The 71,481-nt window shown below is 45.5% G+C and overlaps 3 protein-coding genes and 4 long non-coding RNA genes across 14 annotated transcripts in view; 2 read left to right on the top strand and 5 right to left on the bottom strand.

Moving 5' to 3' along the window:
- Window positions 1-15,714: 15,714 nt before the first annotated feature.
- On the bottom strand, window positions 15,715-16,848 carry LOC105914655. Its single transcript, XR_002678207.1, has 2 exons — window positions 16,541-16,848; window positions 15,715-16,428 (listed from the first exon to the last, which is right to left on the bottom strand). It is a non-coding gene; the product is annotated as an uncharacterized LOC105914655 (long non-coding RNA).
- Window positions 16,849-16,985: 137 nt separating this feature from the next.
- LOC111257651 lies at window positions 16,986-25,600 on the bottom strand. Of its 3 annotated transcripts, XR_002678205.1 has the most exons (6): window positions 22,421-22,551; window positions 22,241-22,343; window positions 21,435-21,585; window positions 20,586-20,734; window positions 17,807-17,906; window positions 16,986-17,309 (listed from the first exon to the last, which is right to left on the bottom strand). It is a non-coding gene; the product is annotated as an uncharacterized LOC111257651 (long non-coding RNA). The 3 variants fall into 3 exon arrangements; XR_002678204.1 differs by lacking the exons at window positions 22,241-22,343; window positions 22,421-22,551 and adding an exon at window positions 25,068-25,600; XR_002678206.1 differs by lacking the exons at window positions 22,241-22,343; window positions 22,421-22,551 and adding an exon at window positions 25,267-25,600.
- On the bottom strand, window positions 18,939-19,207 carry LOC111257652. Its single transcript, XR_002678208.1, has 2 exons — window positions 19,154-19,207; window positions 18,939-19,077 (listed from the first exon to the last, which is right to left on the bottom strand). It is a non-coding gene; the product is annotated as an uncharacterized LOC111257652 (long non-coding RNA).
- On the top strand, window positions 19,330-24,834 carry LOC101755603 (ABC transporter G family member 17-like). The gene is given in 7 exon segments (XM_022827652.1): window positions 19,330-19,907; window positions 20,011-20,219; window positions 20,333-21,587; window positions 21,702-21,881; window positions 22,403-22,593; window positions 22,595-22,669; window positions 22,790-24,834. Coding segments are annotated over 5 exon segments (2,721 nt in total). The 5' UTR covers window positions 19,330-19,907; window positions 20,011-20,219; window positions 20,333-20,903; the 3' UTR covers window positions 24,381-24,834.
- A 1,981-nt stretch (window positions 25,601-27,581) lies between the features above and the next one.
- Window positions 27,582-30,654, bottom strand: LOC105914518. 6 transcript variants are annotated; one of them, XR_002678315.1, is made up of 3 exons: window positions 30,402-30,654; window positions 30,187-30,301; window positions 27,582-30,044 (listed from the first exon to the last, which is right to left on the bottom strand). It is a non-coding gene; the product is annotated as an uncharacterized LOC105914518 (long non-coding RNA). The 6 variants fall into 6 exon arrangements; XR_001164229.2 differs by having other exon boundaries at window positions 27,582-29,124; window positions 29,636-30,044; window positions 30,187-30,647; XR_002678312.1 differs by having other exon boundaries at window positions 30,127-30,654.
- Window positions 30,655-65,288: 34,634 nt separating this feature from the next.
- On the top strand, window positions 65,289-66,695 carry LOC101759512 (xyloglucan endotransglycosylase/hydrolase protein 8). Its single transcript, XM_004973058.2, has 2 exons — window positions 65,289-65,827; window positions 65,934-66,695. Exons 1-2 carry the CDS (start codon window positions 65,546-65,548, stop codon window positions 66,516-66,518), a joined length of 867 nt encoding a protein of 288 aa, XP_004973115.1. The 5' UTR covers window positions 65,289-65,545; the 3' UTR covers window positions 66,519-66,695.
- Window positions 66,696-67,966: 1,271 nt separating this feature from the next.
- The window catches only part of LOC101759104 (fatty acyl-CoA reductase 1), a 5,294-nt gene continuing 1,779 nt past the window's right edge, over window positions 67,967-71,481 (bottom strand). Inside the window, exons 3-10 of the mRNA XM_004973057.2 lie at window positions 69,903-70,102; window positions 69,720-69,820; window positions 69,440-69,632; window positions 69,190-69,351; window positions 69,003-69,084; window positions 68,646-68,915; window positions 68,393-68,520; window positions 67,967-68,299 (exon numbers count right to left, since the gene is read on the bottom strand). Of these exons, the coding sequence (XP_004973114.1) occupies window positions 68,137-68,299; window positions 68,393-68,520; window positions 68,646-68,915; window positions 69,003-69,084; window positions 69,190-69,351; window positions 69,440-69,632; window positions 69,720-69,820; window positions 69,903-70,102 (1,299 nt within the window). The 3' untranslated portion in view covers window positions 67,967-68,136. The remainder of the gene's footprint in view (window positions 68,300-68,392; window positions 68,521-68,645; window positions 68,916-69,002; window positions 69,085-69,189; window positions 69,352-69,439; window positions 69,633-69,719; window positions 69,821-69,902; window positions 70,103-71,481) is intronic.

The following is a 71,481-nucleotide window of genomic DNA, read 5'->3' as shown; positions in this document are numbered from 1 at the left end:
GAGCTTTGGTTGCTGTTTGGTTTCATGTCGACGTCGATGAAGTTTGATCTACCGCTGCTGAACTACGACACGCGGTTCTCGCTATGGCAAGTCAAGATGAGGGGAATTCTGGCGCAAACTCATGATTATGATGAGGCGCTGGATAGCTTCGGGAAGAAGACAAAGGCCGAGTGGACTCCAGAAGAGATCCGCAAGGATCAGAAGGCTCTCGCCTTAATACAGTTGCATCTTCATAATGATATTTTGCAGGAGTGTCTGAAAGAAAAAACTGCTGCAGAACTATGGCTGAAACTGGAATCGATCTGTATGTCCAAGGATCTAACCAGTAAGATGCAGATGAAGATGAAGCTGTTCACCTTGAAGATGAAGGAGGAAGATTCAGTGATGAGCCACATCGCTGAGTTCAAGAAGATCGTCGCCGATCTAGTATCAATGGAGGTGAAGTATGATGATGAGAACTTAGGTCTTTTACTGTTATGTTCTTTGCCAACTTCGTATGCAAATTTTCGTGACACCATACTCTTGAGCCGTGATGAACTAACCTTAAAGGAAGTTTATGAGGCTCTCCAGTCAAGGGAGAAGATGAGAGGTATGGTGCAGAATGACAGGACGTCGTCCTCCAGGGGCGATGCCTTGCTTGTGAGAGGCAGAACTGATAACAGATCCTCCAATGATGATGGAAGAAAAAACTATGAAAGGAGAGGCCGTTCAAAGTCCAAGCCGCATGGTAACAAAAAATTCTGTGTTTATTGCAAGCTAACAAATCACAATGTTGAGGATTGCAGAAAAGTACAGAATAAGGAGAAGAAGACAAACAAGTCGGCTGGTAAGGTCTCTGTTGCTGCTGCCGTGTCTGATGAAGATTCTGGAGATAGTTTGGTAGTATTTGCCGGTTGTGTTGCTGGTCATGATGAGTGGATCCTTGATTCCGCATGTTCATTCCATATTTGCTTTAACAGAAATTGGTTTAGCTCTTACAAGGCTATGCCGAAAGGGGATGTTGTGCGGATGGGAGATAATAGCCCGTGTGATATTGTGGGGATTGGATCGGTTCAGATCAAGACTCATGATGGCATGACACGCACTCTGAAAAACGTCAGGTACATACTAGGGATGTCCAGAAATCTTATTTCATTGAGCACGCTTGATGCAAAAGGTTACAAATATTCTGGTTCGGATGGTGTTCTGAAGGTATCAAGAGGTAATCTTGTCTGCTTAAAGGGTGATCTCAATTCTGCAAAGTTATATGTCCTTAGAGGGTGTACTTTAACTGGTTCTGATTCCGCTGTTGCTGCTGTTACTAATGAGGAACCTAGTAAAACTAACCTTTGGCATATGCGTCTGGGACATATGAGTCACCATGGTATGGCAGAATTGATGAGGAGAAACCTACTGGATGGCTGCACTTCGAGTAAAATGAAGTTTTGTGAGCACTGTATTTTCGGGAAGCATAAAAGGGTACGTTTCAACACTTCTGTTCACACCACTAAAGGTACTCTTGATTATATTCATGCTGATTTATGGGGTCCTTCCCGTAAGTCCTCGCTTGGTGGTGCTCGTTACATGCTCACAATTATTGACGATTACTCTAGAAGAGTGTGGCCTTATTTTCTGAAACAGAAAGATGATACCTTTGCTGCGTTTAAGGACTGGAAAGTCATGATTGAAAGACAAACTGAAAGGAAGGTGAAATTGCTTCGTACTGATAATGGTGGAGAATTTTGTTCGCGTGAATTTAATGATTATTGCAGATCAGAAGGCATTGTAAGGCATCACACCATACCCCATACTCCACAACAGAATGGTGTAGCCGAACGCATGAACAGATCCATCATATCCAAGGCCCGTTGCATGCTGTCTAATGCCAGGATGAGCAAGCGTTTTTGGGCTGAAGCTGCTAATACTGCCTGTTACTTGATCAACAGGTCGCCTTCTATTCCACTGAATAAAAGAACTCCCATTGAGGTATGGTCTGGTACGCCTGCTGATTACTCACAGTTGAAAGTTTTTGGATGCACTGCATATGCTCATGTTGATAATGGAAAATTAGAGCCTAGAGCTGTTAAATGTCTTTTCCTTGGTTATGGTTCGGGTGTCAAAGGCTATAAATTGTGGAACCCGGAAACAGGAAAGACCTTCATGAGCAGAAGTGTTATTTTCAATGAATCTGTGATGTTCACTGACAGCTTGCCCTCAGATCAAGTTCCAGACAAAGAACTGCAGCGGATGCGCATGCAGGTGGAGAACGCTCGTGATGAAGCTGATAACCCCGACCCCTTGGTTTCGGGGTCGGATGCGCCAGACCCCTTGGCTCCGGGGTCGGCTGTCTCTGATACGCCAGATCCCTTGGCTCCGGGGTCGGCTGATGCTCAGGCACCAGACCCCTTGGCTCCGGGGTCGGATGTTGCTGATGCGCCAGACCCCTCAGGCTTGGGGTCGGCTGATGCTCATGATGATGTCCAGCAAACTCCAGAGGAGGATCTACCCATTGCTCAACGCAAGTCCAAAAGGACAGTTGCCCCTCCTAATCGTCTCATTGAAGAGTGTAATTTGTCTTACCATGCTTTGAGTTGTGCTGAACAGGTGGAGAATGTTCATGAGCCAGCAACCTATAAAGAAGCCATTCATTGTGGCGATACTAAAAATTGGATTTCGGCTATGCATGAGGAGATGCAATCTCTTGAGAAGAACAGTACATGGAAACTTGTACCTTTGCCTAAGAATAAGAAGGCCATCCGCTGCAAATGGATCTTCAAAAGAAAGGAGGGTTTATCTCCAAGCGAGCCTCCAAAGTATAAGGCAAGGTTAGTTGCTAAAGGCTACAGCCAAATTCCGGGTGTTGACTACAATGATGTTTTCTCTCCAGTGGTAAAACACAGTTCAATTCGCACTTTCCTTAGTGTTGTTGCTTCACATGATCTTGAGCTTGAGCAGTTAGACGTGAAAACTGCGTTTTTGCATGGAGAACTCGAGGAGGACATATACATGGACCAACCAGAAGGTTTCATAGTGCCTGGCAAGGAGAAATATGTGTGCAAGTTGAAGCGATCCTTGTATGGTTTGAAACAGTCCCCTCGACAGTGGAACAAGAGGTTTGATTCATTTATGTTATCACACAGTTTTAAAAGATCTAAGTATGATAGCTGTGTTTATATCAAGCATGTTAATGGATCACCTATATACTTGCTGATATACGTTGATGATATGCTGATTGCTGCCAAGAGTAAGACTGAAATAGATAAGTTAAAGAAGCTATTGAGTAGCGGTTTTGATATGAAAGATCTTGGTAGTGCTAAGAAAATTCTTGGTATGGAAATTAGTAGAGACCGAAAATCTGGTTTGCTATTTCTTAGTCAACAGAATTATATCAAGAAAGTTCTTCAACGTTTCAACATGCAAGATGCTAAGGCTGTGAGTACTCCTATTGCACCTCACTTCAAGTTGTCAGCTGCTCAGTGTCCTAGTACAGATGCAGAGGTCAAAGACATGTCAAAGGTTCCTTATTCTAGTGCTGTTGGGTCTTTGATGTATGCCATGGTTTGCTCTCGCCCAGATTTGTCATATGCTATGAGTCTTGTTAGTAGATATATGTCTAATCCCGGCAAAGAACATTGGAGGGCAGTTCAGTGGATTTTCAGATACCTCAAAGGCACAGCAAATTCCTGTTTAAAATTTGGAAGAACTGATGAGGGTCTTGTTGGCTATGTGGACTCAGATTATGCTGCTGATCTGGACAGGCGCAGATCACTCACAGGCTATGTGTTTACTGTTGGCAGTTGTGCTGTGAGTTGGAAGGCTACTTTACAGTCGGTTGTTGCTTTGTCTACTACTGAAGCAGAATATATGGCGATTTGTGAAGCGTGCAAAGAACTGATTTGGCTGAAAGGTTTGTACGCCGAGCTTTGTGGAGTTGAATCTTGCATAAGTCTGCACTGTGACAGTCAAAGTGCAATTTACCTTACTAAAGATCAAATGTTCCATGAAAGAACTAAGCACATTGATATCAAGTATCATTTTGTGCGTGATGTGATCGAAGAAGGTAAGCTAAAGGTATGCAAAATTAGTACTCATGATAATCCTGCTGATATGATGACAAAGCCTGTTCCTGTTACTATGTTTGAGCTGTGCTCAGGCTTAGTTGGTTTAATTGGATAGTCCAAGAGACTATTGTTGGCACCAGTGGTTTTCCCTGTCTTTGTTCTGTTCAGGATGAAGGGTTGATGATACAAGATGAATTTGTCTCAAGGTGGAGTTTGTTGGAGTTGTTCCAAATTCACTCCAGGATAATAGCCGACCTTCCTGACCCTTATCATTCAGGGTCGGGCGAGGCGGTGAATATCCCGACCCCAACACTCGGGGTCGGGCGAGGCGGAGCGTTCCCCGACCCCTGGACTTTGGGGTCGGGCGAGTCGGGCGAGTCGGAGATCGACCCTCAAGGGGTCAGGCGCATCCGACCCCAGGCTTGAGGTCGGGCGAGGCGAAGTCCCAGGCGCACCTGACTCCAAGACGAAGGACTCAAGGTCGGACGAGGAGGAGTTCTATCCTCGCACGGGACCAAGAGTCCGTACCGCTCAATACCCCCTGTCTGGGGTTTCGGTACTATATATATACCGACACCCTTGCTAGGGTTTCATACGACAGACAGAAGAAATAAAAGAGAGAGAGATCATCAGATTCTCTTGTAAGCCGCCGTAGGCGTGTAACCCCAAACTCTTGATATAGTGAGATTGTTGCCGGCTGGTGCCCGTGGTTTTTCCCTTTCACATTGAAGGGGTTTTCCACGTAAATCGTGTGTCTCTTATTGTGGTTTGATTCTTTACTTCATATTCCATACGTCGTTCCTAACACCAACAAAGATAATGTTGTTTCTGTGACACCAGAGTGCCCAACTTGCTATGATAACAATTTCTCCGAAAAACACCTTTCCAAACTCCTGCCTGGCTTTAAGAATCATCTGACCATAATCTAGTGAGGTATCCCAAATAACTCCCAAGAAGATCCAACACGCCTGATTGAATGGGCAGTCAAAGAACAAGTGAAATATATCCTCGTCCTGAAGTTCAACATAAAGCACACAGTTGTATGATTGCAGGAACATAGTTTTTCTCCTCAGTAGGTTTCTAGTGTTAAGCCTGTCCCTGAGGAGAAGCCAGAAGAAAAACTTGTGCTTATTTTGTGCTCTTGATTTCCAAAGCCACTTGAAAAGAGGTGACGCAGGCATTGATCCACACAGACTTGTGTAAGCTCGTTTGGATGTGAAAACAACAGAACCCCATATGTATGTCCATTGGTCATTCTGATGATATGGTAAGCTCGACATGTGCAAGAGCTGAGTCAGGCTGTTGAGCTGGTTTGCTGCTACTGCCGAGAGAGGTAGCCAGAAATTGCTATCTGTAGGATTGGCAAGGTAGTTCTTAACTGAGACAGCAAAAGCAAAGAGCTAAGGGAACTACCATTGGAGAATATCAAAACTCCAGAGATCTTTCCAAAGAACCACTGTGTCCCCTTGCTAAGCATTGCACTTGGCAATCATATATGAAGAAGTTGTCTGATAGACCCATGATATCCCTCCCCCAGAGCCAACCTTGCTCCTTGCATGTGGAGTTCCATTTTTATAGAGGCACTTCCAGGTGAGGTGTACCCATGGCAGATCCTTCTTGTTGTAGAATTTGTGAAGGAATTTCAGTAGCAAAGCAGTATTGTGGATTTTCAAGTTAAGAATACCCAATCCTCCCTCCTTTTTTGATCTGCAAGCAGTTTTCCAGGCTATCAAACAACCTCTTTTTATTGTGAGATCACCACCATTCCAAGATAGTGTTTTCTATATTTGTCAATCTGAGAGAGGATTTCCCCAGGTAACTTCGTAGCACACATGTAGAATGTAGGCATAGTTGAATAGATGGAATTGATAAGGATTAAATGCTCAGAATAAGACAGGAATTTTGAGATGCCCATTAGGTGATTTTCCATCCTGTTAAGTATGGGCATAAATTCTGAGACCGGAGGCTAGTAGTGCCCAGTGGCAACCCCTAAGTAAGTAAATGGCATAGAACCAATCTGACAACCCAGGTATTCAGAAAGATCATCCATTTTTGCATCCTCTACATTGATTGGAACTAAAAAGGACTGGTCAAAATTTACCTTCAGACCAGTGGCAGCAGCAAAGGTAATCAGGATGTCCTTCAGACTCAGCAATTGAATACTGTCTGCTGGCAAAATTAGCAAGGTGTCATCTGCATACTGCACAATGGGGAAGTCACCCCCAAAGGAAGGTCCCAAAGGGTGGCTGATTATGTTATTGGCTGCAGCTTCATTAATCACTGATTGTAAAAGATCAGCTGCCAAAACAAACAAAAGAGGTGACAAAGGGTCCCCTTGTCTGACACCCCTTTTACACTGGAAGGGCCTGCCAGGAACCCCATTCAGGAGGACAGATGAGGTGCCAGAGCTAAGAATACTCTTAATCCAGTGCACCCACTTATCAGAGAATCCCTTATGCTTCATGATCTGGAGGATGACTTCATGTTCTATTTTGTCAAATGCCTTCTCAAAGTCAAGCTTGAGAATGACAATTTCCCTTTTGGATTTGTGACAAATGTGGAGAAACTGAAAAGCCCAGGCTAGGGAGTCCTGGATGGTTCTCCCTTTAATAAAGCCATATTGGTTTGTGTGTACAACCTGAAGAATAACCTGCTGCAGCTTGTTAGCAAGCAGTTTAGTAAGAAATTTCAGGGAGTAATTGAGCAGAGATATAGGCCTATAATCATTAATTGACAAGGGATTGTGATGAGAGAACCATTGATGCTAGTAATATCCAAGTCTCCATTAGCAAAGTCATTGCATAGCCTAATGAAGTCATCTCTAATGATTGGCCAGCATTTCTTTATGAACACCCCATTAAAGCCATCTGGACCTAGGGCATGGTTAGCTAGGAGATCTTTCAAGACATCAGCTATTTCCACAGGTGTAACAGGAGCATCCAAGTATAGAAGCAGGACTTGCTGGAGAAGGCTGGCAAGATCATAGTGAATATCAGTGAATTCAGTTATTCCAAGTCTTTCTTTGTATGAATCCAGAGAGCACCTGCTTTTTGATCATGATCAGAAAGGATGGATCCATCAGACATTAGCAATTCCGAGATATATTTCTTCAGCCATAGCTTGAAACAACTTTGTGTTTTCATCAAAAAAACTACCCATCTATTAGTATTCCTTTGCTTCCAATAGGTTCTCTTAGCTTCCAAAAGTTTGCACAGGTGTGCCTTACGAGAATTCTGAAGTTTCTTTCTGCCATACTAAGAGGTTTCTGATCTACCAGCCCATCAAGCATAGCTAGCACATAGTTGCAATTATGAATAAGTCTTCCTAGTTTGGAGATCTCCTTGCTCTATTTTTTTATGAAACAGTAGGGAAGGCCTGTAATATTCCTAAAAACTAGAAATATAAAATTGAGTGAGTTTTTAATAATTTAAAATTTTTTGTTTGAATTGTGTGCTCATTTAAAAATGGAAGTCAAATTCTCTTCTTATTTAGAATTCCCTAATAAATTAACCCTAAATTAATTTCAAAACTGGTATGCTAGTTTGATTTGGCTTTTTTGGATTTTATTTGGCTTTCAAAGTTGAGTGTGTTTGAATTTTGAATCTAATTTAAAATTTAAACTAAATATAAAAACCAAACAGCCGGCCTGTAGCCAAACTGGCCTAGCCCGCTAACCTACCTCACTCCCGAACCAGCCCAGCAAGCCGGCCCAGCTAGCCAGCCCTGCCAGCCCGCTAGACTGCCGCACCCTCTCTCATCTCCCCCTCACCACCAGGTGGGACCCACCCGTTAGTTGGCCAGCCCTATTTCCCTTTCTTCCTCCTCGCGCTGCATGCCTCACGCGTGCGGCATGTGCGGGGATGCCGGGACGAGCTCGCTACGCTGGCGCGCGCTCGTGCACCCGTGACCCCCTTCTGGAGCCTTCCACCACAGGGAAACGCCCGCCTCGCCCTCGCCCTGTGTTGCAAACCCTAGCGTCGCACCGGTGGATGCCCGCCATGCCATCCTCAGGCGCGCCCACCGAGGATCGACGGCGCGCAGCCCGCGCTCGCGCCCCATTGCCCTAGCCCCGACCATAGGCTATAAATAGCCCCGGCCAGTAGCCATCCTCGCCATCCCAATCCGCCCGGAGCTTTCCCCCTTGCCGCCGCCAGCCACCTGAGAGAGGAGGTGGGAAAAGAGGAAGAGAAGGAGAGGAGGAAGGGAAGAAGAGAAGAGGAGGGTAAGAAAAGGAGAAGAGAGAAGGAGGAGGAGGCCACTATGAAGCCACCCGTCACCGGAGCGCCGCAGAGGAGGAGCTAGAGCTGCCGCCACCACCATCCACGAGCCTTCGTCAAGCCAGCCACGTGCTACTTCGCCGCCCCGCCGTGAGAACCGCCGCCCTCTTTCCCCCCTTCTTTCTCTTTGACACCCTGTCCGGCCTTCATGCCGCCACCATGCATGTCTATCCGGCGTTCGAGCCGCGCTTGCCTTGCAGATTGCCACTGCCGCTTGCCTTCACTGTGGTTGCCGCAGGTCCAGGGTTATGGAGCCCCGCGCGCCACCATGGTCGTGCCGCGGCTGGGGGTTACCCTATGACCATGCATGCGCAGCCCTACCACGGCCAAAGGATTGCCACGCCTCACCTCGCCGTGCCGCCGACCGCCACATGCCTGCCCCGCACCCCACCATGGCGCGCCGTGCCGCGCCACGGCACGCTGTAGCCCGCGTCGCCTGCTGCTCCGCCGCAAGCTAGCCTGTGCCGTGCCGTGACGTCGTGGCCGCGGTCATCGCCACCTTGCACCACGATGTCACCCCCGCACCTTAGCCAATAGCGCACGCGCCACATGCTCACCCACACGAACGTGGCGCACAGGATCCGGCCGGCACACCGGATCCGGCTGACCTAAATGACCACGTGTGCACCACGTGGGTGCCACGTGGCAGTGCCACGTGGAGCCATGTGGCGCTGATGTGTTCAGGGCTGGGCCCATTCATGGGGCCCACTAACAGACAATGGGCCCCGCTGACTAGTGGGGCCTACTGGCTAATTGGTGGGGCCCAATTGATCATTGACCGGTCAACGCTGACGTCAGCCGACACATGGCACCCTCCCATTTGCCACGTGGCCCAAGAAGAAGCTAACATGCGTCACCCTAATTAATGAATTTCCAAAATTAATTAAATAATTAAATAAATCCTTTAATCTTTAAAAATTCGTAACTAATTCATTTCAACTTAGAAAAATATGAAACCAGTTGCATTAAATTCATAAAATTGACCCAGTTGTGTGTAGCTAGTTTGGTGTTATTTGGATCTTCTAAATTTGGCTTTCTTGGAGTTTTTTCTTAGATGTATTGCTGATAAATTTATATTGTGTCGTATCTCGTTCTGTTCAGACCCGAGCTACGACTCGGAGGACTCAAGACCCTAAGAGGACCTCAACGACAACGGACAAGGTGTCATGTCACTCCAATCATATAGATCCTATGCATGCTTAGTTGCTAGCGCTTTATTTATGATGCTTGGATGATCATTGATTGCATAGCCTATGTTTCTATCCATGCCTTGATAATTATTTATCATGTTTTCCTTGTTACCAATTTGTGGGCTAGCTACAGAATCCTAGCTAGTCCACCTTACTTATATCCGTATACATGCTTTTGAGTTATGGATGGGTATATGCCATGGTTATGGGATGGGATTCCTTGTACACTCTTGTGTGTGTTTTGGGTGAGTGTGATCCCTGGACATGTTTTGGCGGGAGCGAGCCGCGGTTGGTACTTAGGAGTGCCTTGCTAGGAGAGAGCATTCTCCACCACCCCTGTGCTCGGACATAGTCAATTTAACCATGTTTATTTGGACTATATACGTACATACCGTTCGCCTTGTTATGGGTGGGGTTCGGTCCGAGACTAGTGGTGGATAGTGCTCAGCCTGTAAGTGGATTGGAGGATCAGTGTAAGGAGTTGAGGCATTGACCTGCTCCGACCAGACTGCACCTCGGCATGGGTAGGTTTCACAGCTTCGAGGTCTCCGACTGGTGATGGCATGCCCTGCAGTCGAAGACACTACCAGACTCAAGGAACCAAGAGAGTGCTAGCCACCTACTAGGGCTCCAGCCGTTAGGTGGGGTCTAGACGACTAGGTATGATTTTGGTTCCATTCAGGTAGGTACAGATGTACAACCTCTGCAGAGTTTATATCCTATAGCTATAGTTTGTGTCCACTAGTATGGACAGTCCTCTGATCTGTTACTCTGACTAGACTTTACTACTCTTCTACCTCCCCTTTTTGAGATAGACTGGCATTTGCTGTTGAGATGTGAGGGGAGGGAGCTCTCACATCGCCTAGTTTGTATGGGTGCTAGATTCTTGGGTGAATGATCTAGTGGTTTGTGACGACTTCCCTAATATGAGGTGTTGACCTCGAAGATGGTATTGCTTGGATGCTTCCTTATTTGCTGCTACTGCTGCTGCATAAACCTCTACAGCCATATATAGGTTTATCCATGCATATAAAATTATTCCTTCATTTCCTTGGCTTGCTATTGTTGGGAGTTGATATGGCCTACCCGCTTCTCGGGTAGATGGTGGCTTTTCAGGATCGGAACCCGACTACGACTTTGACAACGATGGTTGGAAGGACTAGGGATGGTCCCTCGCTGAAGTCGCCTCTAGAATTGGAGTTTGCCACGCTACATGCTTCCGCTACGTAGATGTTTTAGCTTTCATGATTCAGTCCTGATGGACTTATACCGGCATGTGCTGAAGAGTTGTACTTGTTATTTATGATATTATTACTCTGTTGCTACTCTATATTTTTGTGTTGGTATGGAATTGTACTATCTGAGATAGGGATTTGCACGTGATATCTTTCTTGGGACTATCACGAAGGTGCTTAGGCTTGAATTCTATGAAATGGGAGTCGGGTCGTTTTAAGCCCCTAATGGATCCTTTTGGTTTTATATATTAAAAAGGGTTCATGTAAAAGGCCGAAGGCCCAAGAAAAAAATAAGGGGGAATAGGCTAACTAAGATTACATAACGAAGAGGCTAAGAAAAGCTTCAGTGAGGGTTTAGCTCTAATAATGGTCTTGGACATCTCCTCTCTGAAGCTGGCTTTCCATCTAGCAAGAGATATACTCGCTGAGTCAAAAATGATGTCATTTCGATGACACCAAATACACCAACGAGTTGTGATCATCACCTCTCTGAAAGCTGGTGACCCAAAATTTTGTTTTGCTTTAATGACATTGGTTGAGTTGCGGTGTTCCAATTGATTCCAATAAAGGCCCAGCAGGTTTGACTAAAATGGCATTGGAAGAAGAGATGAAACATTGTTTCCTCTACTACCCCATTGCAGAGAATGCAATTATAACTCTCTATATTTCTATTCTTCCTTCTGAGGATATTTCTCATGTTAAGTCTGTCCAGAAAAAGAATTTAAGTCTTGGTGCATAGGTGGCGAGTTAATCGCTCTTACATACCAAACTAGAAATTTCATAGATATGTTGTTATCCATAAATAAACTATAAAAGGTGCATAGGATTTCTGAATCCAGCTCAGAAACATGACATCAATCACCATCACAGATAAGGCTATAGTGCTAGAAACGCACCAAGCAGGGTAGTTCAACATGAGCGACTTAAGATTAAAGTGACGATCCATACAAATCCAAAGAAGATGGTGCAATAACTTGGCAAATTAGTGCACTTACAGTTCAAACGTTATAATGACAACGTGTTAAGCAAAGTAGACGGTCATATGAATTTTCTTCCCGTCAATAATTCTTAATTTTTTCATTAAAAGTGCTACTGCTTTTCAACTATATACATAACTTATTTGTTCGTTAGTTAAAAATTAAACAATATTTTAGAATTACACCATAGACATTACCAAAAGACTATAAAGTTCAAAATAGGGATTATGTGACCTTAGGTTTTTTCTATGATTCTTCTCATGTATTCAACATTTGTATACAAACATTTTTATCTCTAACACGCTTTAAAAATATTTATGCCAAACTCCTAAAAGGTATTGTTAGCATGTATTAATATATTGGTTTTTTTAGCTGAACAATGCATATAATCAAATATATTTTTAAAACTTGGCAGGAGCGCTGCCGCATCATTTAAGGATGTAATCAAATATTTAAAAAAGAATGAGGGTGAACTTATCAATATTGAATATGGAATTAAATATTTCTAATCAAAATTAAATTATTGTATAAAAATAATTAATATGAAGACATAACATTAATTTCGTGAACACTGAAGTTTTAATCTTGGTTAAATATATTGCCATTGCGAAACGAATATCCATGGTGAAATAATGATCAATAATTTGTTTCGATGCGAATATATAACTGACCTAGTATTAGTAAATATTTGCTCATTATAAAATTTGGACTGTCGGATGCACTAATTTATCAAGTTATTGCACTAAATTGAACATTTTACAAGTAGTTCGACCAATCCGCACCAACCTATCGAGTTATTGTATTAGATTGATTACTTTACAAGTTGTTAGACCAATCTATACCCACATGACAAGTTATCGTACTAGATTGAGCATTTTACAAGTACTTGATAAGTTGTTATATGATACGTGCAATTTAGGGGACAATGGATTTCTTGGTGCGTTGAGCACTGATCAGCAACTTGACCTTGAGCGACACCACGTACTCAGCGTCGGCGTCGGCGGCGCCGGTGGCTGCATAGTCCATGGGCGGTGGCGGCGTGGCTGCGTGGCGCAAATAGACAACTACCACCGCCGTCGTAGCTTGATGCTCCTGATGCTGGCACCAGCCGACGAGGCCGTGCCCCAGGCTCCCCGGGCATGCTTCCCCATACGAGACGTCTTAGGGCCTGTTTGGTTTGAGTTGCTTATTATAAGCAACTTAAAGTTGTTTATTTAGAGTTGCTTATTTTTAGTTCAGCTGTTTGGATACCTTTGCTTATAAGCATTGAATGAGATGGATATTGTCATGTTTGCCCCTAATCATTGAGAGAGAGAGGGAGGGCAACCAGGCATTCAATGAGGGCAAGAGGTGTAAAGTGCATCTTTTAGTCCCTGTAAGCAACCATAAGCAACTCAAGAGTTGCTTATTTGCTTATAATAAGCAACCCATAAGCAAGAGTGATTGATTTCATAAGCAACTTATTTGCTTATTTTAAGTTGTTTATGCATAAGCATGTGAAACCAAACAGGCCCTTAGGAAACTGCTGTAGCAATGCCTTTCTCCTTACAAAGTAAGGGGGTGTTTGGTAGGGAGGGGCTAAATTTTAGCCCCTGTCACATCAGATGTTTGGACACTAATTAGGAGTATTAAACATTGTTTAATTACAAAACTAATTGCACAACCTCTAGGCTAAATCGCGAGACGAATCTATTAAGCCTAATTAGTCCATGATTTGACAATGTAGTGCTACAGTAACCATTCGCTAATGATGTGGACAGAGTACTCGCACATGACACTGCTAGTCGTTGGTTTCCGCATTAGCGAGTAATTTTTTTTCCTTCCCAGTTGCTTAGCACAACTGATTAGTGTGGGAAATATGATTGTGCATTCTAACCATCAAGTTTAAATCCTCTCTAACTCAAATTTGGGTGCATATTTCTTTTTCTTAATAAAAAATCACCTAGCTCCTTCTAAATTGACCTATTTTTTTCGCTCCTTGAGTATATAATTCAGTTGAGCTGGCTGTTGCTGTAGCTTATGAGCCAGCCATTCAGCTGCTACAGTAGCTGATTAGCCAGCGACTAGCTGCTGCATGAGCTACAGCCATGCAGCAACGTCAGGCAACCGTGCACTTTAAACAAGCGATCAATAGTGTGCCATTTTCATTTCACATTCAACCATTTGGAACCATAAATTGAAATGGACGTCATTTACCATAGATTATGCAACATGCACAAAATAAATGATATGCATACAATTAGAACATTTTAGTGCTAACAAATTAGAAAGAAATTGAGAGGTTACATTCATAACAACAAATTAGCAAATTGAGAAAATATCTCCATCATGTCAACCCATAAAGTCCTGCTGCAACCCAATCACGAACTTTACTAATATCATCGTTGGTAGTAGCGGCTAACCAATCTGATGTAGGGTCATTTTTATCACCAGTCCTAATAAGGTAGGTGCCATGACCAAACATGTCACTACCAACCATTCCAGGTTAGTTGTTGTCCAATGCAAAATTGTGTAGCACAAAGCATGCGACAATAATCTTTGATTGCTTCTCCATAGTATATAATGAGAATTTGCCACTTATTCTTTACCACTCCAAAAGCCCGTTCCACAACATTCTGAAGGCACGAATGATGGTAGTTCAAAATTTCATTCAAATTCTCAGGACCTTTGGCATTAAACTCTAATAAATGGTACCTAGCCTTGCGATATGGTGCCATATAACCCTCACGTAGTGGGTAACCAAAATCCACCAAATAGTACTTTCCTACATATCAACATTGTTATACAAAGAGCAATTTAGAATGGCAGTCCCATATGTTAGTTACTATAAACCTTACACACAAAATAAGCTCACCTTGGGGTGGGTGAGGGAAATGATCAGCTTGGTTTAAAGCCTCCCTCAAAACAGCAGTGTCATGCACAACACCCTTCTTCCCGGTAGCGACAAATGTGAACCTCATGCCCATGTCACAAACGGCCAAGACATTCTGGCAGGTGAACCCCTTTTTATTAATAAAATCATCATGTGCGTACTCAGGGACTGACACCGGAATGTGGGTTCCATCTATAGCTCCTATGCACCCATCAAAATATGGTGAGAATTGATGCAGCCTAGGATGCACACACCATAACAATGGATCCGTTGGCCTAATAATAGTACGTGCAAAAGAGACCATGACATCTAACACTTCACCGAACTTCTGACTTACGGTGTCCAGTGACCTACAAAATCTATCTGACATTTGTCTCTGGCATTGTCTTGTGCCACATGCCCATAGGAACATCCCTAATGCCTCAACTGAATCACATTATCGTGTGGATTTTAGCCCATGGTTGGACACTAAGATTGAATGCAACAACTGAAATGCAGATGGATGGAGACGGAAATTTTTGTAGCACTTCTTATTGTCAGCAAGGTTAATAGCAACCCATTGACGGCCAGTCAACTCCTGCAAGTGCAACGGACCATCTTGCACTCCACATCCACTTGAGGTAGATGATGCATACGCAGCTAACACACCAATGGTTGCACCCATGTCCCACCAGGTAGACCACTCATCGTTCAACCTTGCTGGTGAGGTGCTGGTGTTGCTCGAATTTTCCGAGCTTGACATTCCTTTCATTTTCAGACCATAACAACTAGCAATGGTCCCAGCTCATTCAATCAGCGATCTGAAAAGAATTTGATTCTGTGTTAGGCCTAGATATGCTAGCTCTAAGATGAACATATGAAATGCATACCATCTTTTATTTTCTTTCCAAATTCCCAGGTAATTAAATCTGAAAATATGATTTTATTGCATACCTTTAGCATCCATTTGATCTTGACTTGTTGAGAGCCACCTCATTCATCATGGATACCTTGAGGCTGAAAAATAAATCATATTGTCAACCACATACCTCATTATTAAGCTATTCAAGTACATGCTGTTATTGTATACCTGAACTGAAAGGTTGTAAACAATAATTTGCAAAATGTTAAAAACAACAGCAGCAGCAATAACGACACAAATTTATATGGATTAGTAGCATCAATAATCCAGGTCTAACATAACATAATTCACATTAGAAACACGATGCCACACCATGCCATGGTCACAGTACACGGACATACATTCCTAGGTAGATCCAAAAGACTTTCTAATCATGGACCGGTACTACTTCCTCTTAACATTATCCCAAGTCCATCGGAGCCATGCAATTCGGTTCTCTGCAGCGGTAATGCTCCTATAAGATGCACGTCGGGCTGGCGATCTAAACAGCTCAGTAGCTATGAAGTACAACTCTAACCCATTCGGTACACCATCTTGTTCTACAAGGTGCAGCATTTCCATAACCTCCTCTTCCTCACGGCTGATTAGATTTCTTTCATTCATAGTCCTTTGCATCGTGCTCTCGGATATGCGCTTGACATAGTACTCCATGCTCTTAGTTCTCTTGGGTGGTGGGTTGTCAACAACATGCTCCTTTCCTGACCTTTGCAACACACAACCCACACTAGATCGTCCAACATTGTCCTCCAACTAGGCAACATTTTCATCTGCCGCAGTGTTAGGGTTGCCTTCACTTCTAGAACTTGGTGTTCTATCTCCAATTCCACCAACACACAACATTGGACTGCCTTCTTTGTCCGTTGTCCCGAAAAGTGTGGTTAACTCATCATAGAATGGAAATGCCTTGCCACGGAAATGTTTGTTTGCCTCATTCTCCTATAAGTCATAAATAGGAAATATGTAAGCATGACGCCAATCCGAGGTCACCTCATTGAAAGCGGAAGGTAAATGATAGGAAGCAGTAATTATTAGAATGAAAAGCAGTTACCTCAATTCGGGATGTCCACCACTCATCATCGCAATCGATGGTGCGGGTACTGTTGTTCCACCCGGTACCACTCTTGTCCTTCAGTTTTCTCCAATCCTTGTACTGCCTCTTAAAGGCATTAAATTTGTTCTGAAGCTGTTTGCAGGAATATTTCTTGCCCGTCTATTGTTTAAAATTTGTGTACAGGTTGTGCCAACCTAGCTTAGTTAGGCCCTTTTTGTTGTAGTTGAGCTTATTCTTCTCATCAATGCAAAGGTCCATGAATATTTTTGTAGTGTTATCATCCCAGTTGGCACAGCCTGCATCCATCTGTGTGCAAGTTTGAATTATATGCTTTCCTAACTACAAGGTTTGTATGGCACACACGCAGTAGCAAAGACAACATGCAAGATAGGAAATATGATTTATCAGAATGTGCACAACTAAGGTGGAACTGATGCTTGCCTCATTGTGCTTGCGTCTTGCAGGAGTTCCACGCAGCTCGTAGCGACGAGCTTCAGGTGGAGACCATGATGAGGTAGAGGAGTGTGCCAGTGCTGCCGCCTTTGTTAGGTACCCCAATGTAAGTTTCCTTTTCTTTTTCCAGAAATCAACTAAAAACAAATGGTAATGCATGTGTAACTCCTGGATAAGGAAACTAAAAAGATTTTCTCTGCATTCTAAATGCAGCTACCTTTCTTATCCTTCGACATTTTTCACAACATCAGTAGTAACCCAGAAAAGATGTGTAGTGGTTGACAACATTCCAAGCACAGATGAAATTTTTCTTCTGCAGAAATATTTTATTAACATTTTCACACACAAGAAGAATAGAAGAGAACTGCACATGGAAGCATATCCTAAAGCAACTGCACTGATGAATTTCTAAGAAGCTGAGCATAGATTTCAGGACCTTTATGATGAGTTCAGTTCTCTTTTGAAGAAAACATAAAAGCATTTTCCTTGTTATTTTGTTATGGGAACAATACTATGCAAAGCAGATCCTTAACTAAATCATACTCTCACAGGATGAATCACTTGACTTCAATGTCTAACTCTAGCTCTGAACATTGTGCAAACACCTCTGCACCTGACATCACAGGTTTAGTCACACTTCATTGCCCAGCTACCGTGGTAAATGAAACTAAAGGGTCGTCTGTTTTTTTGACACAAGCATCCCTAACGATGGATGATGAGGTTTACACATACCCTTGACAGAGAATGGTAATTATAGTTCCATTCTATGCGCTGGAAGCTGCAAGTTTCATGAATAAGTCGTAAACTTACTGATACAATGTCCTTTGCAGATGCTGCAGTCCCCTAGTTCTGTGATGAGCAACAACCAGAGGGAGCTCACTCTGGCGCCTCTCTTTGTGCCGTCAGAGCTCTGTTCAGAGAAAGACTACAGAATTAATCAACATTTTCAGTTTGTTCCTTCAACTAAATCAACATTTTCAGTTTGTTGTTTAAACTAAATCAACACTTTCAGTTAACCGAATCATTTGTGCTAAAATTAAACATGTCTAACACAAGGAGTGAGGATGGAACCATCTATCAAGAGAGAAACTATGAGATCGTAAGATGCAAAATGGCCAAATGAAGGTACCAATCCAACAATGCCAGGGAGCTACTAGCGCCAGTGGATCCAAGCGCGAGTTCCTGCCCTTGCGCCGGCAGCAACGTAGGTGGGCGGGCGACGATGGTGGGGCGGAGGGCGGCGTCGGCGGGCTGGCTGGCACCAGGGGAGGGGCCGGCCGGAGGCAGGGTGGGCGGCGGCGGATCGGGTGAACGGCGACAGCGGATCTGGGTGGGGTAGCGACGGTGGGCGGAGGGCGGCGGCGACGGGCTAGCTGGCGGCGGGGGAGGGGCCGGGCGAAGGCGCGATGGGCGGCAGCGGATCCGTGGGCGGGTGACGACGGCGGAGCTAGGTGGGGCGACGGCGGTAGGGCGGAGGGCGGCGGCGGGGGAGGGGGAGGGGTCGAGCGGAGGCGGGGTGGGCGGCGGTGCCAGGCGGAGTGGCGGGACGTCGGTGGAAGCGACGGGAGATGGAAAAAAGGCTGTTGTCGGGGGAGGGGCCGGGCGGAGACGCGATGCAAGTGCGGCCTAAGAAAAATAAGCCCAGCTGTTCGGCGGGCTGCTGGGTTGTTGCTATTTGGGCCGCAGCCGAACGGCTGGGCTGTACAACAACAGCTGCAGCCTGCTAGAAAATCTCAAGCGAACAGGCCCACTCTCCTTACTCCTTGGTAATACATGCCGGCCAATTGGTCAGGGTCTTAAAAAAAAAAAGATACTGGCATAGATCACAAGATATATCGAAAGGCTGGAAAAGCTAACTTGCTCGTATGCAAGGTTAGTCATAGAAAATCTCTTTTATCTCTTCTTTAAATAAGTGCAGTTTTGAAGAAAACAACTGCCTAAGTAGTTCTCAAATCTCAACCTTCAGTTTGAAAATAGTTTCTGTGACGATGACATCCAACGTGGTGAATAGGATTTCAAATGTTGCTTGTAGAGTATTCGTCCTTGTGCCATACATATGCTTGGATGTCAGGCATGGGTCCCTAAAATAACCATAAACAATATTCCAAAATTTGCAATAAAGGTTACCAAGATAAGATAAGTTTCGACAAAAACTACCTTGCACAATTTATAGCATGAACTGTGACCGCAGAGGCTTGGAGAGGACTCCTGTCACTCAGGGGCGCCCCCATCCGTACTCCGCCGCTCCCCCTCCTCACGCAACCGCAGCCCGCCGCCGTCGCTGCCGTCGCCGGCAGCGGCGGCGGGCCTCGAGCCACAGCAGCACCTCACTCCCCGCCGCTTCCTCTTCTCCCCCGATCTATTTTGCCACTCGAAGCTCCTTCCAGATCTCGATCTCGCCCAAAGCTCGGGTGCCCCCTCCTGCTTGCTCTCATGGCGTGAGGGGTGAAAGGTATGGGCACGGCTGGTCCCGGCTGTGGCCCTGTGGATCTGCTCCGACGGCCGGATTTGGGGGCCCCTCTGCCTGCCTACTTCCCCTGTGGCTCCCAGATCTTGTTGCGGTCTTGACGACCTGTTCCACCGTCGCTCCTCGCTGGCAAGCTGCGTCGATGGCCCTCTGTGCCTCAGCTTGCGGCCCTCCCCTCCCCTTCCCCGACCTATTCCGCGGATCTTTGGGCGCTGGCGGTCGTGCAGCGAGAGCGCCGCACTCGGTGTGCGGGGAGGCGATTCGCCTCCGCACGAACGCTGGATTCGGGGCCATTGCCGTGGAACGAGAGTGCCGTGCCCGGCGCGCAGGGAGGTGCTTCACCTTCGCACGGTCTCGGCGGCTTCTGTTGTGCCTCGCTTATTGCGGGCGACCATGATCAGCCACAGGCGCTGGCCACCGCTCTCACCCAGGCTAGTGATTCAGGTCGAGGTTCATCCTTGCCCGTTGCCAACCTCTCTTGCTATGATTTGGGCTACCTAGTTGCTGGTGTCTCTTTGTGATGAGGGTGTCTTCAAGCTTTGTGCAGCCACAGTAGTTCAACCCGTCAATCGTCTGGAGTCCCGCCTTGGAGCAAGAATTGCTCGGCCCCATTATGCTTCTGTTCCATTGTTGTGGCTGTTTTGTTTCCTTGGGTGTGTGCTCGTGCTGCGATTTGTAATTATCCTGATCACCGTACTCGTTATCGAGGACGGTCGCCTGATCTTGTAATCTCACTTTGAAGAAATGAATGTTCAGGTGGGCTTTCTTAGCCCACCGTTGACTCTTAAAAAAAATAGCATGAACTGTGAAACAAATTGACGCCTAGGGAAACTGAGAACTAATTGATTTTTTTTCTCTCTGCGTATCAGACCATCCAAGCCCGGGAAGATCACAACCGATCCAGTTAAAGGTAAACGCATGGGGAAACTGAGAACTAATTGACGCCAATTTCGAAAATGATGGAAGAGGCAGACGCAAGAAACAGCTAGCACCGTGTCCACGACCAAGCATTTACCAAAGAGCAGGCTACCAAATACGCTCATAGTAACAATCTGGCCCGCCTTGTGCCAGGCATGCCAATTGCCAAGGGGAAAAAAATTCGATGCCAAGAGTGTTACTTACATTGATTTGATTACGTGAAATCAAGTCCCAGCTGTCGCAGTAACTATCACTGCTGTTACAAAACCACAAGCAGCCAAGCACATTGTCACAAATCCTCTGCAGAATCCGCCCATGTTTCAACGACTCGTAGCTATCCACCAAAGCGGCTCCTGCAAAACCAAGGCCAGGCGGAAACATCACCTCCAAAGCTGCAACACAGACAAAACACCACGCTTTTGGCCGTGTTCGGCCACGGCCAACGCAACATCGCAGGCTCAGAAACCTCCTTGTTCGCAGCGAAAGCGACGGCGCACGAATGCATCATATCTATAAAAATCCATGCACACGAAGCAGCTGCAGCGCGAGCCAAGCACAAGCATGCATCGCCAGCAGCAGCAGCAGCACGAGGTGACGGGCGGCCGGAGAGCCGGCCGGGAGACGGCCAACGGCGGCCACAGTGCGGCCGCTGCCGATATGCCGGCCGGTGGTCACCGCACTGAACGGGCCGAGAGGCCAGGTGCCGGCCACCGCGTTGAGCGGGCCGAGACGTATGCCACCCACGCGGCGGAGCGAGCGGGCGATGCTCGGAGGGGCGCTGCGGCGGCCGAGATGCCGGCGCGGCGGACGGAGCGGAAGAAGAGCCTGGAGAGCTTCCTCGACGCCCCAGATAATGCGCGAGGGGGGCAGCACCAGCACAAGCACCGCGGCGGTGGTGGCGGTGGTGGCGGCCACGTCCCAGTGCGGCCGGTGCCGGCCCCGGGGGAGAAGGTGATGAACTTCCCCGGGCAGGGGCTGGAGTTCAAGGAGCTGTCTTACAGCGTCATCAAGAAGCAGAAGAAGGACGGCGTCAAGGTCAAGAAGGAGGTGTACCTGCTCAACGACATCTCCGGCCAGGCGCTCCGGGGGCAGGTCACGGCGATCCTCGGCCCCAGCGGCGCCGGCAAGTCGACGTTCCTCGACGCGCTCGCAGGGAGGATCGCCAAAGGGAGCCTCGAGGGCTCCGTCAGCATCGACGGACGTTCTGTAAGAGCACCAACACAAAGATGTCCTGTTTAAGTTTTTATAGGAAGCAGGAGAGGATTTGATGAAGGTTTCTGATTATGCACTGAACATTAAAGATTTATAAACTTTGTACAGGTGACCACGAGCTACATGAAGCAGATTTCATCCTACGTGATGCAAGATGACCAGCTGTTTCCGATGCTCACGGTGCTGGAGACTCTGAGGTTCGCGGCCGAGGTCCGGCTACCTCCCTCCCTCTCGAGGGCCGAGAAGCTGAAGCGGGTGTGGGAGCTCATTGAGCAGCTGGGTTTGCAGGTTAAGTCTCGATTGCCCTCTGTTCTCGGTTCCTATTTTTTTTTTGGCAAAAATATTAAATTCTAGTATTCTATCCACTAAAACAAAAGACTTGTGCTAACAATTATTGAACATCCTGCTTATAACCATTCATTAGAGAAAAAGAAAATGTCACAAACATGACTCACGTGATGTTCTGAATCTTGACCGATAACAAAAGATCTTACAATCAGGGATCGGTAGTTTAGGAATTGCCGGACATTATTATACTTCTAGTATTGCTTTTCTAAATTGTTCATCATACTATTTTGTGTGTATCTTCTAACTTAATCAAAATACGAAATTATACTAATGAATAACGAAAATAATCCGGAATGAACCTGCTTCCCATGATGTATCCGCAGTTCTCATTTCAGTGGAAAATCTGAAAAGCCTCAACAATATAACTGTATTTATTCCCCTGAAATTTCCTGGGGACTATGCCTGAGAAATTGAGAATATCATTCACATTTTTACAAACATATCTAAATGTCAAATAACAGACAACAGCTCACACATACATTGGGGATGAAGGGATACGAGGCGTCTCTGGTGGGGAACGCCGCAGGGTGTCAATTGGCATAGACATAATCCATAAACCATCCCTGCTGTTTCTCGACGAACCGACCTCTGGTCTTGACTCCACCAGTGCACACAGCGTGGTGGAGAAAGTGAAGGAGATTGCAAAAGGGGGACATTGTGCTGATGACAATTCATCAACCATCTTTCAGGATTCAGATGCTTCTTGACAGAATTGTCATCCTCGCAAGGTGATAAAAGCCTAAAGCATTTTATTTTAAATCACTGTTTGAAAAACCAAGTTTCTAATGGACAGATCAGTTATGCACTATTCCTTCTTTCATTCTAACTAGTTACTACAATTCATGCAGAGGAAGGTTGATCTATCTAGGCAGTCCAATAACACTTCCCACATACCTTGCTGGATTTGGCCGACCAGTACCTGATGGAGAGAACAGCATTGAGTATCTCCTGGATGTCATCAAGGAATACGATGAATCAACACTAGGACTTGAGCCTTTGGTTTCCTACCAGAGGGATGGCAGCAAACCCAATGAAGCTGCTAAAACTCCAATACCAAAGACACCAAGAACACCATATCAGAAATCAGTGCAGTTCCGACAAATCCAGCTCAAAAGCAACCAGTTTTCTGTCACAACTGCAACACCTCATGCTCATCCCTTCTCAAACTTCGAATCGTACAATATTGATGAGGAGGAGGAAAATTTTGACAACTCTCTTGAGAGGAAGTCACAGACTCCATTGCATACTGGAACCTCAACCTACCATCCAAGACTAGCTTCACAGTTCTACAAGGATTTCTCAGTTTGGGTTTATCATGGTGTCACAGGGACACCACACCGTAAGCCTACATGGACGCCAGCTCGAACACCAGCAAGGACCCCAATGTCAAGCTACCAACGCAGCCGCGTGGCTACTCCGCACCATCAACCTCCTCCATCTCCACATGAACCAGTTTTCAAGCCAGAGGAGCCAACCTATCATGAGTACCAGCTTGATCTTGAACCACTAGATGCCCCAGAGGATGGTCCTAAGTTTGCGAATCCATGGCTCAGGGAAGTCGCTGTACTTTCATGCCGTACTGCACTAAATGTAGTGCGCACACCAGAGCTATTCCTCTCCCGGGAGATTGTTCTAACTGTCATGGCACTCATCCTTTCAACACTCTTCCACCGCCTTAGTGATGCAAACTTTACAACCATCAATCGCCTCCTCAACTTCTACATTTTTGCAGTCTGCCTTGTCTTCTTCTCATCCAACGATGCTGTTCCCACATTTATCCAAGAGCGCTTCATTTTCATCCGTGAGAGGTCCCATAATGCATACCGTGCTTCATCTTATGTGATATCCTCCCTTATTGTCTATCTCCCATTCTTTGCTATCCAGGGCTTCACCTTTGCAGTCATCACAAAATTCATGCTCCATTTACAAAGCAATCTGGTGAATTTCTGGATCATACTTTTTGCTTCCCTCATAACAACCAATGCATATGTGATGTTGGTCAGTGCACTTGTTCCAAGCTACATCACTGGATATGCGGTCGTTATTGCGACAACTGCGCTCTTCTTCCTCACTTGTGGATTCTTCCTGAAGCGGACAAACATCCCTATTGCCTGGCGGTGGCTCCATTATATCTCTGCGATAAAGTATCCATTTGAGGCATTGCTTGTGAATGAGTTCAAAGGAAGCCGTTGCTATGTTGGCACACAAAATGAGCTTTCACCTGGACCTCTGGGACAAATCAAGCCAAGTGACCTTCATATCAGCCTGAATTTGAACTTAACGACATGTCCCCTGATAGGCCAGGATGTGCTCTCCACCATGGACATAACAATTGATAACATCTGGATAGATGTTGCAATTCTACTTGCCTGGGGTGTGCTCTATAGACTTTTCTTCTATGTAGTCCTGAGATTCTACTCCAAGAATGAGAGGAAGTAAGCAAAGTTTTAGCACAGATGTATGCATAGCAATTTATGCCATATCTGTTTGCAACAAGCAGGTTCTGTTCCTAGAAACTTAATTTATTTTATAGAAAATTTGTATCCAGAAATATTGATTGAAATGAAAGAAAGATTTATTTATGTTCTATATAATTAAAGCTTAAAGCACTTGTCAAGAATGATGGCCAGACCATTTACTTCAGATCCTATTCCATACTATTTTCATCCTAATTATTTCCTAAAACAATTAGCTATATGCTAGTATAACACTCAAAAGCTCAGATTTTCTTGGCTTGATCTATAGAGATATTTGTTCTTACTGCAAGACTGAAAAGTTCATCTTGTGCTTATGGGCCATTGCATGATTTTATTGTGGTAATCCATGCAGACCATGGGACTACCGAAGGCACCAGAAATCATTAGAGATGTGTAGCCTAACCAACCTATGGTTGTTGTTTACGTATAACCGAAGCGCACCCCCCCCCCCTCCCCCCTCCCACCACCACCACACACACACACACACAATGGGCGTGAGGTGTTTCCCCTGAAGCTACATTTCTCTGGGGCTGAAGCTGAACGCACTGGCCATAAGCACCGTGAGTCCGTGGCTTGCTGGCATCGCCAGGACGTGCTATATATTAAACCATGAAAAATTTCATGTATGGGTAGTCTCAGGCTATCTTACCAATACACAGGCTATCCTGAAACACCTAGCCTGCATCAGGTAAGCAGTGGGCACGCACAGGAGCCTGCTCTGCCCACTGGCTTGCGTCCAAACTGGTATGGGGAAGGCGCTGCCAGCATTGCTGACGGAATGGCTTTCCTGCACTGAAGAGGCATTTTGTCGAACAGATGGTGCACGGTGGGTGAAAGTTCGAGCGTACCTGAACCGCAGCCGTTGCCCGTTGGCGTAGTTGGGCTAACGACGGGTGGTGGTTGATGGCGTCGCTATCGAAAGATGGAACTCCTCGTGCAGGTGCGGGGAGGAGGATCCGCTGTTACGTGGAAATGTAGCCTGGATGGCGACGCCGCTGCGGTTGTGGCCGCAGCGCGGCGTGGAAGTCGAACACGTGGTGGGCAGCTCGGTGGCGAGAGTTCTCCGGTGGAGGGGACGTGTGGAAGAGCAGAATACACGGCGCGGGCCACAACGGCGGCGGAGATGGGCGTCGGCGCGGTCGCGGAAGTGCGGAAAAGGTGCGAATCATTGTTATATGGTGGTCGTCACGGCGGCCTACTACTGAAGCTATAGAACTTTGTTTACAAGCGCGACCCACTTTTTTATTTCTTTCGAAACAAAGCACAAAGCTTCAGTCTGCCAGTAATAACAAATATCTCTACAAGTTTATCCTGTATTAGAAAAATCATAGGGAAATTAGTTCTGTAGCACCGAAAGATCATGACTTCTGAAAAATATCACTGAAAGAACACGCCCACGTAAAATACCATCAAGAGATGCAACCCCTAACCGAAACTACCATTCTGTTAGAATATGCCGGCACCTCTGTTAACTCAGAGAAAAATACCCCCAAATCGTATATCTTCTAGGTGTCAGACTTTTCGGAAAAGTTGTGATGGTACAGAATAAATTGTGGCAATAATTGTATGTACTTGTGAGAGAAATTTTAGAATGATTGGAAAAAATAAGAGTCGTCTACCCAAAAAATCTAACGGTGATACAAAAATGAAAGTACGATGAAGTACCTAAAGAGTGTACCAGGAAGTACCAATTTTGTGGGAATCGAGTAAAAAATGGTTCTTAAATTTTTTTTAATTGTTTTTTTCCGATCTGCTTTTAAGTACCACAAGTATCGATGGGTAGTTTTAAATCATCGTAAAACATCGTAAAAGAGCTCGTGCTTGTCAAATCATCTCTACTATACAAATACACTATGGAGCAACAAATTATGCAGCTAGCTCAACCTTAGCACATTGTATATACGCAGTCTACGCATATACTGGAAGTTCGTTCAGATAGGTCAACAAAATGGAGAAAATGGATAGGGGAATTTGAGACACCGAGAAACAAACAATCAGTTCACTCGTAAAATTGCGGCGTAAGTTGCATTTGGAGCGATCGTCCTCGTTGCTAGGACTCAGACCTAACACGGGACTTGCAGCTTGGCATCTGTCTCTGACGCAGTGTGCCTACCTTAGCAGTGAATCTAAACATCTATTGCACAAACATATCCTCAACACTGCAGAGGTAACCAAATAAAACCAGTGTCCTTACCTGTCAGTCTGTCACTGTACATGCATTATAATTCATGAAGGATTACGTTAAGGAAAGTGACCCTAGATCATAATAATTTTGGTGATTAATGATAACATATATAGTTATTGGAACTAATGTGCTTGCAATATTTACCTTTGTAGGTGTTTCATTGCAATATTTATCTTTGTAGGTGTTTCATAGGTCACAAGGATGACTTCCAAAGTCATCAAAATAAGAAGAAAACGAAAGGCTTAAAAGAATTCTATGGCATCCAAATCATAGTAAAAATTCAGAGACACAATAATGGTAGTAAAGCTAGGTCAAAGACACAAAGTGAATCCTACTATAAATGTGCATCGACACAATTTACCGATTCATACGGTGACAATTAAAGAGGTCACCGAATCAATCGGGTACGATCGAATCGGTTCAGAATTAGCTCAGAATCCGCTATTCCATACCTAGGGTAGAATATCCGAGCCCCTCGGACCGTCCGCGCCCCCGCGCGCGACCGACTCTCTCACGCGTCCGGGTTTTTTTACCCACCCCGGCTGCCTCCGCTACAATTTTCCCACCGCTACTGGGCCCGTACTGAAAAAAATAACTGGAGCGGCCGGATAGGCAAGTTTCTGTGTTCCGTTGGTGCTACAAAATCGTTGGGTCAATGCCCGCAGAGACGCACATGCAGTCCTTGGGTAATCGGCAGGTGCCAACTGAGGTTATGTTTGTTTTTGGAAAATTGATTCTATGAAATGATATTACAACTTTCGCATCGTGATCGATGCATACATAGATTTCTCAGAAATACAATATTTAAATTGACACACAAGCTTAACATCTAAATGGTGGCGCCGCTTTATGTCTGCGGGCACACTCAGGCGCCCAGAAGCAGCTCGACGCCACTCCGCTGCTGTTCATAAATATGCTACAATGATTGAATTTCGGTCCAGATAATAATTGTGATTGCAAATATTCTCAACAGAATAGTGAATCAGAATAGTAAGAATAGCTAATTTAGCTCTTGAGAACGGACCATGTTTGCAAAAATACTAAATTGCAGCTCATCAAACTTTGGATTAGAAACCAAACTCCACAAGAAAATACAATTCTACAACAATTACAGCATCTAATGAAGATTACATGGTGTACCAAGAACCAGCAAGTCTTCCACTTGCAAATGCTGCACCACACAAGCTACACTGAGAAGAACAAGCTTCTGATTCTTTCATACAAGAGTAGACAATGGATCGCTGGATCCCACCCCTTATAAAGTTTTGCAACCATAGGCCCATAGTGATCACTTGTGTTGCCTCAATGCCACAAAGCAGAAGTGCCTCTGCCTAGTGCCTAATTCTTCAGCAAGCTTTCACTTCCTCTCAATTATCACCCGTGAGATAGCCAATAATCATCAAATAAAAAACAATTTTTTGTAAAGAAATTGACCAACAGAATACGGTCAGGTCATAAGCATTTCAGATAAAACTAGGCATATTGATCAGACGAACTGGTATTGATGAACCATAATGTTTGGAAGTCCAAAGCTTTAAAACATTTGGAATGATTAGCAAAGTATATTGGTCCAAACTTATTAATATCAGTCAATCAGACCAACCAGGTCTGCACCTAGAACCAAATTTGGATTGGCAAATCTGTGTCACTTTGCTCGTGATTTTGAACTCAGCTACTGAAACAAATGTTATGAAATCAAACTCAGAAACCTGTGTTCATATGCATATGCTAGATGCATCAAGGAGATAATAATAGGATATGGAGCAGTGTGCTGAGCATTGCACAGTTTTCACAGCATCCTTCGCACCGGCGTCCACGCCTCCTGCTGTCCGCGTCCCTACTCGTGACGCCATGAACACAAGAACTAATAATCTATGCACTGTGGTATCTAATTTTGTAGTCAGAAACAGTGACATATGTCAATGTAAAAAGCTTGTCTTGCAAACACCCAGGGTATCATAAACCAAGGAGAAAGCAGTTTGTAGGACCCCTCTCATGAAAGAGCCATAACAAAATGAACGGAAGCTGAAGAACAGACTGGCAACAATAGGAAACCAAATCAAAGCTGTAGCAGGAACTTACCTAAGGTCATGGAAGTGTTGCAAGATGGTCCTGGAGCTCATGATCTGTACAGGGTCAGAGCCAGCAGTTGGATTCACGCCAAATAATTGTTGTCATCCGCTAGTCACCTCCAGCACGTTGGTTAGAATGGCCATTGGCAGCAGGATTGATCTGGTCATCTGTCATCCCAGCAGAGACAACAGAAAGGAGACGCAGCATAGGGATTCTACAAGCAATCCACCAGTGAGTAATCCAGATTTCAGGAACATTCAAAAAAATTAAGCAACTCAGATGGTAGGCTGGATCTTTGATTAGGAGAGGATCGTCACTTGTGACCATAAGAGCATCCAAGTGTCACTGATCTCTTTTTTCACAGAGCTCGTCCCCGTACGCGCTTCATACACCAGCCATTACGCATCATCATCTACACGGTCCTGGCACCTGCAGCTACAGTGGCATCCTGATTCAAATGAAAAATATTATTTCTGCACTAATGAGTATTTTCAACATTCAAGAAACAACTGTGATGGCATTGATATGGAGAAATAGCTAAAGGTACTCTTCAGGAATCAGACTAGCATGCCGTATAGCTTGCTCTAGGAAATATATCAGTAGCATTCGTATGGATATAATGTTATAAAACATGCTAGCTTTACTAGGCAATTAAGCTCACCTCTGCATCAGTTGTTGCCCAAAAAAAGAGCATTGCAAAGTTCAGGAATAATCTCCACTGTTACAAAGGACCTCAAAATTGCATATAGCCTAGTCAAAAAGGAATAACTTCCAACATTTCTAAAGCTAGTTCAGGAAACGAAAGATAAGATTCCATTCTTACAATGAGATAATCCTAAAATAACTTATTGCATGGTTACAGGAAAGAACCAGCACAAACCATGGAAACCATAAATAGATAGCACTAACAAATCACTCGCAAAGTCAAAGAAGAGAATCAGGATACCGAAAAACAGAACCTGCAGTGTTTCATCTCGACGTTGTTGTAATTTGTCTGGCACAAGAGAACGCACCGCCAACTTCTGTAAGATATTTGCTGCCGGCAAGGACGCCAACTTGACCACTGAGTTGTCCCAGCTACCACCACAACACCGACGACGAATCCGTCGCCGCTCGCGGACGCCATGGTCACACGCCTGTTCTTCCTGGCCCCCGCAGCGGCAGCTGGCGCGGCGCCCGGCTCGGCCAGCGCGCGGGCTGGCTCCGCCTACCTACCGCGACCCCGCCGTTTGCCGCGGGCACCGACTGGAACCTCCCTTCCCATGCCAGAGGTAGTGGCGGAAGCGCCCTGCACCGTGTGCCTCGGAAGCGGACGCAGGACGACAGTGCGGTGCTGCTGCTGCCTCCACGTCCGCATCCTCCCCAAGCCTGCACAAATCATGTAAACCTACCTGACAAATCGATCAAAATCTTGGGGAATTAAATGGGGATGGGAACGGATGGCACCTACCGTAGCCTAAATGTTAATATCCAAAGCAGACCACAGCTCCATGTGAGGGGAGAAACTCACCGAAATTGGACACCGTAGTTGCATCCTCGTCCACCCAAGGCGACCCAAATAATGCTCTGGAGGAACTGCCGCTCCACCTTCCGGCAAATGGGGAGGGATAGGAAGCTGCCGCCACCTAGGAACAACGCCGGAAGTGCGAATCCACTCAAAGCGAGCCGGGTCGAAAGGGGAGCTGGCGACAAAATTGGCAGCAGGCGCAGGGGAGGGATAGGGACCTGTCGCCGCTGCCGTGCTTCAACTTCGCAAATGTCTCCAATCCAGGCGAGAGGGCTGGTTGGGAAACTGGCGACGATTTCAGACCTCGCCGGCCTACACCCGTGTGGTGGGTGGTGGCGGAGATTTCGGGTAGGGGACAAATCGTGCAGTGCAACGAACCGCATACGGGAGAGCGGCGAAGAACTAGGAAAAAATCCGGAAAAAAACGGTGGGAGTGGCGCCGGGGCTGGCACGGTGGGACAGTAGGATGGATCGCTGGCTCGGGTACGGAATAGCAGGATGTTTGGAGGGAGGCTAAACTTTAGCCTAATATTCGGATACTAATTAAAAAATTAAATATAAGTTAATTACAAAACTAATTGCAAAATCTTTAGGCTAAATCGCGAGACGAATCTATTAAGCCTAATTAATCCATCATTAGTGAATGATTACTGTAGCACCACATTGTCAAATCATGGATAGATTTGTCTCGTGCCTAGGGGTTGTGTAATTAGTTTTGTAATTAGTCTAGATTTAATACTCCTAATTAGTGTCCAAACATTCGATGACGGAGGCTAAAATTTAACCCCTCCTCCCAAACACCCCCTAATAGATACAATATTTTATAAAAAAGATAAGAGCACTAAAGAGTTTAAAGAGTTTAAAGAGCACAAAACTGCGCATAACTTTGTCAAAAAGGAATAATCTCCAATGTTTCTCAGCTAGTTCAGAAAATAGGGTATGTTTGCATTCATACGAGATAATCGTAAAAGGCATGCATACACTAGCTACAGGAAAGAGGAAGCATGTACCAGTGTACATAATAAAGATTTCAACAAATTTTGCTCTGACACAGGAAGCATATCTTGTTTTTTTTAAACGAGTATATCTTCTTATTACCTCTAATAGCAGAAAACAATTAGGAATTCTGATTCCTAAAGAGGCGCATTATGATCACCACCTTCATCAACCACCGAAATTAGTACTAACTAATCACTCATTCACTCGGAACATCAAAGGAAAATTAGGGCAAGTACATTGGTGTCGTCTAATAGGCGGTCTCATGCATTGACACGTAATCTTGAGACGATTTAATAGGCAACCTGTACAATGGGTTGTCCTATAAGTTGTCTGGTAGTTGTCGTTGTCAAGATCAGCGGATCAGGACTTAGACTAGTAAATTTCTTTTATGCGCGTGAGCCTCAGATGGTTGCACGGGAGACACGGATTAGACTGGTTCGGGCAAAGGGAGCCCTACGTCCAGTATCGGGGATGTTCGTGTTGCCCGCGCGGGGATTCTGTAGTAGGGGGTTACAGACGGGCGAGAGAGGGACTGGTCCCAGGTCTCTTTTGTTTTTGTGTTCTTGGGAGAAGCCTTGTTCTCTTGTTCTGTTTTTCGATCCCCTTTCCCCGGCTCTAGGTTCCGCCTTTTATATCGCAAGGGGCCGGCCGGAGTTACAATTGGGAACCGGGTAAAAGGTAAAGAGTGAGATGGTAAAAAGGTCTGGCGGGAAGGGGGGCAGAGGCCCCTAGCGCCCAACGTCCTGCCGACCCTGAACGCGTGCCGTCGTGCATGTTCGAAGGGGTGGCCGCCGGATGCCAAGTGTTGCAGCTCTTCGCAGGTAGCTGTTTCGACGTTCGTAGGTATCAGGATAGATCATGATGAGGGGGTTTCGTCGTCACCCTGCCATCCGCTATGGAGGACGGTGGATATCGCCGCTCTGGCGATAGCTTGTTAGAGAGGGGGAGCTTCACGCCTGTACTGCCGTTCGCGCGGGGCCCGAGGACGTGCGGGACCCGAGGACGGGGCTGCTCCTAGCTTGCCTCCGGTCGCCGCAGGTCATGAGTGCTTTGTGACGAATAGGAGCTGGCCGCCAGTACTGTAGCTCGTACAGGAGGGTCGTGCGCGGGTACTTGCGCCGGGTTGCGTGGGGGGCGCGGTCGCCCTGCGCTCTGCCTTCTCTGCGGCGCATTTATGGTGAGGCCGACGGGGGGCCCCACAGGATTTGTCGGTCTATGCGGAACGTATCCGAGGAGGATTCTGACCCGTGGGCCTCAACGTGCCCGACTCCTCCGCTCGAGGTCGGGCGAGGCGGAACTTTTGTGGTACAGGGTCGGGGGCTCCCGACCCTGGGGGCGCGGTCGGTCGAGGCGGAGACCTTGCGGAGGGAGGTCGGGCGTTCCCGATCCTGACGCTGGGATCGGGCGAGGCGGAGACTTGATCACGCTTGGGTGGGCCTGGGCCTTCATGTTTGTCCTTTTAAGCTGCGTGTTTAGGGGGTCGTTAATATTTCCCCCCAACAGTAGTGGTATATAATTCCTTAATTTGTGCATAAGAAAAATAAAATATTATGAATTGCATGGCAACAATAACTCGTACAATGGTTGTTAAGTTGTCTCGTAGTCCTACAATTTAGCTCATGAGGTGGTTGTTTCGCGAAGCAATGACCTCTTTCTCTCTCCTCACTCTCTCTCCTCCACATCGTAAAAAATCCTACGTGGCACTGCATAAGACGACCTATGAGACCACTGACGTGTAGCAATGTACTTGCCCTTAGGATATGAACAATCAAAATCTCTCATCCTCAGTCCAATATCGGTTCAATGTTGCTGTGCTTCGTCCTGCATATGACAACACGCCGGCAGCATTGAAGCAAAATCCTGCTGCGGCATCGCCTGCATCATTACGGATCCATGCCAGGCAAATCAACTACTTGAAGCACCAAATTCAGCCTTTGTGTCTTGGGGATGATGGTTGTGAACCTGCAGAGTGGCCGAGCGGGGGCGGCGCTGCGAAATAGCAGGGTTCACTCAGCCTGGTGGGTGGTGCAGGTGGCTGGAGGCCGGGCCATGGGGCGGACGGTGGCGGCACTCGACCACGAGGACGGCACAGGGGCCGGCTAGATCGGCTCGGACGGGCCGAAGCTGCACGGCCGAGAGGGGTGTGTTGGGACGGTAGGAGGGCCAGCTTAGCCTGGAGGCTGGCGGGGTGGGGCGGGGCGCGACGCACGAGCACATAGGGGCGGGTATGGGATGGCGCTCCGGTGGTTGGGTCGGGCGGCCGGGTGCGCGCAGGAGAGAGAAGGGAGGTACGCGGGTTATTACTGATGGCGGGCGAACGACGACGGGGAGCCCGGCTGGAGTTTGGAGAAGACGACGGCGGAGATGGCGTTCTGGCGACGATTTTGCGAAGCTAATCTGCACCTCTTCCGTAACGCGGTGACCCAGCACCGCGTCCCCGCGCCTCCGCGTCGCGTCCATGCACGACAGGCTCCGCATCCGTCCCGGGCGAGTAGCTAGGGCAGGCAGCGAGCGAGCACCAGCAGGCGGCGGCGATGACGGATGGTGAATAGCGGTAGCGGATGCAAATGATGATGGGAGGCGAGAACGGAAGGGGAAGGGGGAAACTGAACGGCCATGACGAATGACCCACGTTCAGAGAAAAAAAGTCAGAAAAATAGATCGGAGGAGGCAGGGTGAAAAAAACCGGCGGGATACGAGGTGCGCACCCTGTCCAACGGATGGGCTCGGGTATGGAATACCAAGGAATATTATATCATATAATATGTGTGTGTATATATATACACATGCACTTTGTTGCCGGCCACATAATAGCTTATTCTGTCACCACCCATCCGACGGCCAGCGCTGGTCCGATCTCTGGGTTTTCCCAATTTTTTCCTCGTGGCTCATCCGTCCTTGTCGCAAGCCTAGTGGCGAGATCCCCGATGGCCCGATAAGTGTTTGGGAGCAGGGGGCTAAATTTTAGCCCCCGTCACATCGAATGTTTGGACACTAATTAGGAGTATTAAACCTAGACTAATTACAAAACTAATTACACAACCCCTAGGCTAAATCGCGAGACGAATCTATTAAGCCTAATTAGCCCATGATTTGATAATGTGGTGCTACAGTAACCATTCACTAATGATGGATTAATTAGGCTTAATAGATTCGTCTCGTGATTTAGCCTAGAGGTTCTACAATTAGTTTTATAAATAATCCTTCTAATTAGTATCCGAACATCCGATGTGACAGGGCTAAAGTTTAGCACTCTCCTCCCAAACACCCCCAAAGTTACGAGCGAGCCGGTTGTTACGAGCCGAACTCGATAATTATTATACGACATAAATTCTGCATTAGCGTCATTAGTCTACTGCGTGGTTCAGCCCGGCAAGAGGGAGCGGAGCGTCAGGTGCATTGCCGCCACAGTAACCTCCATCGTTAGTCTTCATGCTCCGTAATCAGCGGCAAATCGCGCGCGGGTTCCCTCCTTCATAACCGGGGGATGTCTCGCTCCTCCCTTTCCTGCATCTTCCATGTAGTCGTAATTTTCCACGACCAAACACCTGAAAGGTCCAGCCCCCTGAGATCGCGTTTTGTTGCGATTCTTGTTCCATGGAGAGCGTAATCGATGCTAGCCATAAAATGGCCAGCTAATTCAGCCTGCTTCTGCAAGCCCTGCGGCACCATCTTCAGGTATCGTAATTTGCTTGTGCTTGAAACTCAGTGTTAACAATCAATGTTGCTGTTGCCCGAGACGCGCAGGTGGTAATTCCGGCAGATGTCGTAACTCCGGCACACATGTCCGATCATCGACACACGGCGACGCCAATGACGACCCAGGTGGCTGAGTTACTCAGCGTTCTTGTCCCAGCGCCGGCGATAATTCCTTGGAAGTGACTCCGTTCAAGCTGGGGAGTCGCCGAGGACAATGGTAGTAATCATGCATTGTTTTCGGTAGATCTCAGTGTTCCAGCTTATACGACTTTATTTCCTAATATTTTTTGTCGATAAAGCGGTGTATGATACTGGACTTTAGGTAGCTTGTTAGGATGGGGCATTTGCACAAGCATTTATAAGAAACTGAAGTAGCACTAGTTCTGTCATGCACGAGAAGCTAAAGAAGAAGCATGTGTTGTGATACATTGTAGTAGCTTTTCTTTATTTATTATTTGGATCCAAAGTTTGAAAGTTGGATTTTTTTTCGTATAACTTGTAGATGTACAATACGTTAACAGTACCTCATGCTCTATGCGACAGGACATTTTCATATTGCGAGGAACCTGTTACTACAACGACGAGATTATCATAAACTAATTCTGATAAATCGAATGCTATCGGACGATGAGGTGGGGTTATTAAGATGGTGATTTACCACATTGTGACTGTGTGAATTAATGACGTTCCGAGAAAACAAATCACTACAGTGATGTGATCAATTTACCCTAAGCAAAGTAGGGTAATTCAAATGGGTCGATAAGGTATTTAGAATCAGAAGTTACTGGTTACTTCAATTTAGCTCCTTTGTATTCCGTGGAACCAAATAACTATAATGATGAGTGGACTTACCACGAACTATTTATGATAATTCAAATGGTTTGAGATAGTAAGTACGTAGAGTTACCATACAAATATGCTTTGGGGAATCAGTTACTATAATGAGGGCGGAGGGGCACTAAAATTGGGCGTCAGAGGACGTCATAAAATTGCCCTGCTTTACATATTGTTCCTTGCTTGCACAAACCAGAGTATTTGAGAAAAAAAGAATTCATATTTTAATTAGCGACAATATTCTGCATAAAAGATAAATTGCCCTGCTTTACATACAAGTAGAACTACTGCATGCAAGCTATGATAAATATTTAGGCAATTACGAGAATACATCAAGTATACCGACCGATACAGGTAATACAAAGACGAGTGAAGACACAGGCTGCCCATTTATCGTAATGATGTTACGAGAAACCAATTACAACAATGCTACGAGAAACCAGTTACAACAATGCTAAGACGAATTTACAATGTAATAGTTTACCACAATTTGGCGTCAAGCTCTTTCGAGGAACAAGTAACTGTGATGATGAGATAAACTTATTTTATAGTTCCGAAATCTGAATGGCTCAAGGGACAATTAAGATCCAGAGTTATCAAAATTTTGTGTCAAGCAGTACACAAAAACCAGTTACTGTAATGATCAGATCGATTTACCGAAAAAGTTACCATATTTCGATTGACTTGAGACGATAATCAGAACGGGGACTTACCACTATTTTGCATTATAGGTTCCGTTCCGAGGAACCTGATATTATATTCTCCACAGAATTACAATAACTGGCAAGCATGTGCTTGCAATGGCATATTTATAAAATTCAGTACTTGCAATTTATTGTCTACCTACATGTCCCATCCTCTGAAGTAATTCGAGCATTAGGAGCCAAAAATTATAGAAAATGGTACAATTTGTATCGCTTTGCTTGCACATTCTATCGAACACCGCAAGTTCCAAGTTCCTCTTCGTAACAGAATTGCTGAACAGATCAATCTGGAATCTGCAAGGGTGAAAATAAAAAAATGTTACTCTGAAAAGTGAGGACATAGCAACAAAATAAGATAGCCATTCTGGTTTTAAATGGCTCTAGCATATATCCTTGTTGTTCATGTTAGGATTGCAATCTTCTTTTCATAAACAAAACTCCCTACTCCAAGCAAACCTATCACTAGCTAACATTATTTACTATAACATCTTTTAAAATTGTGATTTTAATTGAAGTTGGCCAATATTTCAGTTAAAAATTTTGATGAAGCCTATCAGTAAAAGATTTTCCATCAATCCCTGTCGGGTCTGGACACGAGCCCACAAGCGAGCAAGGTGACCGAGTGGAGCCAGAGTGTCATTACGGCAATTAACTAGCCGAGCGCCAGACCAGTCCTTCCGATTTCAGCAGCATATTTACCGGAGATGGAGGCCCGACACTTGCACGCTTTCAGTGATTTCCATCTATTACAAAACTAGTCGGTGCTGTTCAGCGAGTAGTAGTAAATAAGGGAGTTCACTTACGAGAAACTAAACGGCATGTGCTAGTTGTTATCATGTATATTCTGGACACAATTAAAGATGGATAGAGGATTATTTACCTGAATGCAAGCAATAGCACATGGTGTTTCATACTTGCTACAACGAGGGGTACAATTTACACAAACTGTAGCATTGAGGAACCAATTTACAATAATAGTGATTTACTATAATAAACGTCTAGGAACGATAATATGGCAGGTGATTTACCACAAGTGAGCAAAATGAGGTTTGAAGACACAATTTAACGATGCAAAATGGTACAATTTGACATAATTCAACTGTCTATTGATGATAGTTATGAAGTGATTTACCACAACAAGGCATAAGGGCAATGGGTATTTACCATAATTAAAAGTCTAGTGACAAAACTGTGGCAGGTGATTTACCACAGGTGCCAAGGCACAAATAATGACAGCGATACAAAAGTCAGCATAATTGAATTGGTGTGTCTGAAAACAAAAAACATTGCTTTCAGAAAAAGTGTTGGGTACACACTGATTTCAGAAAAAGTATTTACTTTGACTACAACCATCAGCAAAGATCAAGATCGAGCCGACTCATGTCCAGCAGGGAGCTTCTAGATTCTGTTCAGTGGGTGGTAAAGGTTAAGAGCATAGTGCAACTACAGAACTGCTAGGCTAGCGGGAAAAAATCAACACTTCAGTGCATCTTGTCCCACATGATTATAGATTACAGCAGATAACATATCCGTGAACACATATATATGTGATATACTACCTGATTAAGACATGGAAACAAGAAATCATTTTGCACAAAACTCACTAAATGTTTACCCTATACTAGTACTTCGTAGTTCAGTTATATAACCAAATTTGCTATACTATAGCTTTGGATAAAAGAAGGAAAACAAGAATAATGGCCGTACAATTCGATTTTTTACCAACCTAACAAAATCATCTCGAGCATGGGAATGGCAACTGGCAGGTACCTCTTTGCTGCTGCTATGGATCACAAGCTCATTTGCCTAATAAATCTGCTCCTATGCCTCTCTGTCTTATGAGTTTGTTTCCCTGTCACTCTGTGCTCCAGTGCCTATCTGCAACCTTAACTCCCAATTCCTCACGCTAATAATCAGACAAACGGAAAATAAAAAAGATTAAAAATTAATGTAAGTGAAACGATAATCGGCTCAAAGTTGATTGAAGGGATGAGGATTTGTGTGCGGTCTTACCTCACGATCCTGTCTCCGCCAGCCTAGATGGTGCCTCAATCTCACCCATCAAGAACGTCTCATGAGAACAAATCTTTCCAACAACTTCGGCCACATCAAGCCTATCTCGAAGATGAGTGCCTTAATGATATTATACTTTGGCATCGAAAGCGTGTGCAAGATCTTGCGGATGATATCAGCTTCACTCATAGGAGAAATTTCAAGAGCATTACTTTAATAAGAACATTCAATCTAGAATACATTTGTTCAACAAGCTCATGAGGGAGCATGTTGAAATCATTGAGCTTTTCCTTATGCACCTCATGGAGCTCTTCCCACACCTCAAGCACGGTTTCTTTAGTACGAACCCTAGCAAACACCTCATCACTAATCAACTCAAAGAAAGCATTTCTAGCTTTAGCATTCCACTTAATTTGACTATCAGTAGGAGGGTTAGGCATATGACGAGAAGTGACCTCCCATGCTTCGTGAGAAGGAGCTTCCAGAAAACGTGCCATACAATATCTCCAATAGGCAACGTTTCTCCCATCAAACTTGGCAGGACCACTCCTACTCCCTAGAGTCATCTCTCTAGGATTCAAACCTATAAAAGAATATTTTTTTTTAAATACCAATTGAAAGAATAGATGGCCCAAGAACTAGAGTTTAATTGGGACTTTTTCAAATTTATAATGTAAGGATAACAAATCTTATCCTGAGTTCTAGTGTTGCTCAATCTACAAGATTCAAACCTAACAACTAAGCACAAGAGCAAGAACAAACCTAGCAAAGAGAGTACACTAGATCATCATCATCATCATCATCATCATCCTAGGCAAGGTTCACACTAGGAAAAGATAAGCCTACGCAAGAGCAGCCAAGAGAAGGGAATTATAAGAACCAAGTACGTAAAGTAAATATGGGAATGAAAAGAGTGAGGATATGAAGATACCGGATTTTTCCACATGGTATCGAGGAGATGTCGCTCCCCCTAGTCCATGTTTGAGCACCCACTAAGAAAACCCCTTCTCCATCTCTGGAACAGTGGGCTTCACACCATGTACAAGAACTCCTTGGGGATCCAACAATCTCCAAGAGCTCACCAAGAACACCTCCAATCACCAAGACCATCTAGGTGACGTCAACCACTAAGAGTAATAAGCCTCAAGCACTACTTGATCAGCACTAAGCCTATCCATCACGTTGGTGCACACTTGTCACTCAATAGCACTTAATGACATCCTTAATCTTGAAATTTGCCAAGAATCAATCACTTCTTTGGCTCTTGCTCACTCTTGATAGTGCATAGGTTGCTTGAAGTGATGGGTATATATAGGCTAGAGCTTAAGAGATAGCCATTGAAAAGAACAACCCAGAAAAGTTGTTCTCACCCGGTGATCCATTGCTACATCCCTAAGAGTATCAGATATTTTGATCAGTAGGAATAGTAAGAACTATCTATTGAAAAAGATAGTTTCTTTTTCTACAAAAGTTTATCGACGCTTAATCCAATAGGTATCGGATGTTCTAGTACTATTGGATTTTATGACTTGATAACTTGAAAAGCTCTTGAATCGATAGTATTTACTCGGATTGTTGCTTGAACTAGGGTGTCGGATGTTCCGGTGCAATCTAAGCAAAACTCAAACCCTAATTTGGGGTGGTGGCTACTGTTTATGGAGGTTTAGGGGTGTGCAAGTCCCACGCGTCCCTAATGGACTCTAACATGATACACGGCCCAACGGCCCAAAAGACGGTGACGTAGCACCCTGGCAGATTCTAGACGGCCTCTTGTTTTAACAATTCCCATTGACTCAGATAGAATTTGTCCATGGGACTAGTGCCATTGGAAAACTTATAAAATTATCTTTCCATCCATATAAAGAACATCAAAAACGGAGTCCATATGCGATCTGGGCGTCGATTTTAATGCATGCTGCTCCTGAAGTCCGAGACGGGCCTCGAGTTTGATACGGATTGGGCTTCCGCTTGGCTTGGACGCCTTTGCCAGTCTTCTGGGCCTCCAAACCTTTCATCCAATGTTTGCTGGTCCTCTCCGTGGTTTCTAAGGATAATGACTTCATTAGGTAGCAATCTATTCTCAATATTACATAAGGAAGCACTTAGGAACGAGCTCACCTGGAGATTTAATTATCGTGCTCACGCTCTAGTGATTGGTCCTTGCATATTAACTTTAGGAATGTCATGTGTAGCCATAGGAGTGATGTCCTCATCAAGTATGATCACCCTGTGAGGAAGATCCACGCAGGAGTTTTGGAGCTAAGAGTCACAAGTCGTAGGTATGGCCTCGGTGGAGACATTGTGATGAACAATCATTCATGTCGAAGTAATAATTGTGTTCCAATTCAATAGAGATTCATATGCCTCTTTTTATAATTTCATACTTTCTCGGGTTTGCTTGTTTCAATCTATTGTTGACGTAGATTGCTTGGGGTCTTTATGTGGTTATGGTTACTAGATTTGCATACCTAACAAAGAAGTATGACATGTGCTTTATGTGCATGCCTTTAGACTAGCTGCGCTGATAGGTAGGATGGTGATAGGATCTGTTTCTATGTAAGGTTGCCGTTTTCAGGAGTCAGACAGGAGGTGCAGATTTGAAAATGCTTTGAATGAGAACAATATTTTGCTTGCTATCTAGCTAGAACTATAGCATATGCATAGTTTAGGCATTGAGTTACCTCTTGTTCATATCTCCTAAGTCTATTCACAACCATCTTGCAACATGAATCTTGTTTTTCGATGTTTAGTTAGTCTAGATCTTGTCACCTTTGCTTCCACAGATTGATAAACATTTGGGGAATACTCTAAAGGAAGAGTTACAACTATTCGTTTGCGGTTCAAACTGGCGTGCTAACTGCCGCCAATACACCCACACCACCGTGCATTCCTCTGATGATGTAACAACTCTACCTAAATTAAGTGCTTTTAAAACTAAACCAGTGGTTAGTCACTAAGCAAAGAGGTGAAATGTCCATTTTGACCCTCAGAAGCTCTTTTTGGAGTTTAAAATAAAACTTGAGATTTTATATGCAAACTTAAATTTTTTTCCAAATAAGAGTTGTAAACATTTTAATTTCAAACAACTTTTATTAAATACACCTTGGCTAATTCGGAGTGGGAGAAGGTCAAAAACCGGAGTCAAAACAGGAGTATTAAGGAACCCTATAAACCACCGAAGTCCTGGAAATTAAGTTTTCCTTCAACTTTGCAACCTGTTATCTCACGAATTCATATCTAACCTCAAGTCAGACCCTTAATAAAAGTTGTAGTCCCTTGAGTGTGGTCCAACTTTGTTACACTGACCCAGGTCCAAATCGAATCCAAACCTGCTCAAATTCTTGGTCAAAGTTGGGTAAAACAGTCAACTCAGCCCCCTGGGCATTCCAACACTAAATCTGGAAACTGTCAAAAGTGCGCCTCTAGATGAGAGCGTTCCTCCAAATTTTTGAACTAAACTCAAGAAAAACCCTTAATAGAAGTTGAAGTCCTCAGTTTGGAGAGCAACTCCTTTAATAACACTTTGGTCTAACTCAACTTAGAAGCTGCCCTAAAGTCGACTCAAAGATAGCCAAACTCCTGAAATTCAACCCCTTCGGCCAAAATGGCTAAGTTTGAATTCTCAGATTTTTGGCAAATTTTGGCTCGGGCTATCTCCAAATCCTTTCAAAATTTGAACAAACACCTTAAATAAAGTTTGAACTTCAACCAGAGTTGTACAAGTTTGCTTAAAGGAGTTTTGAATGTTTAGTTGAAAAATCTTGAGAAGGGAGCTCCCAAAGCCGGTCAAGCTTGCTGCCCGACATAGCCTCGATGCCCCTGCGCCCGGGGCATGTTCGCCCGCGTGCCGTGCGCTACGTGGCCACCGGCCACCGGCAGCTCGCCGACGCCCTATCCCCGACGAGACAGCGACAGGGCGGGAGCCACGGCGCCCAACCCGCGCCTGCGACAAGACGGGGCGAGCGCCGGGCTGGCCAACCGCCGGCCGAGTGCATCATTCGCCCCTGCCGCACATCTGCTCCGCCCAACCAGAGCTTTGCCTGCTCGCCGAAGAAGCCGTCACACCGTCGTCGTCCCACACCTCCGCCCACTCGCCCAACCCAAGCCTTGGCCCTCCGCTTCGCCCACCCGACAGATCGGAGGCACACGCCACGCTTCGCCCGAGGCCAATCACGGTAGGAGAGTGCCCGGAGCTCCGCTTCCCCAGCCTAATGGCGTCGCTAGCCAATGGCTGCCTTGCCCGCGCACCCGCTGCTCCCCAGCCTTATCCTCCCGCCACCGGAGCCCTGCCTCGACCCTCTGCTCCACCGCTGCCCTATAAAAGGGCCGAGCTCGCCGTTAGCGCCACCCTTTGCCACCTCCCGCTCACCGCGCCCCTGCTTTTCCTCTGCGCCGCTACTAGGCTCCCGTGGAGCTCCCAACTCCGCACCACCCCGCACTCCGACACTTCTCCGCCCGCTTCGCCACCCCTCCGCGCACGTCTCCGAGCAGCTCATGGCCTCCCCGACGCCGCCGGCACCGCCAACCGCCAAGCCTAGTCGCCGCCACCGTGTTCCGACCCTCGCCAGCCATCTCCGTCTCCCCAACCCCGCCAAGTCGAGCTCAGGTGAACCCCTAACCCTCTCCGGCAACTTGTTGCCCGGTCCCCGCAGGCGAACCGCCGGGGGTTTCACCGGACACCGCGCGCACCCCTGGGGATGACATTGCATCTTCCCCAGTCTTTCCAGGGGCCTGGACGCAAAACTCAGGGACCCCTATGCATTTAAACCTTAGACTCAGGGGGTAGAGTGCAAGTTTGCCACAATTTTTAGTTTAAAAATAGGCAGAAAAAGAGTTAAACTTTGTAAATGCCCAGTAAATCGTAGAAAAATCAGAAAAAATGCCAAACCACTTTAGTTACAATCCTTACTCTGTCTAGTTCCTAAGAAAAATAAGTTTGCTCATGTTACTATTGTAAATAATATCCTATGCTTTTAGTTATGGTTTAGGCCTTTTAAATCATAGTAAATAGAAGAAAGGTGAGAAAAATGTAAAACCAACTTTGTGATGCTTGTTGCCATGTGTAGAAGCTCAGAAAAATAATTAGGGCTCTGGTATAGAAATTAAAGTCACTCCTTTAACTTTATTTTGGGAATCTAAGATTAAATTTTCTTTTTTTTTGCATAAGTTTTGATCCAGAGCTCAGAAAAATGTGAAACCAGTTGGGTTGAGTTTGTTTTGCAGTATAGTTTGCAGGAAAAATATGAGTTGTGGTAAAAATCAGAAAGAAAATCACCTTCCTTGTTAAGCATGTTTAAATAGAAGGTAAATAGGGAAAATAGTTGTCCTTCTCCAAAAATCATGAAAAATTCACCAAAGCTGTTGTAACACACCTTTAACATACTGGTAAAAGTTCACCCTCTGTTTCACTGTAATTTTGGAGATAGAAAAAGTTAAGCTCATGCTACCTTTAATAATGAAATGCATATAATTCCTTTGGGGGTCATCCAATGGCTTCCAAAATTTTACAGCAACTTATTAATGGCTTAAGTGAGGTGCTGTAATTTTCTCAGTACCTTTAGCTACTGTTTGGTTATGAAATCATTTTTTGTTAATTAATCGACCTTAAGGAATAAAAGGAAGCACAAATCCTAATACGCTAAATAAGTGGAAATGGGAAGAGGAACATAAAAACATTCAGAAGTAAGTAACTGTCCTAATGCACTTGAACCACCCCAAACACGACCTTCCACTCTCTTTGTGCAACTCTAAGTTGTAAGAAACTATATATGTACACAATCGCCATCAAATTCAACCTCAAGTTTAAACCGACCACATTCTTTTGAAATTAAAGAAAGTTAAACCTTGTCGAGGTGAATATGGTTGTTATGCAACTTCCTTTCTACTTTAATCCATGCCTTGCATCGTTGGATACACGCGCGAATACAACTAAACTCTTGCATGTGCATGTCGTATAGAAGCTAATCTCGCCGACGGAACCTACGAGCTCCACCTTGCACCGGAGGAAGAACCTGCCATGGAGCTTCATCACTTAAAGGGCGAGCCTGAGCCAGATCAGGACCCCAAGGAACCACTAACTTTTTCGGAAGGCAAGCCCCGGTGCATGAATTTCCCCGTTTTAGATTTATGCAAGTTTTTGATACTTATGATTGTGCATTTACGTTTATAGGAGTTGAAGGACACCTTAGATGCATGAGCTTAGTACCCTTTTGATCTGAACACTAGCATGATAAGTCGCGTAGATGCAATGCTTAATAGGTCCCGGTAAAAGTCGAGTGATTTCCTATCACTCGCGAGTTATAGGTGTTGAATGTTTTATTTATGTTGCAACTATAAGGTCGACGGACGGGGTCGGGCTTATGTTCGATACTTGGTGGTTTGCCCCGTTTGTCTAAATGAATTTGGACTAAGGTTGAAACGTGTCGGCGTTCGTGATCAAGTGTTTGAAAGTACTAATCTCATACCTAGTATGGGATGGGGAAGCTTAGTACCTGATTGAACTGGGGCGTGGCATACCCTCCGGCTATCCTTGGAATGTCATTCCCATGGTGCATCATGTGGGTGCAAGTGCGGTCATAGTACGGCAGAGGCCGGGATTATGGAGCATTGCATGCCAAAGGCAGTTGGCTCTGACACGTGCCTGGGGATCGATGGGGATGACTGACAAATGAAGCAACCCTTTGTGGTGTGCGGATGTCGTGAGATTAGGTTCGCCATGCATGGTTAATAAATTTGAATCGATTCATCTGCCTCTCACAGTTTGGGACTACTTGATTGTTATTCTGCACTGAGTAAAGATGGAACATGATAATGGTCTTAATCTTGATGTTTGTTCTTTAAATTGTTTGGAAACTATGCTTGCTTAGTATAAGCTACTAATTTAGATTGGTTAAAGGAACATAGAATTGGAGCTAAAATATTGAAAGTAAGGACCAACTATAGACGCTTTTGGTAAAGGAAACCCAAAGCCAGAAAGCATTGCATGTCTAGGTTCTAGTGAAAATAGTTTACCCGACGGGTCAGTCTTGCTAAGTATTAGTTGCTCAGCCTTGTTGTGGCTTAACTTTTTGGGTGATGTTAATAGTTTGGCTGTTGGCACCACTTGCCCTACCCAGCTCCCTCCGGGCTGGACAGTCGAGTGGGATCCCTCCTTGGATGGCGAGGGCAGGGATTATTGATGTCATGATCGGCTTCATCATGATATCATGTATCGACGTTTAGCTTCTGCTTGTTTTATTCGTCTGTTCGAACCTTGCAAACTTGTTTGAATTTTCAAGAACTCTAATGTAATAATTTGTTGAACTAAGTTAATGTTATGGTAATGTTGTAATCTCTGTGCTACTCACCTTCGTGTGAGAAATGCTTCTCGATCCTGTGTAAGTGGTTCATCGGATGAAATCCGATGGTCGACCAGGTTAACTTGCTTAAAGTGCATAATCGCGTGTCAGGCAACTTAAATGCATTTTAGTCAGGTTAATTTGGACGGTTCCGCCACAACTGGCATCAGAGCTTGAAGCACGGTACGGAGAACAATATACCTTAAAACACTTTTTCTGAATAAAATTTGCAAGAAACGAGTTCTAAAATTCGTAAGTTCATTAAGGATGAGTTTAGTACGAGAAGCCCTAGGGGAATTTTGGGTCATTTAAGGTGGCTAATAACTATTGGTTATTTACTGACTTCCAGCACTTGTCGCCAAGTTTATCATATGTGTGCCGAGTTCCGCATCACGAGTATGCGAAGGGTGATGGGAATTCGATTCCAACTAGCCTATCATCATGGTTGTTTTCGCCCACGTCTATTATACGTGCGCAGGTTCCATATGTTAACTCATGTGAAGGATGGTATGGTTTGATTCCAACGAGCCTATCGTCACGGTTGTTCGCCCACGTCTATTATACGTGTGCATGATTCCACATCACGAGAATGCGAGGGGTTATATGGTTCTATTCAAGGGAACCTATTTCCACGGTTGTTGCGCTGTCCATGCAGCGTTAAATGCATGGGTGCCGTTTCTATAGTGAACGGTAATGATTGTGGACACTTTCATGAGTGCTGGCACGGAAGGTTCAAGTTGTGATGTGATTTTCTGTAGGTACACTAACTACGTTACATATGAAATGATACCTAGCAACTCGACTAGTTATTATAGTGAGAGTCGTATGGTTGCCTTGCCACCGGCACTAACCACGTAAGTCCAAAGATTTTTAGCGATTATTTTTGGTTGTGACGACGACTAGGACATGCATACATTGGGAAATAAAAATTGCAATCTAAAGAAATAAATCCGAGCTCGTGTATGTCGTAAAAAGAAATGCACTGGGATAAGGATTTTCTATCTGTCCTTTTTCCACCATGCACATTTTAATAAAATCTTTCAGGTTGTTCCATATGATAACTCTAGAAACTTTATATAAGAAAATTGTGTTAAATATCCCAAATAACTTGCTAAAAATTTTTCACAAAATGCTACCACTTAGGTTGAAAATTGTGATCAGTTTGGTGACCCCATGTTTGGCTGCTAGCCCTGAGTGCACACCAGTTGGAGTCCTACTGTTTCGACCACCTTAAGTACTTTTTCTGCTTCATTAGGTCTCTGATTTTGGAGTTATGTTCAGTTTATCTTGGCTCAGGTTTGGAAAATTCCAGCATTTACCACTTAATGGAAATCTGAGCTTATCACCTTGTTAGGTCCTGTTCTAGCTCTACCTTTGAATACCAAACTTGTTACACAATATCTGAAGAACATTCTGGTAAAATTTGAGAAATTTTAGATAAATACTTGCTGAGTTATGAGTTTTTCTCTAACTGCTAGAAATCTGTTTTGATTTCCATGTGTTGACTCTGTTTCTCACTTGCCCTTTTGTTACAGATGGCTCACCCCGTGTATGTTGCGGTTGGTGCGGATGGCACCACCCACTCGAGGTGGCTCCACTACGAGGGTTTTCCGACCATACTGTGGGACACCCTGCGGTCCTTTGGGTACTTGTCACCGCCTGTTTACGCAGGACGTGCGTACCAGGCCCACGGGATTCCTCGGAGCCGCGTGCACGTGCGGGTGCCCTCACCTCCGGACCAGCCACAGTGGCCAGTTTTGGAGGTTGTGGCTGAGGGACACACATTGCAGGATACGTGGGAGTTTGCAGCTTTGCAGGCACTGACACAGTTCTGCAGGGCACACCCCCTGGAGATTGTGTTAGACCCGATTGGGTTGTTCCTTGCCCGAGATAGGAGAGACCCGGATTGGTTGGACCGCATGGAGCACATGGACTTGCTAGGTGTGATGGACCTACAGCGCACAATCTTTGTGTCCGCTCATTGCCTGAATGTGTTCTACCGGATGGTTGAGATGCAGAGTAGGGCGATGACCACAGTGATTGGGATGGTAGTGGCCAACCAGGTTGCCCTCACTACCGCGCAGAATGGCATGGTGGACTTGTCACTTGAGTTAGTATAGAAGGATGTCTAGATTTCTGATATGTAGAACAAGTCACTCGTTTGGAGGAGGAGATAGTGGATATGGAGCATGATATGGAGATGTTGGCCGACTAGTTCTATGATGTGAACATGGAGCTGACGAACGCCAGTGAGCACCTGCAGGAGCACCACGATGAGCTTAATGCTATTCACGCTTTAGAGATGCAGCAGGACGAGCCGATGGCCCAGGAGGAGGAGCCCAAGGAGATCGAGGGCTTTTCGAGTATGGACTTTGAGGAGGCCGCTCCGCACCCTCGAGTTGGCGACGCTCACTCTCCTGCACTCACTTTTGCCTCCGTAGGCAACCTTGATGACTTTTAGATGTATCGGCTTGTTGGGAGCGGTTTTCTTTTGTTGTACTCCTGGACGACCTATATTTTTGGCCAGTGATGTGATAGGTTAGCTTGAGTTGACTATTTGGGTGTTGAAAAACTAATTCCATGTAGGGTTTGCCGTTGCTACCAATTAGTGTAATGTTTGAGAAATTATGGCAGAAATGTAGTGGCTGTTTCTCCTCAGTTTTACCCCTGTCTCCACTCGTTTTTGATCCAAAGTTTGAATACCAAAGTTGTGCGAAAACTTCTGTTCTAACTACTCGTAAATTTTTAGCTCCTTCGGATCTGTCAAACGCCCGTTAGAGCCAAAACCCCACTGCTCAGCTTGCTGAAAAATCAGCCCGAACAGCAATTGCTAGGACGACTGAACGACCCCTCTTCCTTCCTTTTCGGTCAAGAAGTGTAAAATAAAAGTGGTTGTGTACGACGTGTCCTAACCCTCGAATAAGGATGAGAGCCTTGTACACTTCGAAGAAGAGATATGCACCTACTCAATGAAAGATATGATTGTTGTCTTCGCACCATCGGCAAGACTAGCGTTTAACATTTTAACACATAATTTTTCCTTATGGTTAGACAAGCTTTTGGGATTATGTGACTAATGGAAAGGTGAATCTTGCAGATGGCGCACCGCACACGCTCCAGCTCTGTTCCCAGTGGCAGCGAGGTGCCTCCACCACCTCCGCCTCCAACCACCCTAGAGGCGATCTTGGCTGCTCAAACTGAGCTGCTGAGGCACATCGCCCAGGGGCAGCAGCAGCAGCCCCAGGGAGGAAGAGCTCATCAGCAACCTCATGTTGCTCTCTACGAGGACTTTCTGGGGACATAGCCACCTCTGTTCCACAAGACGGAGGATCCGCTTGACGCCGATGCCTGGATTTGCGCCATCGAGTCCAAGTTCTCCCTCCTCACCGCCCATTGCCCGGATGAGAGCAAGGCTCGATTCACCGTGCAGCAGTTGCGTGGTTCTGCCCTCCTATGGTGGGATCACTACCACGCCATGCAGCCAGCTGACCACGTCGTCAGCTGGGAGGAGTTCAAGACAGCGTTCAGGGGCCATCATATCCCTGAGGGTCTCCTGGAGTGCAAGCTCAATGAGTTCCTAGCTCTCACCCAGGGAGGCCGCGATGTCCTGCAATATGCGCAGGTTTTCAATGACCTGTGTTGCTATGCAGGCTACCATGCGGACTCTGATGAGAAGAAGAGGGACCGCTTTCGCAGAGGCTTGAGTTTGGAGCTCAAGGAAAGGCTCAATCCCATCAAGGTGGATTCCTATAATGAACTGGTCAACCTGGCAATTTCTCAGGAAGATTGCATGAAGGCCCTCAAGGCCGACATGAAGCGGAAGGCCCCAATGCTGGCACCCAGCCCACCTGCACAGAAGTACAGAATGGTTCCCCCACAGGCGTCCCGTAGGCCCGCACAGCCTAGGAGATGGGTTGCTCGACCTCCACCGCAGGCAGCACCTCATTTCCCTGGATTCCAACCGCAAGGGCCCTGGCCTGCTCTTCCAATGCCATCACGCCCAGCTACTGGAAACCGCTGTTTCACCTGCGGAAATCTAGGACACTTTGCCAAGGACTGCCCCCGCAACAAGAATCAACGGCCAGGTCAGAGCAATGCGCCGGGCAACAAGGGAAAGAAGCCTAGAGTTCAGATCCGTCAGGGCAGGCTGAACTTCACCACCCTTGCCGAACTTCCGGAAGGCGCACCAGTGATGATGTGTACCTTTTCTATCTATAACCAACCCGTCCTTATTTTGTTTGATTCGGAAGCATCCCATAGTTTCATTGGGACTAGAACCAGTGCTAAGTGTGGGTTAGGTTTCTGTCACACCAAAGGTGCATATATAATCTCTACCCCGGGTAGGAAAGTAACCTCACATCAGCTGACCCGCTAGGTACCTATCAACTTAGGGAGAACCCTTCTTAAGGAAGACCTACTTATCCTTGGGTTAGAGGGGATAGATATTATTTTGGGCATGAATTGGATGACCCGACACCGAGTGACCCTAGACATCCTTGCCAGAGTAGTCAAAATAAATTCACCCAAGTATGGTAGCTCAATTATACACTTAACCCACCGTGGGTGCAAAACTTCTTGTGCCTATCCCGTGACTTTGGAGCACATTCCAGTGGTGTGTGAGTATCCCGATGTGTTTCCAGATGATTTGTCGGGTATGCCGCCTGATAGAGATATCGAGTTTGCTATTGAGTTGCAACCAGGCACTGCCCCAATTTCAAAGAGACCGTACCGGATGCCACCCGTCGAGCTGGCAGAAATGAAAACTCAGTTGCATGATTTGTTGGAAAAAGGCTTTATTCATCCATGTTATGGTAATGTTGTAATCTCTGTGCTACTCACCTTCGTGTGAGAAATGCTTCGTGATCATGTGTAAGTGGTTCATCGGATGAAATCCGACGGTCAACCAGGTTGACTTGCTTAAAATGCATTTTAGTCAGGTTAATTTGAAGGTTCCGCCAAAGATGACACACGTAAAAATGATGGCATCAGATTATCTAGTGCAGGTAAAAATCACTTTGGACTCATCCCATGCAAACCCCTTTGAGTTCTTAGGCAACTTCTTTGCTCCTCAAATGTTCTCATGTTATACCATGTGCTAAACTCATATAATCAAGCTACTAACTGAAAAGCCCATCTGAATAGTCTTGTCAACTAAATTTTCTTCATCTCCATACTACAATTCACTACTAGAGAACTAACTTTAGATCCCACCCCCTTTACTCTCGGTTTAATTTCGGCTCGGGAGAAAAGGGGGTGCACCACGGTAGGCTGGAATGGGGCGCACCTTTACTCTCGGTTCTTTTCTTGCAACTGGGACTACAGGCCACCCTTTAGTCTCGATTAAAACGGCTAGTTTCTGGACATCGACGGCGCCACCCTTTACCCCCGATTGGAGCCACCAACCGCGACAAAAGATCCAACCTTTTGTCCCGGTTGGATTTACCAACCGGGATAAAATCTTATCTACGAGTACCCTTTCTTCCTCCTCCACTCCTCCAGCCCGAGCCACTCCACTCCACAAAGACAGAGAAGCTCATCCTCTCCTTGGCGCCGAAGCAAGCCCAGGGGAGGTGCTGCTGAATCTTTTTCCTCATTTTCGTGGGGATTTCATTCGTCCAAAGTGTTGTGAAGATTAGCTACTTCATGCTCCATTTATTTATTGTTGTTAAGCTTTTTTTTTATACTTTAGAGAGGGAGAAAAATAAGTTTGTTTGTTGTTAAGCATGTAGAGGATTTGTATTTATACATGTTTTTGAGATACAATGTGATGGATAGTTTGAATGTGAGGGAGAATGGACGGTAAATGTGAGGTAGACTTGAGATTATTTCAATTTTATGTATGGGGAAAAATTAGAGTAAATGTGTTTTTAATATTTATAAATTAGCCATATAAATTGTATGTGTAATTTCATACTTTAGTACTTTTCAGATAGAGCTATGGAATTAGCCATTTTTAGAATAAGTAAATTATGTGGGAAATATTAAATTTTTTAATAGTTTAGTTATTTGTAAATTAAATATGAGCTAAATAATTTGTGGTACATAGAGATGGCTTCTGATGCTGGATGTATTGGCGATGGTGGGGGAGATTGTCGTTCATCTCGCGGCAAGGGGAAAACCATAGTTGGCCCTCATGATAAGCTGAAGAAAATAAGTGCGTGGGAGAAAGCAATGCTTCGTTATTTGCAAAGATATCATGAAGATGCTGTTGCAGCGGGTTAGGAACCTCCTTTTGGTGGTCGTTATGCTCCACCGCCAATCCTGGGTGTTTTAGGTCCACTTATAAGTACTACCATTGCAGGAGGTACAAATAAACCACATGATGAGGTTGCGTCAGCGAAAGCTTCATCTTCACTTCCCAAGGATGCTTGAAGTCCTTCTAATGGTTTGTCGTAGTGTATCATGTTGTTGTTGTTGGAGGTATGCCCTAGAGGCAATCATAGAGATGATGATATTCCATTTATATCCATGATTTGTATATTGTGTTCATTGAATATCCATTAAAGGCTACTTGAATGGATTTGCAATTATGTGAATTGTATGTGAAACTCTTTACTTGTATGGTTATTCTAAAGTTGTCCCTAGTCGGAGTTCATGTGAGGACACACATGAATATTAGACTAGCACATGTATTAGTTGATGACTATGTTTCACAAGTCATGGACATGGAGATGTTGAACTAATAATGTGGACACATGTGGAGACATGTGTTAGGACTGACCCTACACGAGAAGTAGTTCTCTCTTTAAACAACATATACGCTTTGTCCTTAGACCTGAGATTGTCATATGTATTCTAGATGTGGATCGACCTACTTAGGGGCTATCAAACGCTACGCCGTAACAGGGTAGTTATAAAGGTAGCTTTCGGGTTTGTCAAGAAGCATGCTATGAGACATGGTCAATCAAGATGGGATTTGCCCCTCTCTGATTGAGAGTGATATCTCTGGGCCCCTTGAGTGATCGGATCCGAAAATGCATGGCCATGCTACGTACGGTTAAGAGTTAACCTACAAAGGGATTCCGAATCACAGGATCGAGAAAGAGCGGTCGGCTTGAAGCTAGACCAAATATCGTGAGGCAAAGGGAATAGCATGTATATTATGTTGTGATGCTTCGTCTGATATGATCTTCGTGTGCGTATAGGAGTTGGCACGTCTTGCTAGAGGCCGCTACTGAGGCCCATCAGGAACCTCTATAAATAGAGGGGTGGGGGCGCCCTAGGGTTTACACCTTTTTGGCGAAACACACTTGCCGCGCGTCCCACGCCCTCGCCTGTTGCAACTCGCGGATCTAGCAATCCGGCTTGCGACGCTTCCTCCCTGCACATGTGGATACCTTGGAGGTGTTGCGCCTGCAGCACTTGGACGAGCCATCGACGAGCCGCCGACGAGCCACGACGAGCCGCCGACGAGCCACGACGAGCCGACGACGAGCCGCGGCACCGGAGGCAATCTTGCTGCACGTGGACGAGCTGCTGAGGAGCTGCTGGACGTGATCGACTACGTACGACTACGTGATCGTCTTCACTGCACCGACGCATATCTACATCTTCCGCACCAGTAGTGCGTCGAGTGGTAATCCCGTGATCCTTATACGGCAGTTCTTCCTGGTTATACGCGGTAGAAATTTTGATTTGCGCTAGTGTAGCCTACCTCGTATCCCAACAGTGGTATCAGAGCCGTAGCTGCTTAGTTTTGGATTCGGGATGTGTGCATATGGAGATATGCGAGTTCTCTGTTTGATCTATGTCCTGATTTCGTGCCCTTGCTGCAATGGTAGTGTAACGACATACTCCTACCGGTCGGTTTCCGCCATCGGAGTTAAGTGATACACGTAAATCCAGTTGCAGTGAGCGAAGATCAATATGATTGGTCGAATCGAGATCCAGGGTCATACGCCAGGCGCATTAGATGTGCAATGGTAGATGGGATCTACTGCCGGGGTCGGGATTTTGCCGTATGCGCATGCTTCGGTAAATCAGCCGTAACTTTTCGGTACGATCTCGGATCGGGGCGATTTCTATACGAAAATTGATCTACAGAAAAAGTTACACATGAAATTCAACCACTTCGCTGTTTTCGGCGAAATTAGATTCCCCAAATTCGGCTTGGAAGATGGAGTTTCGGGCCTCCGAAGTTTGGAACGTTAGGACGCCTAACTCTGTTTTGCAGGATGTATGTATCTTGTGATCAGTATGGCCCCCTTGTGTATGTGATGCATGTGTGTAACTCATTCGTGACCTGCGTGTCGCGCGTACGGCAACATGGCAGGAGCCATATGTGTTGTCACTTTATTGTATTTAATGATCTGCGTACCAATCTGTGATGATCCAAGCAACTATGTAATCTTCATTACTAGATTCTTTACTAGCTATTAGGCGTAATAGCATGCTCTAGTTCTTGGAGGACTCATCACCAGGAGGATGGCGCACATGGAACATGGAGATGGAGATCACCATGGTGAACAGGTTCTATGGAGATGGAGATCACCATATGAAAACGGGTCATACTGTGTCACAAGCTGTGTGAATGCTATTCTGTTTATGTTTTACTTTCTGCATGCTGTGATGTTAGAAGTAGAACGATCCCTCGCAAATTTTAAGTTAGTATGCCCTCCCAACTAAAACTTGCACCGTCCCATGTCTTGTACAATTAGTGGTGGGTCTATGAAATTAGGGTGCCACTAGTTTTCCTTGACTAGACGGGTTTGTGTCGGACACTTACACGCATAAGGGTTGGTTTGCTTAACGAGGTCATCTTAACAGTTAAGGACCTTGGGGCATAAAGGTTGGGCGCCGAGACATGGAGATGTCACCCAACAACAGGAGTCATATGTGATATGATTAGCAAAAGTTGCTTACCGATCTACCTCGTTTGCTAGCAGTGATGCTAAAGCTCACTAGTGGACTTGTTAGTTGTGGATCCTGAATCACTAAGTTTCAATAGAGGGATATTGATTTTAGTGGGAGTAAATTTTGTTAAAATAGTTTAATGTAATTTGCTCTATCATGGATACGTTTGTCTTAGTGTATTTTGCATTACTTTTGTTGTAGATTAAATGGCACCTAGCAACACCACCACCTCGTTTGCTTTGCGTTCGGTCCTTGAGAAGGACAAGTTGAATGGAACAAACTACTCGGATTGGATCCGTAACCTAAGAATTGTTCTCAGGGCTGAGAAAAAGGAAGATGTTCTAGACAACCCACTACCAGAAGAACCTGCTGATGATGCACCCGCTGCTACTAAGAATGCTTACAAGAAAGCATGTGATGCTAACCTCGAAGTAAGCTGCCTTATGCTTACTTGCATGGAACCCGAGCTGCAGATGCAGTTCGAAACAAACCATGAGGCGCACGATATGATCGTGGCGCTTAGAGACATGTTCCAAACACAGGCCAGGACTGAAAGGTTCAATGTGTCTAAGGCCTTTGTTGAGAGCAAGCTAGTAGAAGGCACAGCAGTAGGACCACACGTAATCAAGATGGTTGGTTATACTCAACAGTTGGAGAAGCTAGGCTTCCCACTGGGCCAAGAGTTGGCCACTGATTTCATTCTTTTGTCTCTTCCGCCTAGCTATGGGAACTTCATCTCGAACTACCATATGCATGGGACGGAGAAGGGTCTGAATGAGCTGTGTGGCATGCTTAAAATAGCAGAGGCTGACATCAAGAAAAGCGCTAGTACCAGCCATGTGATGGCGATACAGAACAAGCCCAGCTTTAAGAAGAAGGGCAATTCTTGGAAGAAGAAGGGCAAGGCTGGAACGTCCAAGCCAAACCCACCGCCCAAGGTTAAAGCTGGACCCGGACCTGCTCCAGACAAAGAGTGCTTTTACTGTCATGAACTTGGTCACTGGAAGAGAAACTGCAAGCAGTACCTAGCTTCCTTGAAGAATGGCGGAAGTAAGAGTACTTCTACCTCAGGTACGCTTGTTGTTAATGTTATAGACAACATATTTCTCGCTGATACAATTATTAATTCTTGGGTATTTGATACCGGATCGGTTGCTCATATTTGCAATTCGATGCAGGGAATGATAAGAAGTAGAAGCGTGGAAAGAGGAGAAGTTGATTTCCGCGTGGGCAATAATGCAAGAGTTGCTGCTTTGACCGTCGGGACGATGCAACTCCACCTCCCGTCAGGATTTATTATGGAGTTGAATAATTGTTATTTTGTTCCTAGTTTAAGTCGAAACATTTTGTCTCCTTCATGTTTGATGAAGGATGGTTATTCATTTGCGAGTGAAAACAATGGTTGTGTGATCTCTAAGAATAATATGTTTATGGCTTTTGCACCCATTGTGAATGGATTATTTGTTTTAAATCTTGATGGTTCACCTGTCTGTAATGTAAGTGCTAAAAGGCCTCGGCCTAATGATTTGAGTCCTACCTACTTGTGGCATTGTCGTTTGGGTCATATAAGTGAAAAGCGCATGAAGAAGCTCCATTCTGATGGACTTCTAACTTCGTTTGATTTTGAATCATACGAGACATGCGAGGCTTGCTTGCTAGGCAAGATGACCAAGACGCCTTTCATAGGATTTCCTGAGAGAGCAGTAGACTTGTTGGAACTCGTACATAGTGATGTATGCGGACCAATGAGCACGACGGCTAGAGGAGGATTCCAATGCTTCATAACTTTCCAAGATACTTACATTGACAAAGTGTTGAAGCGGTTCAGCATGGAAGAGGCAAAGAAAGGGTTCTTGCCTATGTCACATGGCATACATCTCAGCAAGACTCAGTGTCCTTCGACTGCTGATGAGCGGGATCGCATGAGTAGAGTGCCATATGCCTCGGCTATTGGATCTATCATGTATGCAATGATAAGTACTCGCCCAGATGTTTCATATGCGCTAAGCATGACAAGTAGACACCAATCTGATCCAGGTGAGAGTCACTGGACAGCGGTGAAAAACATTCTTAAGTACTTGAGAAGGACTAAAGATATGTTCCTCGTCTATGGAGGTCAGGAGGAGCTCATTGTAACAGGTTACACCGATGCTAGTTTCCAAACCGACAGAGATGATTCAAAGTCACAATCAGGATTTGTGTTCACGCTAAATGGTGGTGCTGTTAGTTGGAAGAGTTCCAAGCAGGAGACGGTGGCCGATTCTACGACAGAAGCCGAGTACATCGCGGCTTCGGAAGCCGCGAAGGAAGGTGTTTGGATAAGGAATTTCCTCATTGAGCTTGGTGTGTTCCCGAATGCGTCCAGCCCATTGAATCTCTACTGTGATAACAATGGGGCAATTGCGCAAGCAAAGGAGCCAAGGAACCACCAGAAGAACAAACACGTAATGCGGCGATTTCATCTCATTCGAGACTTCGTTAACCGGGGTGAGATCAAGATATGCAAAATACACACGGATCTGAACATTTCTGATCTGTTGACAAAACCACTCCCGCAGGCTAAGCATGATGCGCATGTAAGAGCTATGGGTATTAGATACCTTCTAGATTGACTCTAGTGCAAGTGGGAGACTGTTGGAGGTATGCCCTAGAGGCAATCATAGAGATGATGATATTCCATTTATATCCATGATTTGTATATTGTGTTCATTGAATATCCATTAAAGGCTACTTGAATGGATTTGCAATTATGTGAATTGTATGTGAAACTCTTTACTTGTATGGTTATTCTAAAGTTGTCCCTAGTCGGAGTTCATGTGAGGACACACATGAATATTAGACTAGCACATGTATTAGTTGATGACTATGTTTCACAAGTCATGGACATGGAGATGTTGAACTAATAATGTGGACACATGTGGAGACATGTGTTAGGACTGACCCTACACGAGAAGTAGTTCTCTCTTTAAACAACATATACGCTTTGTCCTTAGACCTGAGATTGTCGTATGTATTCTAGATGTGGATCGACCTACTTAGGGGCTATCAAACGCTACGCCGTAACAGGGTAGTTATAAAGGTAGCTTTCGGGTTTGTCAAGAAGCATGCTATGAGACATGGTCAATCAAGATGGGATTTGCCCCTCTCTGATTGAGAGTGATATCTCTGGGCCCCTCGAGTGATCGGATCCGAAAATGCATGGCCATGCTACGTACGGTTAAGAGTTAACCTACAAAGGGATTCCGAATCACAGGATCGAGAAAGAGCGGTCGGCTTGAAGCTAGACCAAATATCATGAGGCAAAGGGAATAGCATGTATATTACGTTGTGATGGTTCGTCTGATATGATCTTCGTGTGCGTATAGGAGTTGGCACGTCTTGCTACAGGCCGCTACCGACTATTGGGCCGAGTAGGAGTACTCGGGCCATGTCTATACGTATCCGAACCCATAGGGTCACACACTTAAGGGGCTGGAAGCCCAATTCGGATCTGATCCGAGTTGGATTAGGTTTAGGAGTACTAATGGGCCTCGGATCCAGAGGCCCATCAGGAACCTCTATAAATAGAGGGGTGGGGGCGCCCTAGGGTTTACACCTTTTTGGCGAAACACACTTGCCGCGCCTCCCACGCCCTCGCCTGTTGCAACTCGCGGATCTAGCAATCCGGCTTGCGATGCTTCCTCCCTGCACGTGTGGATACCTTGGAGGTGTTGCGCCTGCAGCACTTGGACGAGCCATCGACGAGCCGCCGACGAGCCACGACGAGCTGACGATGAGCCGCGGCACCGGAGGCGATCTTGCTGCACGTGGACGAGCTGCTGAGGAGCTGCTGGACGTGATCGACTACGTACGACTACGTGATCGTCTTCACTGCACCGACGCATATCTACATCTTCCGCACCAGTAGTGCGTCGAGTGGTAATCCCGTGATCCTTATACGGCAGTTCTTCCTGGTTATACGCGGTAGAAATTTTGATTTGCGCTAGTGTAGCCTACCTTGTATCCCAACAGTTGTTGGTCTCAAGTTTAAATTTGTGTATTTCTATGTAAACTTTCAGCAATATTTGAGTTTGTCATAGTGTATCACGTTGTTTGCTTGTGAAATTTTAATTTGTGTATTTCTATCTAAAATTTTAGCAATGTGATGGATAGTTTTATTGTAATCCATGCGCCCAATGCAATAACCAGAAGTGCTATTCAAAGGCTTCCTAGGGGACCATTCATAGCCACTTGTTTAGATACGGTTTCACACCTAACTATTTGGTTTGGACCCATCACGACGAAAGAGGGGTTGTAATGGAAGACAGTGAAGAGGAGGAGGATGATGACAACATTCCGGACTGCGCTATAGGCCAAGCTTTTGCAAATACTACAATGGGTGAGGCTGATGAAGATGAGTTTGCAGAAAATGACCATATTGATGACCTCGGTCAGATGCTTAGGGATGCCCACAGAGATTGCGAAACTCAGAAGGAAGCATCAAAGTTGCAGCACATGATAGATGATCACAAGAAATTGGTATACCGAGATTGCTAAGGAGGCCATAAAAAGTTGGGTACCACACTAGAATTTATGCAATGGAAGGCCAAAAATGGTGTGTCCCATAACACATTAATGATTGTTTGCCCTTTGGGATTAATGATAGATGATAGTGATGCAGTAAAATAATTATTTAAGAAGGTAATATAACTAGTGTAGAATTAATGAGTCATTCAAAACTTATTGTAAATATAATTACTAATTAAATATATTTTTGCATGTTTGAAATATGTAAAGTTTTAATTTTTGAAACCCGGTGAGATCCGATGCCTACAAGTTCCAACCGGCGAGAATAAATTTTCAAATAGAAGCAAAAAGAAATAGTATAGAATTTATGACTAGTTAAAACAAACTTGTTAATTTAATATATTTTTGCATGTTTGAAATATGTAAATATCTTATTTTTTGCTTCCTGAAATCCGGTGAAAATATAAATCGAATAAATTTCCAAAAACCAGTCGGGAGATGAAAAATAGGAGAAGGCTCCCATTTATCCCGATTATAAAGTAGAACCAGGATAAAAGGGACTTTTCGATTCCCACCTGGAAGTACCCATTTATCCCGGTTGATCATAAACCGAGATAAAAGGGGGGGCTTTTTATCGCGGGTGATCATAAACCGAGATAAAAGGCCCCTCCTTTTATCTCGGTTTGTATTAGAAACCAGGGTTAAATATCCTTTAATCCCAGTTTCAGTTACAAACCGGGATAAAAAGGGCGGTCCTGTATAAAATTTATAGCGTCTTCTACAGTTCCCCCGCCCAACACTTAGCGAAATTTTCACTCGTTGTCCTCGTCCCGCCCGTCGCCGGCCTCCACCGTTGCCGCTCCTCGTAGCCGCCGCTGGCCCATCCTATTCGCCGGCCTCCTCCGTCTTCATCGCCGCCGCCATCATCTTCACCCGCAATCATCGCCGGCCTCCTCCTCCGTCCCCGTCGCCGCCGCCGGCGCGTCCATCCACGTCGCCGCGACCTCCGCACGTGTCCCTCATCGCGTGCCGATGCCACCTCTGTCCCCGTCGCCAAGCCGCCGCCTCCCCCGTCGTCACCGCACGTCCTCATTGCCGACGCGCCCACCTCCAACTCCGGCCGTCCTCCCGGCCTGAATTAATTTTTGAAATTTGGTAGATTACATAGAAAATGATTTTTGTATACATTTAGGCCCCGTTTGGATTATTGCAATTGTTTGTGGAATATAGTTGTATACTTCTAATTAATGTTTCGAAATTAATTGAACTGTGGTACAAATGTTTACAAATTTTTGTTGAAATGCTTAGAAATTAGTTGAAATTTAGTACATTTTGTATATTATATTTTGTATGTTCCATTTTTATATTATATTTTGCATAGTACATTTTGTATATTACATTTTGTACATTACATTTTGTATATTACATTTCGCATAGTACATTTTGTATATTACATTTTGTATAGAACATTTGGTATAGTACATTTTGTATGTTATATTTTTTATATTACATTTTTCATAGTACATTTTGTATATTACATTTTGTATATTTTAAAAATGTAGTATATTTCGTATATTTTTAAAAAATTTGTTGAAATGATTTTTTTATGGTTGTTCTATATATGATTTCATGTACAAAGTAGTTGAGATCGATGGCAGACGACGAGGCCAGAAGTTATCTAATGGAGCTTGATTATTACTGGTGATAGTAGTTCCAACCTTCCCATAGCGTACACCAATGAAGAGGGTAGCCAGGCAGACATATTTTTCAACCTGTCTGCCGATGGCAATGAAGAGCCCGAGCCCCAGCAAAACGTTACTGTGGCAGAAAGTTCCGACGAGGTATAGATCATATTTTAACCCTCTCTATATATAATATATGATGTTATTTATTATTACTATGTACTAATTAATTAATGAATCTTGAACTGTTAGCCATTTGGATCGACGAACCGTCATTCGAAGCCCCGAGATCCTTCCAAGGTGAAGACTGGAACAAAAAAGGCTATCATCACGGAAGTCACAGAAGAGGGCAGGTCGGTTGCTCCCCAAAAAGTGGCAACATAGTACGTGAATCAGATCGGGGCAATCTAAGGGAGAACGTGCCCATCAACATAAGGGAATGGAAGGGCAAAACGACTAATCCATACATGCTCTAGGAACCAGAAAATAATATGCTATGGGAAGAAGCTAAGAAACATTTCACATTTCCCGAAGGATATATTGAAAATGATGTGAAAGCGTGAACACTAAAGAAGATGGCGACACAATTCCAGACATTAAAGAAGATGTTGGATACCACCTACATTAAGAAGGGCCGAACTCCAGATTTTACTGTGTATCCACAGTGTAAGGACCACTGGAAGGCATTTGTACAATACAAGAGCACTGAAGACAATAAGAACAAGGTTGCCCAGAACACAGACAATGCTGGGGGGAAGGAGTACCATCATAAGTTAGGGTGAGGTGGTTACACCAAAGCAATTCCCAAATGGAATCAGATGGAAAAAGACCTGATTGAGCGGGGTATCATACCAGGAACAATTGATTGGCCTGAACAATCGATAAATTGGTATTACACTCATGGAGGTGAGATAAACCCAGATGATGGGACGCTGGTCTTCGATGACCTGTTATGTGAAGCAGTCACAAAGCTTGACAAGATTATTAAAGATGTTAAGGATGGGGCGTTGACGGTGTGCCGAGAGAATGATGAGCTCACAATGGCCCTCGGGAATCCCAAACACCCAGGACATACCTGAGGGTTCGGGTTTGTTGTGTGGAAGTTCGCATTCCGAGACGAGTTGGACATGTACACAAGCCAGAACCGAAGAAAGGAGCAAGAGGATGAGAGGTGGAGGCGCACGATAGAATCCAAGCTGCAATCTGTAGAAGTACGAATGCACGAGGGAGGCAGTAGACGAATGGTCGACGCAGTTGGTAGCCCTTCTCAACACCTCAGGAGCAGCAGCTATGCGTCTACAGGGCTCCATGAGCCACATACGCCAGGATTACCCATGGAAGAGCAACTATTCCCTGTGGATGCCATCACGCAATGCACCACATGTGAGCTGCATACACCGATCGGCAACCTCAGCATTAAGGTACGTATATATACATAATAGTTATGCACCGGAGCCTCGGGAGTGCTTTGGCAATTTGAAGTTTAAGAACTTCATTTCTTTTATATATCCAGGTGGCGTATGGGAGTGCATTGCCAATCCTGCCAAATCATACATGCCATGGCATGAAGATTCCACCTGGCTATGCCAGTGTTGGCGTAGAGAGAATCCCTGATAGCCAATTTGACCGTCTAGAGCTCGAGTTCCCAGCAGGCGATGGATCAACAACATTAGGAGAAGTGGTTCACGGGGTCATTCTATGGCGCAAACGCTACATCATCATCCCCGGCGTGGAGGCACCTCCTCAGAGCTCAAGACCACTCTCCGCAAATCCACAGCAGCGACCATCTCCTCAAACATCCAGACCATCATCTCCACCACAACCTGCTCCACGATCAAGGTCTCCATCTCCACCACATCCTGGTGGTTGGAGCGACGACGACGACAACAACACCCCTCCACGATCACCTTCGTCGGGACTAAGAGCACCATTTAAGAAGTCGCGACTATCGCCTCCCAAGCCAAGACAGCATAAGAAGAAAACAAAAGAGTCTGAGGTGACTCATGAGGAACGCTGGGAGGCAATGACTCATGAGGAACGCTGGACCGAAATCCAAGTGCAAGCTAGTGAGTGGTTGAGGGAATAGAGGGAATTAAGAAAAACAAGGGAGATGGAGCCACCGCCAGTTGATCGAAGAGAATTATATAAATTCATCAAGGCGCAAGAACAAGCCAAGAAGAGTCAACCACTACTATTGAACTATGAATGGGCATTAGTAAAGGTTGATGAGAAGAAAAAAAGGAAAAAAGTTGACCTGCCCGTTGGACCGCCAAGTGAACCGAAATTGACCTTTGAGCTAGGCAAGTCTATGGTTAGCCATGATTCGCTAAAGAAGCTATCAATGAAGATGTACGAATTTCATCAATGGTACATGAAGTTGTCTGCCGACGAGAGGGAGATGTTGGGCCTTAAGATAAAACCGATAGATTTCACGGCGAAGGCGAGGCAGTCCTGTGGCTACGATTCAAGGATATATACGAAGTGTACCATCATGGTGCCCTAGACGTCTCTCTGTTGAGCGTCTGGACTCTGTAAGTGTCCGTTTATATGTACATGTAAATTTTGGCTCATATCATTTTTTTGTGCATGCATCGCCGTACTAATTAATTTCGTTTTCCATTTTATGTAGGATGCTAATTCGGACGTGTCGACATGAAGCGTACCTCCATATTGGCTTCATGGATCCATCCATATTGAACCAAGCCTAGATACGAGATTTTCCAAACAAAACGTTGTTGGCAGTATACAATTCCTTAGACAGACAAAAATTAAAGGATCACAAACTACTTCCATACAACTTCAAGTAAGTGTGTGTAATATATATGAATATTTACGTACGCAGCTCCCACTGGATCCTCATTATTATTAACATTAATCGAAGTCACGTCACTATCTTCGATTCGTTGAGGAGAGATCCGAAGGAGTACCAAGACGTGCAACACATGCTAGACATGTAATAATTCTGGACCTCTATCTCTATACAAAATTTTGTTTCCTAAATTTTCACCTAACACTATATCATTCATTATTTTAATCCGCAGAGCATGGAGAGAATTCATCAAGGCAGACAGATCAGGTCAATTCAAAGAAAAACTTACATGGAGAATAGACTTCCCGGTACGTATGAAGTCTGCACATTTTGTATATTCTATAGCATGAATATTTAATAACTTAATTATTTTTCCCCACAACAGTGCTTAAGATAGGAACCTGGGAATGATAATCTATATGGCTACTATGTCTGTGAGCACAGGCACAATTTATTGGGACCCAAGACCATCAAGGTCACGGAGCACGAATTTAAAGTATGTAAAATAAAACTATTAATAGTTATTTATTTTTTACAATTGTTTGTGTAAAATTCACATATATGTATCCAAATTACAGATGTGGAATATTCAATTGGTATTCTTGAAGAAGGAAAGAGTAGCGGCAATATGTGAAGGTCTCATTGGATTCCTGGTGGACGAGGTGGTAAATTCACAATGAGACTTTCATTATGATGGACGAAAATTAGACGCTCCCAGCACCTCGATGGGAAGATCATTGTATATATATATATTGATTTAGTTTGTATATATATGTAATACGTACGCTAATTAGATTTGTATATATATAGAGAGAGTACGCTAAGAATTGTATAGTATTTGTATAAATACTTGTTTGATTCATTTAAATAATTGTTTGATTTGTTTAAATGCTAGTTTGATTGATTTCATTATATAAAAAAAAGTTCTCAACCACTAAAGGTTAACTAAAGGGGTACGTGAGATATGCACGAAATTATAGGCGCTATGCAGGCGCCTGCATGGTGTTGTACGCACGCACTTTCGTCCCGATTTATTTTACAAACCGTGACTAAAGAGGTAACCTTTAGTCCCGGTTTGTAACACCAACCGGGACTAAAGGGGTCTGTCCACCACCCGGTATGGCAGCCCCATTAGTCCCGGTTGGTTTTACAAACCGGGACTAAAGGAGAGTTTTATATCCCGATTGAGGAACTCGTGATAAAAGACCTCCTTTTATCTCGACAGATTAATCCCGAATATATTTTCAGAAGATATACGGTCTACGAACCGGTACTAATACCGAGTTCTCTAGAAGTGGTTAGTTCAAGAAAGGTCGTTAGCCTTCGTGCATACATCCTTGATCCTTCATTAAAGTACCACCGGCTGCGGGTGGCGGGGCAGTAACCGCTGGGTAGGTAGCTACGTGACACCCGGCAGAGACGGGTTAAGTGGTAGTTACGTCTTCAGTAGTTCAGTGGCGGGTAGGTAGCTACAGAAGACGATGGAGGAGGGCAGGACACATGCAAGCAAGATACAGATGACTCATCAAAGACGAATGAGGAGGAACACACCTCGTCGGTGTCAGGGAACAACGACAGCTGCTGTGCATCCATCATCACTAGATCGATTCCCGTCGCCAATGCTATGTATAATAAGTCGTGACTATTTAACCAGCCAATTGCTCCACCGTCGACACACCGAGGCTTCGCGCCCACCCGACAAGGGAAAGGAGATGCGCGGCGCTCATCAAAACGCAAGCCACTTGTGCGACGCGCCCTGCGCCAGCAGAGGCGGGATCAGACAACGCGGCCTGTCACACTCGCACTACAAAGCCGCGCCACCTCCCGTCCCGTGTGCTTCGCTGCACGGCTGCACCAAACGAACCTCACTCCCACTGACCAAGCTAGTCTAGAAGCTGAGCAAGGACCAGCGTGCCACCGACACCCATGGCGCGGCGGTCTCTGGTTCTGCTCTTGTCGTCGCTCGCCGTCGCCGTCCTCTCGATCCTCCAGCCGGCCTCGGCGCAGTCGGCCTGGCTCGACGAGTTCACCACGGACGGCGAGGTCCGGGCCGACTTCGACGCTACGGGCAAGCAGGTGGCGTCGCTCGTCCTCGACCGGAGCTCCGGCGCCGGCTTCAACTCCACGCAGAAGTACCTCTTCGGCGAGTTCAGCGTCGAGATGAAGCTCGTCCCCGGCAACTCCGCCGGCACCGTCACATCCTTCTACGTAAGCCATCCATCATCAGCTCCGTCCTTTTTACTCGATTCCATATATCATCATAGATCTTAAGCACGGACCCAACTGATGATGACACTGGTAATAATTGTTTCAGCTGACGTCCGGGGAGACCGGCAAGGGCGACGACCACGACGAGATCGACATGGAGTTCATGGGCAACTCGAGCGGCGCGCCAACGGTGCTCAACACCAACGTGTGGGCCAGCGGCGACGGCAAGAAGGAGCACCAGTTCTACCTCTGGTTCGACCCGGCCGCCGACTACCACAAGTACACCATCATCTGGAACGACAAGAACATCATCTTCCGCGTCGACGACGTCACCGTGCGCGCGTTCCGGCGCTACGCCGACCTCCCCTACCCGGACGCCAAGCCCATGGCGGTGCACGCCACTCTGTGGGACGGCAGCTACTGGGCCACCGAGAAGGGTAACATCCCCATTGACTGGTCCGCGGCGCCGTTCGTCGTCTCCTACCGGGGGTACACAGCCAACGCCTGCGTCGCCAGCGAGCACGGCAAGCCGTCGTGCCCCGCCGGTCGGAACGAGTGGATGGACAGGGAGCTCGACGACACGGACCGCCTCACCGTGGCCTGGGCCAGGCGCAACTGCTTGCAGTACAACTACTGCGAGGACGGCTGGCGGTTCCCGGAGGGGTTCCCCGGCGAGTGCAGCCGCGAATGATTCTTGTCCCTGTAGATTAATTCCTTTTCATGGATAGTTCTTGTTCATTTTGGAGCATATCACTTAGAAAAGCCCACAGTGGTGTCCGGGGTACAGCAGTAGTTATGTAATTTCTGAAAATCATTTTTTGGCCACTGAGTAAAAATCTTATGGAATAAACTCGAAACTTTTGATAAATCTGGTGTGGCACTGACGCCAGGCTAAGGTTCCATAGATTCATGTGCGCTCGCCGACAACAAGCCGTGGCATGTGCTAGATCGATCCGGTGAAGAGAACATGGTTGTAGGTGGGTGTCTGGGTGACACTGAGTAGGTGAGCTGGTCAACACCGAATGGACAAACGCGAAGGGGATCCAGCCAGGCGGGCATCAGATGGCATGTGCCGCAATGCCAAGCGTCTAGAACAAGCGAAAAGCCCACTCCCTCTCCGGCTCTCCGCTACTGTGTCAGCACATGGTTCGGACGCTCTGCGGGAGGCTGCTGACGTGCTCCGTCGTGCTCGCAGAGGATGTGTGCTTCAACATTCCACCAGCCGACAGAAGCATTATTTTTTTTTATTTTGCAATTTGCCGTACATAAGGATCTTTACCGTGAGTTATAGAACCAACAACGACGATATGGTGAGATAGAGAGAGAAACTATTACGAACAGATGGGGAAAATATATCTTTTGTGTAGAAACTTATTCCAAAAGTGCCAAGAAACAAGAAGGGAAAATGTTGATAGATATCCGTATATCAATTTTTAGTAAGCATGATGGAGACAAGCGGTATGGCAAAAAAGAAATGAAAAAATGATGAAAGGAAAGAAGAGCACCCGCAGTGCAGTGAAAAAACGATGCCCAAAAGCGTTGCTTTTTCCATTGCAGACACCGATGCCCGCCCGGTTGAACAGAAGTTCCAAAGGGTGCACGAATCTTACAGATCATCCCCGACGCTCACAACTGAAGGAAAAAACCAAACGAAAATGAACCGGCTGATATGCAGAATTTTTATTATTTTTCGGAGCGATTAGCTAGAAAGAGAATGGTGGGGCTACTGGGCCTGCAGGCTGCTACAACGCGTTTGGACTGGCGATGCTGACAGCCGACCGAAATTTGGCCATTAAGCGTGGGCATGGAGCCATGGATGGACGTGTTTGGATGCGGGCAACGATTTGGGTCGCCCCGAAGCCCCGAATCTTGTGCGGTTGTGCCCATGCTCCGTTCATTTTTGTGCCCAGCGCTGGCGCATTCGTGGCCAACCAAATCGTAACCAAATTTGGCACAGCCCTAATGCTTGAGCTGGGCGCAGCCCCATTTTGTCATGTGCTTCGGTGGGAATGGGCTGCTCCGATTTTTGAAGCGCGGCGCTGACGTCGTTTTCTGCAGAGGAACCGTTTCAAGCCTGGGGGCGCTGCCTGGAGCACATGAAACTTTTATATCGGGCTTAAAGCAAACAAGCCAATGCAATCAGATAATCTCGCCATCAATTTCTTGCTCGGCCAAAACAAACTGCAGTGCTGGATTCCAAATCAGTAGTCGGGATATTGTTCGGAAACCTCATTTTAGGATGGTATATTTCAAACCCACTAAACACACAAGATACATGGAAGGTACTCATTCCAAGCTCTTATGTCAGTCTAATCGAGGAGGTACTTGACAACACCAGGGATGTGTACCCTGTAGAAATAGTCGTCCCAATCGATCGACTTGGGATCGAAACCAAAGTCATATCCCCTGCTCTTGTCCTGCTGATTGTTCACCATCACCGCCCTCAGCCTCTCCGTGTTCGTGTCATCGAAGCTTCACAATGGTCCGAGCAAATCAAGTAAGTCATCCCACAATGGAAAAAAAGAAAACAGAATGCCACTGCGCTTAAATCAGTTGATTACTTACCACCCTTTGAATAAGGCGTATGGCGCGTAGAGCTCTGCAATATGCATGACGTATCTGTACTTGCGGCTGAGCTCGTGGTAGCGCCGCGAGAAGGCGCCGCACCCGGCAATGTTCAGCAGGCGAAGGATCTGATGACCAGGCCGTGGGGAATCGAAGAGCATTCAGTTATCAGTCTGCTTCCGTGTGCCAAATCCACATTATATTGATCACAATTCATAATTGAAGTTGAGGTCAGCAATAAGCAACTAATGACCTCGAGGGGAAGCCTGAACTTGACGGCCATGTACGCGCGGAACCCCGGGAGGGTGCGGAAGAAGCGCATCCTGCTCAGCCTCACGGGCTCGCCGTTCTTCCCGGAGCGTGGTGGATTATGGAGGAAGTACCGGTGGCCAGACTCCGCGAGGACGGCGTAGGGTGCCGGGTTGCGCAGCGATGACGTCAGGTGGAAGATACGCTGCGCCTGCTCCTCGGAGTGTGCAGCCATGGCAACCATCATAGCGTTCACTACCATGTCCCCTGGAACCTGCCAGAAAACGAGCATACACATAAGAACAGTTCTATATGGAACATGTACACCACTGCTCTGCTGCTTTTGTAATTGTAAGCTCACCACGTCCATTATCAAGTCGAGGTTGACTAGGAAGATTGACAAAGCCTGCTTGGCGTAACCGATGATGAAGGAGTCGATTGTCCTGCGAAAGGCAACCATTTTCACTACATACTGCCATGAAGAAACCAAGGGAAAGTTATTGGACGACTGCAAGTCTGCAACTGGCGAACTCGTCGTCTTTGATCACCTGATCCCTTCCATCCATCCAGGCAATGGCTCGTTCAAGATACTAGTTATGATACTCGGCCGGATGATAACAACCGGGAGATCACCTCGCAGATGCCCCAGAATCATCTCCCCCATTGCCTTGGTGAACACATATGTGTTTGGCCACCCAAACTCCCTTGCTCTTCGATCAATTTTGCACATAGTTATGCAAGAAAGATGTCAGGTTTGTGATGTTGCTTAGGACAGACATATATCGAGTTCATTCTGACCTCTTGAGGCCGAGCTCCTTCATGGTTCTCTTCTCAACCTTTTCTGGAGAACAGTTGGTTTCCATGTCTATCCTGATCTCTTTTATCAGATTTAATTCGGATTCAATATCAAGGTCTCCGCCTTCCCTCAGGGTTTCACCCACCAGGAATGGCTTCTCTGGTAGTATCCCTTCTTGTTCACCGGCTACATAAGCTGCTCAGGGCATGTAATCGTTGTATGGATTCAGAACGACAGAGCACCACAATGCTGTACTTGAAACATTGGATTGTTGCTTCCTACCTGTTGAAACATGTAGCAGCATCTTGAGTTTATTGCACCTCTTTGCAAATTTGCAAATGTGCTTGGCTCCCATGACATTCGTGTCGAAAGCCACATCATATCTGCACAGTCACAAAATTAGACCAAATACTTTCACAACATGCTATCTCAAAGAATTTGTGAACAGAAAAAAAATCCTCGGACCTTTCATAGAAATTTGTAGTTGCAGCTCCATTTACAATTATGTCGATTTCTTTCGATAATTCTGTTAATTTGGCATTGTCTAGCCCCAAGTTCTTATACACGACGTCTCCTGCAAGTGGACAGACTTTTTCTTGGATGAAATCTTCAAATCTGTTGCCATGCTTTTCTCTCAAAACATGAAAGATCTCCTTCCCTGTCACCTACCAATAACCAAACAGAGTTTGTATAGTAAGACCACCATAATAAGAGTGATAATGTTAGGGAGATGTAAACAGTTCCATCTACGGTACGTTAAATCTTGTAACTATGCTCTGTGCATCTGCCACTAAATTTTTCAGAATAAAATATGTTTCAGATTGAATGCAGCTAATCCATTGGTGACATTCTGAATTCAGCTAACGTTTGCACCCTGTGAGATCGGTTCTTTTTTTAAGGTACACTCATTACTTCCTAGGAGGTAAGAGTTCAAATTAAATCTGAACCACTCAATATCAGGAGAGATAAAATAATTAAAAAGAAAATAAAGAGATAAACAACCGGTTATCACCTCTTCCTTGCATGTAGGAGGACCAGGTACGCATGTGTATGTATGCCGACGTGCAAATTTATCGAATTTAGTGACCACAGAGATTACCCAGGTGATAGATTTGTAGGTGGGGGATATCGCAAGATCAAGAGCTTGAATGGTAACACAAGGGTACAAGGTTTTGACAAGTTCGGGCCTCCGAAGAGTAATACCCTACGTCATGTGCTCTGGTGGATTGTATTGCTGGTATGGGATGCGAAGAGTTGATGTGTGATGGGTTGAGGTGAGTTATCCTCCGAGGTGTACTTGGCCGCCTTATATAGGCGGACGACCAGGGTTACAAGTCGGATATGATCTAATCCTAGTTGGTTGTTCCATGGAAAGCAATCTGAGTTGGACTACAACAAATATCCCGCAATATCCGGGTACAATTGGTTCGCCCGGCCTCCGGACTTGTGCTCCATGTATCTTCATGCCTTGGCTCGCACGGCGTGGTCGGGTGGGCCCACCTATCAGGACCGATCCAGGTTGGTGCACTAGTAGAGAATTGGGCTTTAGTCCTGGTTGGTAGGGTGCAAAGATCCCGAAAATGCATCCGGGATAAACCAACCGGGACAAAAGGGGGGTCTTTTATCCCGGGTCACTCAACCGGGACAAAAGACCCCATTTTATCCCGGTTGGTATTACCAACCGGGATAAAAGGGGTCACCCACGGCCAGCGTTGCTAAAAAAAATATTCCCGAGCTCCCAGGAGGCAGTCACAAGTCACGCGATTTTTCACGCGAAATATGCGCGTGCGCGGTTCGTGGGATTCAAACCCACAACCTCCAGCCTCGCGCGTAGCTTCCTTGCCATCCCACCTACACACCACATCTGACTATGTAGGGGATACTATCCTTTTGTATTAACTCGTGGGGGACCCTTTTATCCCAGTTGGAAACACCAACCAGGATAAAAGACCCCCTTTTATCCCGGTTGGTGTTTCCAACCGGGATAAAAGGGTTCGAGGATTTAATCCCCTTCCAGCCACCTTCCAGTGACCTCGTTGGGGGA

Source organism: Setaria italica, chromosome VI (genome assembly GCF_000263155.2).
Source record: "Setaria italica strain Yugu1 chromosome VI, Setaria_italica_v2.0, whole genome shotgun sequence".
In the NCBI taxonomy this organism is placed as follows: domain Eukaryota; kingdom Viridiplantae; phylum Streptophyta; class Magnoliopsida; order Poales; family Poaceae; genus Setaria; species Setaria italica.
The sequence above is the reverse complement of the archived record's forward strand: the minus strand, read 5'-3'. Positions and strand labels throughout refer to the sequence as shown.

What these genes read in the sequence shown, in the direction of transcription:
- LOC101759512 (XM_004973058.2), top strand. Translation starts at nt 65,546, where the DNA reads ATGGCGCGGCGGTCTCTGGTTCTGCTCTTGTCGTCGCTCGCCGTCGCC. An exon ending in GCACCGTCACATCCTTCTAC is followed by an intron (nt 65,828 to 65,933) that starts GTAAGCCATCCA and finishes TAATTGTTTCAG; the next exon opens with CTGACGTCCGGGGAGACCGG.